At 42.0% G+C, this 71,359-nt stretch overlaps 4 protein-coding genes across 5 annotated transcripts; 1 reads left to right on the top strand and 3 right to left on the bottom strand.

Moving 5' to 3' along the window:
- Positions 1 to 5,324: 5,324 nt before the first annotated feature.
- opn4xb (opsin 4xb) lies at positions 5,325 to 12,567 on the bottom strand. The gene is made up of 9 exons (XM_053421140.1): positions 12,401 to 12,567; positions 10,371 to 10,504; positions 9,567 to 9,770; positions 9,128 to 9,299; positions 8,872 to 9,033; positions 7,021 to 7,128; positions 6,745 to 6,910; positions 5,911 to 6,057; positions 5,325 to 5,726 (listed from the first exon to the last, which is right to left on the bottom strand). Exons 1-9 carry the CDS (start codon positions 12,565 to 12,567, stop codon positions 5,325 to 5,327), a joined length of 1,662 nt encoding a protein of 553 aa, XP_053277115.1.
- A 4,951-nt stretch (positions 12,568 to 17,518) lies between these two features.
- On the bottom strand, positions 17,519 to 20,336 carry LOC128438673 (putative defense protein 3). Its single transcript, XM_053421294.1, has 5 exons — positions 19,947 to 20,336; positions 19,223 to 19,335; positions 18,827 to 18,936; positions 18,599 to 18,663; positions 17,519 to 17,723 (listed from the first exon to the last, which is right to left on the bottom strand). The coding sequence occupies exons 1-5, from the start codon at positions 20,140 to 20,142 to the stop codon at positions 17,614 to 17,616; spliced, it is 594 nt and encodes a 197-aa protein (XP_053277269.1). The 5' UTR covers positions 20,143 to 20,336; the 3' UTR covers positions 17,519 to 17,613.
- A 7,236-nt stretch (positions 20,337 to 27,572) lies between these two features.
- On the bottom strand, positions 27,573 to 53,199 carry LOC128438645 (pikachurin). Of its 2 annotated transcripts, XM_053421259.1 has the most exons (26): positions 53,094 to 53,199; positions 48,012 to 48,121; positions 46,564 to 46,650; positions 45,805 to 45,831; positions 45,485 to 45,602; positions 45,241 to 45,376; positions 41,696 to 41,862; positions 38,972 to 39,046; positions 37,744 to 37,856; positions 36,280 to 36,512; positions 34,451 to 34,638; positions 34,253 to 34,353; positions 34,067 to 34,167; positions 33,749 to 33,893; positions 33,217 to 33,406; positions 32,189 to 32,314; positions 31,485 to 31,728; positions 31,278 to 31,389; positions 30,691 to 30,807; positions 30,414 to 30,594; positions 29,910 to 29,933; positions 29,631 to 29,709; positions 29,283 to 29,426; positions 28,690 to 28,773; positions 27,943 to 28,046; positions 27,573 to 27,850 (listed from the first exon to the last, which is right to left on the bottom strand). In XM_053421259.1, the coding sequence occupies exons 1-26, from the start codon at positions 53,197 to 53,199 to the stop codon at positions 27,699 to 27,701; spliced, it is 3,264 nt and encodes a 1,087-aa protein (XP_053277234.1). In that variant the 3' UTR covers positions 27,573 to 27,698. The 2 variants fall into 2 exon arrangements, with proteins under 2 accessions (XP_053277234.1, XP_053277235.1); XM_053421260.1 differs by lacking the exon at positions 38,972 to 39,046.
- Positions 53,200 to 67,495: 14,296 nt separating this feature from the next.
- gdnfb (glial cell derived neurotrophic factor b) lies at positions 67,496 to 69,200 on the top strand. Its single transcript, XM_053421391.1, has 2 exons — positions 67,496 to 67,745; positions 68,467 to 69,200. Exons 1-2 carry the CDS (start codon positions 67,496 to 67,498, stop codon positions 69,036 to 69,038), a joined length of 822 nt encoding a protein of 273 aa, XP_053277366.1. The 3' UTR covers positions 69,039 to 69,200.
- The last annotated feature ends 2,159 nt before the right edge of the window (positions 69,201 to 71,359 follow it).

Raw genomic sequence — 71,359 nt, forward strand, 5'->3', positions numbered from 1 at the left:
AGCATCTGCCCCCTCCAGCTCAGTCTAAAGCAGGGCCAAACATCAATACTGCCCCACCCCCAAAACACTCTTCCTCCAACCCCCTCCCTCTCTCATATGTGGTTGTGTACACATACATGTGTGTGTTACATCACCACAAAACAAGTCTGTGTAGCAGCAGTTTCAACAAATACATGGAAACAATTAACACCATCCGCAAGGACCTACTGAAGAACAGAGGATCAGGGCTTTCTGTTGAAATGATTATAACTTGATTCTGTTGTTGTTAGTTTGTTTTTCACATGTGGAAAGTAAGTACTGTATATTTATGGCACTCTACTAAACGTTATCTAATACTACAGTTTATAAAGTATATTTCTACTATGTACAATACATTTGGGGGGAAAAATCATACATGCCTCACTACAATAAACTTTAAAAACACACACTATCGAGGGGAGGTAGAAGAGAAACTGTGGATGAAGCAGGTGTTTTATACCCACCCGTCCCTGTGTCCTTTCAGTTGACATCCACAGCCACTTACTGAGCTCTTTGTGGGACAGGGCCCTCTGAGATGGAGCCACGCCATTACGCAACGCGCCAGAGAGGAGGCTCCACGCTGCGTAAAATTAATTCCTCCTCTCCAAAGATCAATATAGTGTAAACACACCTACGGGGGAACGACCCCAGAAGCAACACGATGGAAGAATTGCTTTCACCTAAATTGTGGCACCCCCTATAGGTGGGAGGCGAAACTCACAAGTACTGGAGTGAGCCTCTTCATGCCCATAGTGACAAGTTAAAGTCATGTTTTACTCAAATATGAAGCATGGTTTTATTTGTTGTGGCATCGGAGATAACAACTGTGATGAGTAGTGATGCCCTTTGCAGCAGGACGCTATATATATAAAAGGCTTATATGCTACAACTGAGTTTCATACTTTTTACTGCACAACATAAAGATCTCTAATGTAGTGTTTTGTGCCATTACTTCTGTGAACAATCCACTGTTGTTGTCACCTGCTCTCTCTCTCTCTTTCTATCTGTCTCTTTCACACACACACACACACACACACACACACAGACACACATAAGCATATGACACTGGCTTATTAAAACACCACTAAAAGTATTTTACTGTCCTCTGCAGACCGGCTGGATTCTAGATGTGTCTCCCCACTCACCCAATCCACTCTAAAAGTTATCCTTCAGATGATTAACCAAGTGGGCATCTGTCCAACACCTCTTTGCTTCTTTTAGCTCTCAAATAAAAGCTGGTCCAGTATTACTCATTTCCTTTCTCTTTTTTCTTTTCCTTTCTTCCACTCTTCCGACAGAGTCCTTTTTGGTTTCTTCGCTGGCTCTGCCATGCTGAACATATCCAGAGAACAAACTTTTTCTAGGCATCTAGCTGACTGCGCATCATAGGTCAGGCTGTATTTGTTCTTGTATGACTTTTACTGTTATACATATGTTGCAAATGTTCCTGCATGGAGTCACAGAGTGCAATTCCATGTGTTCCAGGAGCATTGTGATATTGGCAGAGATGCCTTTCTCCCTGTTATAATTTTGTCCACCATAGCATGATTTTATAAGCCGTTATGTTGTTTTGAATATTGCACTGCTAACTCATGTGAATGAATCAAGCTTGACCTTTGGTTATCTTTACACATGCTGTGGCAGAAACCTCAGACCCCGTGCCAGTGCATGCGTGGGTGGGGTCTGGCCAAACACCAGAAGAATCCACCTCCGTCCACATGAAGACGGCAGAGGCTCCTCACAGGTGAGACTTACATCAGAGGAGAGTTATGCTTGTTAACTGGTTATTGTTTATCTCCAGTTTCAGTTGGGAGCAGCCTGGGTTTCACTGCATGGTGATGTAATCTCTCTCTCACACAGTCACACACCCTTGCACATCTGTCATAGTCGTGGATAATGACCGTATTGTTTGACTGGACGATTCTTCTTACTCGTTTTTCACCACACATACGGTGTAATGTAAATTAAAGAAAAGTTAAATTCTTTCCTTTGATCAAAGCTCCTGCAAAAACATGATCTGTCTGATGAAATATATAATGACTCAGATCACATCTAATAGTCTGGATTTGTACGGGACCACATGCATGTTAAATGAGGAACATGCATCTTCTTCTCACATGCGTGTGAGCTGATGGGATATTTGATTCTTTCATGTTTCAGAGAGAAAGAAAGAAAGAAAGAAAGAAAGAAAGAAAGAGCGCACGTTCATTGGCTAAATCACCTTTGGAAATATAAATCCCTACTTCCATCTAGTGGCTTTTTACTGTCATAACATATTAAACATCCTTAATTTGTGCTGCTCAGTCATAAGTACACAAGGTTTTCTAATGTTTATTTTATCAGAAAGCATCTTGTTGTGTGGGAGCTTCAAACAATTGGACAAGAGACATGGTACATCCCAGACAGGTTTATCTGGACCAACGGACCACTGGACCACCATGCCACACAGAAGCAAGCACCATGCTTTCTCAGTGTACAGTAGCTCTCCAAGGTTTCACCCACAATTGTTCAACGCCAAAAATGAATCCCAAAACTTTATTGCGGCAGCAGGATCTGTGACGTGATTGCGGCGGGTACACAGGAAATGAAAGCAGTACATGAAACGACAACGGCAAACAGCATCCAGGGGTAAAAATGCAGTGTGTTGAACAACCTTTGTGTGGCATGAAAAAACATATAACACAAAGCACAATTCAATAAATAAACATTTGTGTGGATAGATACAAATCCTATGATCAGGTCCATAAGAGAGGAGAGTGGAGAGAACTTATCTCAACTCACTGTCGTAAAAGCAATCAGCTGGGATTTTCCACACTGCCTGCTGGCTCTGTGTTCTCATACTTTACAGGAAGTGGGCCTTAGTGAGGGCAGTAATCATTTTTACAGTATGAAGATAATGCTGAATTTATTTATTCTACAAGGGAACAGGTTTCTCCACAAGGCTGTGAAGAAGAGAATTACTTTTATTGGTTTAGGTGTCAATGATCTGATGTATTTTGATGAAGTCTACAGATTGTTCATGATGTCACTCTCTGGGATGTTGTTCAGGATAATCAGACTCAGTCATAACTATTAAATATGATTTTTTTTTAAAAATCAATCCAGCACCATTGAAACAGAGAAAAGAGGACGTGTGTTAAATTATTTCACAGGCTGACACTGCAGTACTTCTCCGTCTCCATGTCTTTTTAAATAAACACAAAAGTAATGATAAAACATGTTAATATCAACAAAAACATAATACACAGCACTCGTGATATAAAAATAATTATATCCATGTGACCTTCAGTGAGCCATTCCCCTCCTCTGGTCCATCTTTCAGTTACAGCCCACATTTAGCTGCACTAACTCGTTAGTCATTCACTTATCACTCATTCATTGTACATTCATCTTCAGACACTTTGTACAAATATTGAACTCAGCAACAGAACAAAGATATAAAATGGGGACATATTAAAATAAAATATTTAGTTTCATGAGTATGAATGATTGTTTTTATTCTCTGATGATTCATCAGCTGCAGTCTGAAAACTATAGATGTACAGTAAGTACATTGCAGGCTATGCATAAATCATTTATTCGAATTCTCAAGTTTTTGTCTTCTTTAGTCACCTTGTTTGACCAAAGCCACATGTCACCTTAACCCTTACAGTTTATGTGCCATCTTTCTTTCCCTTTAACCATAATGTACTTCCTTTTCCTGTTTGGTTGAGTCATTGTCATTGAACATAATCCAGAGTTTTGTAAAATTGTCCAATAGGGGTCAGTCAAGTGCAGAGTTTGGACAAGCCGGGGGTTAAAGGTAACACGTCCCTGTGATTGAAGGAACTGTGTCAAGAGGTGGATCCAGATGACACATTGACGAACATCTCCACAATTTTTTTGTATGGCATAATGTTCGTAGTCATAAAACCAACATATGCACGGGTATCAAATGTTAAAACGCAGATGATACAGACCCCAAATCTGACTTGATTCAAATTGTTGTTCACATTCAGTTTTGTGGATCAAGGCATGATGCCACATTGATCCTTTTGTATTTGCAGTAAATGCGAATGGATGCTGCCGAAGAGCCGGACTAGAAGGATTGCAAGAATTAGGAAAAGGAAATGTAGCCAATTGGAAACAAAAGCAGCTGTCGTTCATTGGCTCGAGCGATTATGTTCTGTCTAATAATAATCCAATAAGAGTAGTAAACAAACTAAATAAACTCCAATTTAATCTTTGGTTGACCTAAATAGGAAAAGTTCAAGGGAGCAGTTGAGTATTTATTACGAAGCACAGACATATTAAAAGTCACCACAAAGAAAGAGTAAAAAGTTCCTGGGTTTATGAGTCACATTTGACCCCACGTCAGAATTTTGATCAGTATCAACCGTCTCCGTTTTTCATTACGCTCCTGTCCTGCTGCCAATGGAAAGCTGGAGAGGTCCACACAGGCTGAGGGAGCCACGGCCAGGAGACAAGAACTGAATATAAATACTTCAAGTACATCCTCACGACCCAAAGGCATTGCTTTGCTTTGCTTAATCAGAGGCGCTGTATCCTTTAATTTTTTCATCAAAAGGAACAAAACATCTACTGGTCACTGATGCTCCTTTAGCAGGTGCAGGATGAAATATCTGCACATGAAAAAGCGATGCCATGCACTTAAAAGACGCAGATGAAGTTGTCCAGAGTATCCCTGTCTGAACGTGTGGGATTGGAGAATCCCCTGCAGTGTTTCATCCATCCCATCATTGCATTGTTAATGGTGTGGTCCTAGCTAGTGAACCATTTACCCCTATTACCCTGAACTGGACTGACCTAGAGATCACATTATGTGGACCTAAATTAATGAATTCATAAATATTTCACCTCAAAGCTTCAATAAAAATTCAGAATTCCTCCCTAGTGTGAATACCCAAACTAAAAACCCATCCTGTCAGGCTCAGGCCCCGAGCTCATGAAAACATGTTGCACTTGTCATATTTGTGGGATCTAGCAAAACTCTGCTGCAACCCGTGCTGCCCCCTCAGGGCGCCCGTGTCCCTGCCAAGTCTGACAGACAGTGCACTCTGCACACCAGCATCAAGGTCACATCGTTTCCCCCGCTTGTCCTCTGGGCTCCGGCTCTCGAAGGAACAGGGCAGCATAGCTGTGATTGACAGAAAGAGTCAAAAACAGTTGACGGATTGATTTCAGTGGATAAAGACGAGTGTGAGTTTGTAGAGAGGAGCATATGTGTGTGTGTGTGAGATCCGTGTTCAGAAGTCCTGTAGCTTTAACGGAGAGGATCACATGGGTAGGTGATGAAGTCCGGCTCATCACGAGAGCAGCTCAACGGCCTCGAACACTTCCGACGAGAAGTTCAGACTGACAAAAGTGTGGTTCTCCATCGCCTCAATGCTGTCCTCCATGCACACGCTGTCCTGTTTGATGAGGCTGCTCTCCGACGTGGGACTGATGACGATAATGCGCGGGATGCCCTGAGGCGACCGGGGATCGCTGGCCGGGATCGTTCTGAAATTGAGGGAGTCGAACGAGTCGCTCTTGAGGCTGTTGAGCTGACTGCTGATGCTGCGCTTCTCCTCCCCAGCGTTTGAAATATCATTGTTCAGACTCTGGCTGCGCATCCTGGTAAGAACTAGCAGGGGGACAGTGGCGATGGTAAGAGAGCTGGAAACCAGTTCACAAGAGCTCGATGGTTCATTCATGGTGGACGGACACTAGCGATGTTAGAGCAAGCAAACAAAACAAAAAACACATTCAAACACAAAACAAGAAAAAAAATCAGTTGCGAAACATTGATGCATAAGCATAAGAGCATGAAAGCAAATCCGATTAGTGTGATGGAAATGACACAAAGACAATAAAGCCGGAGTCACACAGTTTGGTGTTGAGTCTTCTCACCTTCTGCGGTGGATAGGTCTTTGTTCCTTTCCGCTCCAATTGTTTCTTATAGGACCTCCCTCTGCGAGAGTGACCGTATGACGACATGCTTCGGAAGGAGTCACCTGACCTCCTGCCCAAAGGCTCCATCTCTACATCCCTCAACACCTGCAGGGATGAAAACAACAACAAACAGCTGAAATGAACTGAAATAAACTGAAATAATTTGAGATTGACCTCAGATCATCATGTTGTCTTTAGCTTTCTAACGACAGGTGACTCTGAGAGTGAAAGTCTAGTGTGGTTTGCGCTGGTTTGCATGTGCTGGTGTGCACGTGCTGGTGTGCACGTGCTGGTTTGCATGGAATGAGCATTAAACATAGCTCCAAGAAGATGGTAAAGTTTTTTTTTATATATACATATTTCTATAAATTCACTTTTAGTTAATCCACTCACTTGCTCTTTACTGGATGAACACTGACTTGCAGAAATGGACCTCATAGCCTGGGATAATTATTTTTTTTCAATTTAAAGGTAAATGTCACCGTATTGACTGCAAATTATGATTTTAGCATGATACACTTTTTAATATAATAATCAATGCAATGACATTTCATTTCTAATTCAAATAATTTCATAAAAAAATATTCTTGTCAATAATCCATTTGGGGAAGTTAAAGTTACACTAACAACATTTCCGATTTCAAGCCAAGTGGCTCATCAATGGAAAAGATAGTAGACACGTTTATATGGTGTCAAATCAAATGAAAGCCTAAAAAAACACAAAAACAATGACATTATCGGATGAGATCCTTTGAAATTCATGTGAAAACAATATCTCAAATATGCAATGACCATGTCTGTGGCATTGGAGGTCGCTGAAATGAAGTGTGTCCTTGATGCTGTGGACTGTCGGCTGATGATGGAGTCCCTGTAAGACGACTCGCTGATGGAGGAGCAGTCCTTCCGAGGAGTAGGAGAGAGAAACCAGAGGCAGGGGAACTTCTCTGCTAGAGTCATCCTGACGAGAGCAGAAAGATGAAATCACACAAATAGGGTTAAGTTATTTAAAAACGTATTGTTGTATTTATTTGGACAAGATGAGGACAATTGCCCTGAGTCGTCCTTCACCTGTATTTGTTATGTATGATCGCATAGATGAAGGGATTGTAGATCGCCGAGGCTTTTGCTATGATTGCAGGGACGGCCTTGGAGTATGGCGACAAGATGTTGGCGTGCCTGTGAGAGACGAAGCAGCAGAATTAAAGAAACTTGAATAAGATAATCCTAATCTTGTTCATTGTGTGGTTCACAGTCTTTTTGTTTGTAGCACGACAATTTAACATGGCCACCGACCATGACTCCAACTTCTCTTTATCCCCGTGTTTTTGCAACATAATGAAAGGGACATCTCGGGTCGAGGGGATTAGCCAAAATGTGCCAGCTGCCCAAGAGAGTTGTCTAAATCCATCTGATCGTGTGTGTGTGAGAGTGTGTGTGTGTGAGAGTGTGTAGTGGATTGTGTGTGTGTGAGAGTGTGTAGTGGATTGTGTGTGTGTGTGTGTGTGTGTGAGAGACTACCTTTTCCCCCTGTGAATTAACAGTGAGAAGATTTCACAGTTACATAACTACATCCCTTCTTACTGTATGTCCCAGCAGAGACACGTGGTTTGATGAATGTTATGATAGCTTAGATTAGTAACTTTGCCTTCTGTTGTGTGTCAGTCAGCCAGGGGCACTCGGCCTCTGGCTGAATAAACAAACATTATATAATAACAGTTTCTGAGCCCTTTTTTGGGACGGTTTTTTTATCCAAACTGCCGACACGTCATTCATCACATTCTCAGAGTCAGTGTGTAACAGGGAAGTCACCTGGACGTATAGAGCTGCTGCCATTCGGCTGCTGTATTTCTTCAGAATGTGTGATTTTCATCCTTATGCACAATGAATGGTATGAAGTATTTTTCCATTGTAGCTCCTTTTGAACATGATCTTATGTTGTTAAACTTATTTTCTTTGTCTTTCTGCATTAACTGATATTTGTATCGAGTTCTAAATGGCAAAGGGCGTTATTTACATTTCCTTTTTTTATATATTTTTCAAAAGTTTGTATGAAGTGTCTTTGTCAATGTAAGACTGAATAAAGAGACAGTGACTAAGCCTGGATTTGTTTCCCTTCTCTACATCTGGGGCTGATAACCTGCATTGTTCAAAGTGCAGCTCGATCTAAAGTGCAATGATAAGTATGACTGATGTCCTGGGCTGTTATTATGGCGGCCCTAAGCTGCTTGTATGTTTGTTTGAGTGCACATCTTTGATTATCTGTGTGTCTGTGGGCTTACGACTTTGTGCAAGTCTTGTCAGCTGATCTGAATCTCAATGCGGTGATCTGTTCAAACCCTCGATAGACCATTATAAACTCAAACTGACGGAATGAAACATCAAATATCGAAGGTTATAATTCCAAAGCTGCAGATAATGTTTAAAAGATAAATTCAAGTTTAAAAGCTGAAGGTATTCAGAGCTGTGTAAAGCTTTGAAAAAGTTTCTAGCTCAAAGTATGTGGAAATACTTGAATTTTAGATTGGTCAAGGTCTGAATATTCACTTGATTCATTTTAATGAGAAGGAAAGTGCTCAATAGTTCAGCAAACATTAATATATATACTGTATATATATATATATATATATATATATATATACTGTATATATAGATATATATATATCTATATATATATAGATATATATAGATATATATATACAGTATATATATTGGAGAGCTTAATGCACGTGACATTTCCCCCAATGAGCTGAATATTTAACGTTTGAACTGGGTTTCTACATTGAAGCAGGCAGAAGTAATTACAAATCCCAAAATTGTTTAAGCAGAGCATACAGTGAACACACAGAGACATTACCTTTAAAGATTAATGAGTGATCTAAGCAGCAACATTGCAATCTGATAACGTTCCATCAGACTCACCCTGCCCAGGAAATCAGTGTGACGCAGGCATATGGTGACCAGGAGAGGACATAAACCACGATGACCACGAAAGCGATCTTTGCCAACTTCCACTCGGTTTTGATTGACTTGTGTTGGATGAGGGTGGATTTCCTCACCTGAGTCCCCAGACGCTCTACCTCCCTGTCGGTGGGGCAGGATGTAAAGGGCCAGTTAAAGCTAGATCACTAAAATTCTGATAAAAATACTTTGCACTCTGGTATAAAGCTGCTACTACCTGCCAGTCTTCCTTATGGCCAGAAACATGAAGAGATAGCAATAAAAGATGATTCCCAGAGGAATAAAGAAAACAAAACAGCAAAGCATCATCGTGTAGCTCCTGTTGGCCTTTGTGTAAGTGACGTAATCCCACGTGCAAGACGTCATCAGGCCCTCTGGGATATAAGAGCCTAGAAGAGTAGGAGCAAGACGTAGGATATCAGCAAAAACATCAATGTTTCTTCATGTTGGACAGGATGTAATGTCTGAGGTGCAGGAGATTGAGATCACAGGTCAATTGTGTTGTTCGCAGGTGAATGAATGAAGATTAGTTGTGTTAATCCCCCCCCCTCATCAATTTGCTCAGTAGGGAATCAAGAACAGGATGTTTTTCACTGTTCCTTCCAGACTCTCAGAGGGGATCACGTAAACAAGACACCAACGTAAAGGGAACTCACTCCAGCCGACGAGAGGAGCCAGACTCCAGGCCAGAGAGTAGAGCCAGACCATGAGGATTGCCAGTGCAGTTCTCCTCTTGGAGCTCCAGTGAATCGCCTTCAGGGGCTTGGTGATAACCACGTAGCGGTCGATGGAGATGGCCAGTAGGTTGATCATGGAGGCAATGCCGAACAGGGCGCCACAGAATGCGTACAACTTACAGCCTAAAGGCGATGGGCACATACAAATGTTTTTCAGCAGCAGAATTATAATATCTGTAATAAAAATGTGATTAAAAAGCTGGGTTCCAATTCAGGGGCTGCATCACTCTGAGTCTGCATTTCAAGAGCGATTGTATCCATTGTACAGATACACGACTGGGCTGTCTCATATCCAAGGCTCCCTCGAATAAACTATAATAAATACACAAATGTACTTTTATGCCCTCGCAACAGAGGCTTCATTTGGTGGATCATTATCAGACCAACATAGACCGGGATCCATTGCAATTTGATGAAATAGTGGAACCAGTCTGTGGAACTGATGAGACCAAAATGTTTTATATATTTTTAAACATTTCTACCCAATCAAACAGCTTACATCACATATTCAATTACATTCAGTTAAACCTTCCTCCTCTTGTCCAACAGTTGCTCTGGGGACACGAATCAAGGGAATCCCCCGAAGAGCAGAATGTATCATTTCAGTTCTGCCGTCATATCCGAGGAAGGAAGCAACCCAGTAATGGTGCCTTGCTCTGAGGCTTCTGAGCAGAACTGAGCCTTTGAGTGTCTCTATTGAAAAGAGAATTCAAAGAGACTCACCCATCTCTCCGAACACCCATTCCTTGTAGATACAGTTGATGAAGAAGATGGGCGACTGTGTGAAGGCCATGAGGAAGTCGCTGACCGCCAAGTTCATGATGAAGTAGTTGGGCAGGTTACGAAGCTTCTTGTTACTACACACACACACACAAACCGGGAAAAGAAGGGATATTTTGTGGTTAGCACAAAGCTTATACACATTGTTTGTTCTCCTCCGGCTGCGATAGTTCAGAGTTCAGCTTCGACTTTAGCCACTAGGGGTCTCTTAACCAAATCAGTAACAAAGACCAATTTGGGTGATGTTGTGAAGCAGCGTGGCGCAAATCATGGATGAGGTAAGAATGACTGTGATCCATTACGAGTGAATATTACCAAAAATGTATTTTTCCTTCACCACAGTTAGAGCAGGAGCGTCAAAACCACGGGTGAAGCAGATATGACGCGAATAAAAGGCGAATGAAATGACACGTTACCATAAATTGAATTGAGGATTTCTCAGGGGTTTGAACATCGTTGGAATCTTTTTGGATAATGTAAGTACACAATTCAATGCGATAAATTACATAGGTCTAGTTGCTATTAGACATTTTAATGAAGAAGTGTTGCGTATTTTGGCATTAAGTAGTGCAGGGTTGTAGTTTTCCTTAGATGATATGATGATGGACCATTGAGCGCCAATATATCAAACTGTACTCATACTGCAGGTTGGAATGTAGCGTCTGCTTCAATCATTTTAAATTCCACAAATACCCAATATGAACCGGTTTAGAGAAAAAAAACTTCCCTTCAGTTAAAAGTATTTTGTTTGAATGCGTGACTCACGCAGCACTGTATCACTGTCAGAATTCATCAGTGATAAACCTGCCGTTGAACGGATCAACTCTGTGTGAACTTGCTTTCATACCAGCTTGATTAAGCGGCGTATTGACCTGTTGTCTGCCCCCGCAGCTCTTTATCGATTAAACTGGGTTCCCCTGAATTAAAACTAGCTGCTTCCCAATCGCTCCGGAACACCAGAAGAATCCACTTCCTTGTACCTGTGAGTCATTTGTGGATTTTTTGTTCTGTCACAGCTGGGGTTCTGCGTGTTTCTGCGTCTAAGCGTCTGTCTGTGCATGCGTGTGCATTTTCGAGTAATTCACTTTATTCCTAGAAGATCATCGCATGGGATGAATTCTTACTTGAAAGGTAATTATCTCCCCTCTCTGGCTCTGACTCTCCGACTCTCCCTGCAGGCGTGTTATTGACTTTTCTCAGAACCCATAACATCATCTGCATTTCTGATTCAGTAAACACAAATTATCATCCCAACACAATGGAGATACCCTCATATAATCTGTCTACAGTGATGGACAGATGGAACATCAAAGCTGCCGACAATCCCCGGAACAATCACGCGCACGCAAGCACACACACACACGCAAACACACACACACACACACGCACGGACACACTCACTTTCTCTCTCTGACCCAGTTTCTGTTAAACAGTTAATGTCACTTGAACAATAAGAGACCAATGTCTACAAATTCCATAACTCACACACACACACAACCTCGAAGAGAGTTTTCCGATTGTGAGTTTCTCATCCGGTTGAATGACACACACCTTTGTTTTAACATGACCTGTTGCATGTGAATCTTATTTCACCGTTGCTACAAAATAAATGTAACATTCAATTACACTCTGGCTTATCTCTATGCAGTTTTCAGTCAATTTTTTTTACTAATTTTAGCTATTTTCCAATAAAGGATATGTTTTTTCTGATTTATTATTATTATTATTATTTAATAATTGTATTTGGATAAAGAACACAGTCCTGCACATATAGAACACTCATTATTTCTGCTTCTCCATCTGTTCCGCTCTCTCTGAGATCTCTGAGTGATTATAACGTCTCCTCAGGGCTCCGATGGAGACCAACATTCAAATGGTAGGAGCTCCAATTGTCAGATGAATGCTTAGAGTAGATGAACTGCAAAGAACAGAACAAAAAAATAAATAATCAAAAACCAGTCACACAAACCCACCTATAGAAGGCGAACATAACCAGAGCATTGCCGGTGATGCCCAGCGTCCCGATGACGAAGACGAACACAGCCACGATGTAGTGAGCATGGTCGGGCACGTCCACCTTGGTGAAGAAGGTGCTCTGGGTGTGTGCTGTCTCTGGCTCCATGCTGTCAGCGGACCACATGGCTCAGACACCTCATCAGGACCGGCAGCCTGGCAGGATGCAACACGTCTACCAGGTCGTAATCCACGTCTTTACACTTGTGCCGGGCCTCCATGGTTGTGTCATCAGTGAGATGCAGTGGAGATGACCGCTCTCTTCTTCAGATGAGGCTAAAGATCAAGGTCTGGTTGCACTGGTAAACCGGTGGTGAGCAGTTGATCTCTACTCTGTAAAGGTTTGAAATCCAAGAAGTCCAAATGTCGGTATCTGGAGCAGAAGCTTGAACAATGAGGAAAGAAGATCTCTGCAAAATATTTTCTAATGCCAAATTGAAATCAAGTTGTCAATGTTACATTTTACTGAACATTTTTCTCTTTCTCTTTTTTGTCCTGTAGATGCTAGATGACGTCCGCAGCCCCTTCCAACATTAGTTTCCTCCGAATACACTTTACGAGCCACATCCTCTCTGTCAATCCGCCTCTGCTGCTCCAAAGCTCCTCTTCTGCACCTGGTTCGTCCAGAAGTGTCCCCCTTCGATTCCTGTGCCGGGGACTTGCTGATGTTCTCCAGTGCTTTAGATCCCACGCTCGCTCCACATCGTCACTGTCCCTCCAGTCAGTGTCAGCCTGCAGCCGCCTCACCCGTCGCACCAGCTGTGCACCAAGCTCTGCATTAGTGGCTCTTCTCTGATTATCTAGCAAGTCCTAACCTCCCATCTCTCTCTCTCTCTCTCTCTCTCTCTCTCTCTCTCTCTCTCTCCCCCCTCTCCCTCTCTCCCCCTCTCTCCTCAAACTCTCCATCTCCCTCGCCTGCTCTCGCTCCCTCCCTCCCTCCCCTCATATAATATGGTCCAGCCCTGAGCTCTCCCCCTTTAACCACCACATTCTTACATAACACACATGATGTTCACTAACACTATATCAGTATTAACAGACGTTTCAGCTGAGCACTGCATCACACTTTGAGAACTGGACAACGATGCATGTGCGGGCGCCTTTCATTTCTATTGATACCGGTGTGAATCTCATTGAGGCTGTCAGCTGACGGGCCGGTTCTGCTAAAACGTTTTCCACGCACGCAGGTTCTCACACTCGCGTGACAAACGGTGCGAGTTCTGCAGCGACGTCATTGGCTCGCTGACAAGCAGAGACTCTGTAAGATCACTGATGGAAGCCCCCCAACTAATTAGTCTTTCCATAACTTATAAAAAAGCCAATTCAACTCAGCATCAGACTCTCAGGGCAGGCATCACAATCCAGAACACACACACACCCACTCCACTGTATCACATCATCCCTTCAGCTGTAGGTGGTGTGCAGGTGATCATTTACAAAAAGCGAAGCTTTGGGAAGTTTCTGCACCCTTGTAGATAAGGCAAACTGACAGTTCCTGGGTGCGTTACATCCCAAAATATGACCATAATAAGTCATGAATTTTTTCTTAACGATGGAGTTAAATTATTCATAGATCCATTTTTAAGAGCAAAGAGGGACGAGACAAAGTCCTGTTGTGAATGATGTTCTTATGACTGCCAGCTGGACATTGGACGCCTGCCACATCTGCTGGTCATTGCTTTTTATGGTGCTGGACATGTTGATAAAAGCGGATGAAGCGGATGGAGGGAGTTGAAGAATGTCAAGCTTAGACAGAGATGCCGACTAAGCCCCTGGAGCAAGGGATAGCCTTAATCTGCACACTGTGCATGCATGTGATCAGTGTTTGATCTGCCTGGAAACATGTATGTTTGTGTCATATGTGTTTGTGCATGTGCCTGCATGCTTGCCTGTCCACATCTATGTGTACTTAAAAGTGTATCACTAGATATTGCAGAGGATTACTGTTGCAGGGTTCTGACGGCCTTGATAATCTAATCACTGTTGCAGTGTTTGTGTTTACATGTCAGCACATCATGGACATATGAAACAGAAGATGTAATGCAACATTAAGAGCAAGATTTATTTTCTACATCTATGTAATTCCCCAATTCTGATCCTCCTAGCAATCTGCAAACCGCTCCGACTCCATCAAATATGTTGATAATGTAAACTACTCAAGTTGAAATATAGAAACTGAGTTGAAAGAAGAAATGTACATTTTAAGGAGAAAAGTAAACGGGTAATTGATAAAACTTGATGTTGATTTGCTCGCACTGACCCTGATATGACTCGTCCACTTGTCATGTGACAGTAGTGCAGGGTGTGCAACAAGCTTGAGTCAGAGAGGGATCAGAGGAAGATGAGCCATGAGAGTCATCTTCACACAACTCCTTTGCACGTTAGAGGGCGACCTGTCAATCAGATGTAAGCAGCTAGCGGCAGAAAACGCTCCAAATAATAAAGGTGAAAATAACAGTAATATTAAGATTGACATTAAAAAATTTACATTACGAAATTGTAGCACAGTCTGTAATACTTTACAAACCTTTGCTTCAGCGTGTTGAAAATAATGACCCTGCATCGAAGCTCAAGTTACAAATAGATATTCTCATACATATGAATTCAAGTTGCTTCATACAACATACAACTGTGTATACTGTAAATCCTGAAACATGACTTAAAGACAAATTTAGAAGGAATTAACTTATATAAATTTATATTTCTCAAATGCAAATGACAGAAAGAAAAGGATCTACATGTAAATATGGAAATTGCTGTTTGTTTGTTTTTTCTCTCAAAGACGCTAAGAGGCCATTTTCAGGAAAGTTAACAGTCCTGATCGTTGGCACAGTGAGCAGCTCAGAAACATCTTTCAGGGAAATCTTTATTCTCTCAGCTCTGCCGTCTGATCTTCTTGTTCTGCTTGTTCACTAAACTGTCAGGGATTGTGGAGTGAAAGAAGTGTCGTGTGTACAAAGTGCTCAGTATTCGTTGATGAGTGTTTGACTGTTTTCCTTCAGGTTGAAGCCTCTGATCCAACTCTCTTGTTTCCCCTCTGTTTGGCTCCATGCATCCGTATGAATGACCTTGTCTTGATGGAAAAATACATCAATGGGGTGGCGTTCAGAGAGTATGACCCGGCCAGGGCGCTTCAGCATGGCACATGTCAATGAGTCAATTACTATTGAGCCGGCTGGTAGTGCTGGTGCTTAAATCCTGGACATAAATCCCCTGGTTAAAGATAGTCATGGGCTTTTGGCTCTCAGTGGAAAGAGACTAATTATTATTGAGCGCTGCTGACCCTGTGACCAGGCCTGGGTCCTCTGACACACGACTCAGTCAGCGATCGATACTTCACAACACCAGGGGGAAAAGTTACAGAGTAGAGCATCATGAGCTTAAACAAATATTCAATTGTGAGGTGTGTGTGGCCGTGAAGTGTCCTCTTCAGCAATTTCTCGCTTTTTAATTCGGACCTGAGAGTTTTGGCGTAGCGGATCATGGGATGCTTTTACCAAGTGTCGTTAGGGAGAATAGCACAAATCAGGATGAAATCTTCTTTTGCATCTGCATGAGATCCTGATCATATGTTCCCCAGGCGACGCTCCAGCATCCCACCAGATTGGAACATGAGACATCATGCTAACGAAAACAAAAAAATTTAAAAACAAACGATCCTTTTAGAGAAACTAGTCCAGTCCTTGTTCTAAACTCTTTTCATGACCTGTGATTAGTGAGTCCTCCTCAAACACTTCCAATATGTTGTCACTTTTATACTGACTGTGTGAATTTAGGAAACTTTGTGTTCATCCTTCCTGGTTTATCGGACGTATAGATTTTACAGTTCTTGTTTTTCATAAAATTTTACAGAATTTGCTCTATAGCTGTTAACATGTTTGGTTTATATATAAGTTTAAATGACCGACTCAACTGCTGTTATTTTTGCTTACTTTGCATGTTTGCTATTTCAGGGTTCTGTTGACAATCCACACAATCCAATGACCCAAAATAAAAGACATCTACTGTCCACGCTGCAGTCTGACTATAGATGACACTTGTTGTACGGTGTGTGTTGTAATCATGAGTAGTTTGTCATTAATTAAAGCCACAGCTACGTCTGCATTAGTAAAAGAAAGTCAGACGTCCACCTGCTCCTGTGGTTTCAGGCGCAGTTGTTTCGTGGAGCAGCAGCAGCAGCAGCATGTGTGTCGAGCAGGGAATGATGGTTATGGTATAGAGCTTTAAATCGCGTAATGCATTTCTTAAGCCTCTTTAGGTCGGCCTGGGTTCTGTAAACCGCCACACTGGGAAACTGGGTTATATATCAAACGATGTGGAAAAAGCAGGTCATATAACAAGCTCTTCGATAAGTGGAATGAATTTCAGTAGATTGCAAAACCTCCACAGCCGGACGGGATTTCTCGTCCATCTGTCTCTTATGAGTCGCCCTCTTTCTCTCACCTTCTCTTTCCCCCTCTCTCTAAAATCCAAGGAGTGCAATTAGTCTGATGAGTTTTTTTGTTTTTTTTTATCATAAGTGATTGTTAACTGGATTCCTTCTGCACAAACAGCATAGAGAGCAAATGTGGTCACACCAACACACTTCTCCCTTTCGATTTCAGCGAATCAGTGGGTTTTTATTTTTTAGAACAGAGGACAAGATGTTGAATATGCCCTGTACGTTAGAAGATCTTCTGCAACATCTTGAGCGTCTTGGCCTTGAAATCAATGATACAGGCCGAACTTAAGGATACTCCAACATACTATTAGGGAACGCATATGCTGGTTCTTGTTATACAACATCGCTATGCTGACGTAAAGTGTTAAATATAGAGGTGGACGTTTCTCGCCACTTTTCTGTCTGTACCTGACGCTCAGAAACGTTTCATGTATTCCACTGAAAGGGCTGAAATTATTTAAATGGCGGTTCAGGTCTGTAAAAGTGTCCCAGTTCGTCTCTTAGCAGACGTCCACGTGTTTTGTTACGTATGAAAAATGACAGAACACGCACCATAAAAGCCACGGACGAGCCTCTATGACACATTTTCTAACTCGGGTACTTTTAAAATGTGCAGGAACGAGACGTGAGGCCAAGAGACTTAAAATTGATGATTTTATAACAATAGATTCTCTGATTTGTAACACACTGCAGCAGTTATAGATTGCCTTGTTTTTCCTTTTCACATCACGTTCACGCCAGCACTTGGAACATTAGAAAACCCAACACGAGGAGGAGCAGAGGCTTTTCTTCAGCCTGTCCGGCACCTGCACCCGTGGCAAAGCTGAGACCTCCTGGTTTCCCTGCAGCAAACAGAAGATAACGACAGACACATCATGAATATTTCTCCCGTTAGAATTCATTCTTGATTTACCTTTGGCAAGGAGGGGATGTTTTCACCCGTCTGTTTGTTTGTTTGTTTGTGAACAAAACAACTGAACGGTTTCCCATGAAACTTGGTGGAAAGATGCGATATGGGTCAGGGAAGAAACCATTACATTTTGGTGCAGATCCGGACGAGGATTCAGGAATTTGTTTGTCTTTTGCTTTATATAACCCCTTGTAGACGGATGTCGCGAATTTGCCTCAAACCCCATTCCGGTCTTAAAGCCGCCGAGCTGACGATTGTGCCTGATGGTGCAAATACAACACATACCTAGGAAGGTATTGGAAGCACTCTGCCGCCATTCAGTGGTCAAAGTGGAAAATACATACTAGCCCCTTGAGACTGTGCAGCAAAGTTATTTTGAGGTATTAAGCTGTATTTTAAATACTGTGATGATGGAACAGCAATGATTGTGCAGAAACATATGTTGTTATTCCATTTCGATCAAAAGCAGCATCAATCTACATAAAAGAGACTTTGTTAAATTAAGGTTATGCCCCATTATGCCTAATGTTGCTAATTTTCCTCATACCTTTATTTTATATCTACTGTAAATGCTATATTGAAATTAACAATCTCCACTTAATTTAACATCTGTATGACAGCCAACAGCACAAATAATAATTTGTTTCTACAATTGGAAATTAATTCAGGCAGTAAGGGGTTAACACAGCGAGATGGCAGGAGTGTATCTTGATGAATAGAACCAGCCACATCAAGAGATTTGATACCCATGAGTGTGTGTAATTTGACGCTGGGTGCCATTCTGGTTTGTCCCCTTCCTGTACCTACCACTGGTCAGAGTGCTGGACCTCACATTGATCCAGAAGACCGTCCGCTGCTGAGCTATGGTGGCCCTGGAAAACAACAAGTGTTCAAAATTTAGGAGTTTGAAGAATAAAAAATGCTAAATTTTGACCTATTTTTTTTATATTGGAAAATTATATTTCTGTCATTCATAAGGTCTTGCTGTTACATTAATAAAACAGTCAACATTGATTTTAAGTATGAAGTATTTACATGAAGTAGACAGGGCTGGTAAACTTAGGTGGGATCCATCTGTATACGGTGGTGTTGCCCTTCAGGTTGGTGTTGGAGTGAGTAACGGCCCCCTGTGGTGCTCCGTTGCACTGTGGATATAAAACATTTACAAGTGTCATTCTATCTAGTTATCTCCACTTGTGTTGTTTTATCTCGCTCTCAAATCCTCATGAAAGATTGATGCTGGCGTAGGAAGTTTTAGAGTCATGGCCAGGGACTTAACAACACAGTGACTTCTGGGTTTTCTATTTTTCCCAGTTGGATTTGTAGCTCTTATCATTGCTTATACTTGTAGCTGTTTATATCAATAACATACACATTATATAATTCCATTGCATGTGGTAGTAGCTCAAGTGAAAAGGGTCTGTGAGTCACCTCAAGAAACCTGGTGTCTGGAGGAGGAAGATTCCAGGTCCCCAGGGCGTTGGTGCTGCCGCTGGTCCGAGCCTCCAGAAGCACACCTCTGTATTCTGGTCCAGTGATCGTCACTGCAGCCAAACACAAGCACACAGATGTTGTCGTGCACTGATACCATGGTCTCATAACACACAACAGACTTTCTTTATGAAAGCAAATCGAGATCATTCACAGAGCAGTCACTGACTTTTTGTTTTTGCTGTTGTTGTTATTCTAAAGCATTTGTATTTTTTTTATCTTATTCTTGGTACATCAGTCAATTTGATAGCACTTCGAGCTGCACTAAACCGTATGAGAGTCCAGCAGAAATAAAGTTTGATTGATTTGTTGGCTTTTAATGAAACATAAACCATAAACCAGAAAACCATATTGAACACAGAGGCGAGTAATAGAAGTCTGAACGATTCACTCATCAGAGCATTAAGAGGATTAACATAACAATAACCATAAGAAGAAGTAAACTAAAGATTACTGTGAGTAGCACTATTACTTAATTCTGTAACAGAGCTCAATGAAAAGGTTTCTTCTCAACTTTAATGTGTGGAATCTAAAAATAATCCCATAACAGTCGTAAACATAAATTACACATTAAATGAACAAAAGAAATATATTTTTTCAAAAATGTCCTTACATATGAATGAATCCATAAAACCACAGACATATCGTCTCCTGGACTTCTTACCTGTGATGGGATTCCCCGGCTGGTAGCTGTTGGCGTTGGTGAGAACAGAGTAGGGCGCCGGTGAAGGCTGCGGCAGCACCCCCATGTGTCGAGGTATCATGTCCACGCAGGCGCCTGTAGGAGCACCGCTGGGATAGGCATCGATACAACACAGCACGTGAAGTGCCAAGAAGGCCGAGAGGCAACGCAGCTCCATCAGCCTGAGTGAAGAGCTGTCAAATGAAAGCACTGGATATACGATGACACACAGAACCAAGTCAAGTGATATCCTGCTGCTGAGTCACACAACCCTAAAATGTGATTTTCTCTAGTTATTGCTTCCTCAACCATGAAATGTGCTTTCGCATGCTCTCACATGCTCTCTCTCTCTCTCTCTCTCGCTCAATGACAATTACGTGTCAATTTCCCAAAATTTTTCGAGCCTGTGCTCACAAGTGTATTATGGTCCCGGGGTTAGGAGTTGGTAAACATCATGTGTTTGTCAACACATGATGATCACTAGTGTCAAACTTCTCCTTTAATTAAGAGGCATGCACTTCAAATTAACTAAGAGGAACAAAGAAAGGAGCTTGAACAGTGCAGAGCTGATTTCATGTACAAGTGTACATTACATACAGTGGTTATAATACATAAAAGGGAACATCCACCAAAGCTGACTCATGATTTAACCACACTCAGGTTTTAAATTGATTAAGCATCAAGGCTGTTAAGCTCCAAATCAGTTAAAAAACCAATGAATGATATCATAGTTTCATAGGTCATGATTTCACCCCCTCTCTGTCTGTTTCTTTGTTGTTTGTTTGTTGCCAGCAGGATATACGCATATACTACTTAACAGATTTCCACGAAACTTTGTGAAAGAATGGAACGTGGATCAGAGGTGGAACCACTTGCTCACTGCGAGGCAGGGTGTTTTTGACATTTTAACAGATTTCCCAGGGAATAATGAAAACATGGTCAGTCTTCCACAATGGAGATGGTGAATATCACTATCTAAATTGTTTTGTTGGGTTAGGTATGATACAGTGCTTGAATTTAAAAGGACTGTGCAGTAAAGTTATGAGACAGACACCAGAAGTTGTGTTGCTTCATGAGACAAAGCTGATGTGTCTAATATTTTGAAAAGAAGATGAGAAGATGAGTGGACTTCTCAACTTGCGCTGCTCTAATTGTCAGGGAACACAACAAAGCAGGAGGAAATAAGGAGTGACCAAAAGAGAACCACTGAAGCAGTTATCAATGTAGCTTGTGTTGCTTTAGAGCAGTGGTCGATCCCCCCAACTCTCTGGACTCACTGTCTGTCGTCGCGCCGCAGATCAGCTGTGTGTCGGTTGTCTGTGTGTCGGTTGTCTGTTGTTCACGCGGTAGAGTTGCAGGCCTATCTCCTGCATTTCCGTCAAGATCAAGTTGGTTCATGTACTAAAGTAAATGTCAGGACTCTACAGTATGAAGATGCGCATCTTTAGGTCTGTCGATAACAATCAAATCCCCGTTTGAACAAATGAGTGGATTCAGAATGTGAAACGCTGGAGTGCTTTTACTTTGAAACGGATTTGGGAACGTGTTGTAAATACATTAGTGTCATAAACAGATAAACATTGTGGTTCACAGCAGCATAAACAGAGAAAATGATCTTACCTGAGTTTTAATGTTTTTCTGATGAATTTATGTCGCGAACAAATGGTTGTGGCACTTTCTGAATGCCTTTTCAAAATAACAGCACTCCAGCGTTTCTGTTAATCATTAACAGAAACACAATAAAAAGCAGTTTTTAAACAAGGGAATGAATTCCATTAACAGTTAATGGAATTCATTCCCTTGTTTAAAAATTGCTTTTTATTGTGAAATATTTGAAAGAGCGGAAGATGCATGGCTTCATACTGTGTAGTACTGATATCTATTTGAGTACAAGGGACTTCTTTCATACAAGGCAATAATCATATTTGTGGCCATATTCAAATCGAAGCCGATATGTAAAAACTTTGCTCTGCAGCAGCAGCTCCTCTGCAGAACATGATGTGCAACTGAGAAGCTACCTTCTGTTCATTGTAAATATGGATATATATTAATTTGAATATTTTGCATTGATTAGAAAAAGTTGCACAACTGCCTCTCTTTGTGTATATTTCTTTCTTTCCCATTCAGCCTTTAACACAAATTGCAAAATAATAAACATGACCCTCCTAAGTGTTTTTTTGGAAGATGTCCGGGTGGTAGATCTCGGCTTACGTTTGGAATTAAAAAGTGATCTTGGGCTCGAAAAGGTTGGTGACCACTGCTTTAAAGCATAGATTGTAAATAAAGAAGGACGATATGACAGCTCCACAAAAGTAAAGCCACAAAGCTTTGTCTCAATTCGGTGGCCACATCCTGCGGAGGACCCGGTCTACGCAGTCGACAGCGGCGGTGGAAGCTGTGTCGGCCGACCCGGAGTCAGAAGGTCTGGTCCACCTATCGCGTCACTAGCTTGTCCCGGCGTTACACCTGCCAGCTAGCAACAAAGCTATGGACGAACACGTTCTTTGGTTGATTAAAAATGTTGAAAACATGTTTATTTAACATACTGCTGTTCGGTTGAGTACTTACATTTAAAAATAAATTCTCCTGACGTTTTTCCACCTCATGTTTTGCCACCATTAACTCTTTTAAAAAAAAGTTTGACACAATGAATCATGGTATATGTTGGGCTTGGGGCTGGAAGGACAGCATTGGTTTCCGAATGCAGCTGAAGAAGGATGCAGCTCCTGATAGGCCTTTGGGACACAGCTACTGTGTCTCATCTACCCCCTAGTGGTTGCCTGCAGTATAGCTCACATACCCCACCTCCTACATGTCCGTGTATTAGACATGGACGAAAAATTTGAAGAGACATATCATCAATCTTTATATATAGTCAATGCATTAAAGGCCCACCTAAACTATAGCACAGACCCCATTTTACATAGTCATATACAGTAATTCACAGTGTGACATATAAGAGCCCCTCATGGTCTGAGTCTGTCCCCTGCTAAATCTCACTGTACGGAGGTTAAATAATGCCACTCAAAAATCTGACCTTGTTTGATGTTAAACATCTCCAGGGTCACCGATTCAGCATTTATCAGAAAAGGGGTTTTCAGGGAGAAACCTCCCCGTCTCTTGGTTTTGTGCCATGTGTAATCTTTGTACTTAAAGGATTAGTCTCTCATTTGTAGTATTTTACTTTGTCTGAGTGGGGCCGTGGCAGCAGTGGATTGTGTCTTTGTGTCCTTGAAACTTGTTTAATCTTCTGTTTCTGGAAAAGAAGGATTTGTCTTTAACAAAAACCAAAATGAAGACATGATTAAAAAAAAAAAGAAAAGAAAGAATGGGAAAAATGAATAACGATTAACATAACAGAGATGACAGTGAGGGTATTTCACCGGTTCTATGTGATGTCTGGAAAATACATTTATAATTTACTTTACATACAAAAAGAACAGCTGGTGTGACCTTGACACTAAAAGGTAGAACAGGCCGGCTGCTGTTTGAGAGCCAGGCACTTACCTGAGGAGCCCTTCCTCTATGTCCTGTCCTCTGTGGCTCTCCCCTGTTTAAAGTTACATATCTGCAGGAAGATGGACTGTGCTCTTTCATCATTTATCGAGGGAAAGGTTTATGATTTAAAAAAGGAGCCTAGTCACTCATCAGGCTGTTGTCTGAGAGTCTGTCTGAGTCGGAAAATCTCTTTTTTTTCTTATTTAGCAGACAGATTTCTGGTCATCCAAGATAGTGTCTCGTTCCGGCTGATTACTGCAGCACTAAAGAGGATCACATGAGTAATTCATCTCCCATTCATTGTGGCAGTCTCACTACTGTCTTTACAGGAAAGGTGAGGATAATTTTACAGAACGACTTTTAAACTTCCCAGGGTCTTTCTGTGTGAAGTTTGCATCTTCTCCTCATGGGTGCTTGGGTTTTCTTCGGGGACTCCGGCTTCCTCCCTCAGTCTAAAGACAAAGCCGACCGGGACTCGGTTGGTTAGGGACTTGAAATTGTCTTTAGGTGTGACATGTTTGTCTGTGTATACTGTCCAGGTTGGACCCTGGCTATCGTCAAATGTCAGCTGGTATTGGCTGCAGCTCCCCCCGCGCCCCTCAAAATGAGAGATGTATGGATGGATTTTGGATGCGGCCTATTTTGTTCATACAATTTGGGGTTTCCTTAAAATGAGAATCCATCGAGAGATAACAAAAAAATTCGCTGCTCTCTTCTTAACAGCACATTCTTGGCCTCTTATATAAAATTATCTCATGTTCGACAATGTAAATAAGGCCATTACTATTTTTGGATCCCCCTCCCGTGCTCCCTTTAAACACACTTTGTTGTGTAAGGCGTGTGAACACGAGGAATACAAATCCAACAGAACATTTCCTTGTTTGGTAATGACAGCTCTTAAAAGCTGACGCGAGCAGCGACTGCAGAGAGAGTGAATTTTAATCTTACCTCGCAGCTTTTGGGATTTATTTTAAGTTTGACACTTGAACAAGGCCGTGCCTTTTTCAAAAGGGTTGGTATCATATGGAGGTGACTGCATTTGAATTTGTTAATAGTCGTAATATGGTTTCTTACATCAGTCGATTCAAGTAACAGGGGGAGAGAGATAATGGATTATAGGGTTAGGATACAGGTTAGGTAACTGTTCTGATAAGAACATTAACAAATAAAAATGGAAGAGTAACATTTCTTATCGAAGCCGTGACAAGATGGAAATAACCTCAATAAAACTCCATGAGTAAATGATGTGACATTATGAAACGGGTTCTTCAGCCAATCAGGGACCGCCGCTCTCAGTATGTTACTCTGGACTTAGCTGTATCTTCAGGTGTCGAAAACTATAATCAGCGAGAGTGAAATGAGCACACAACTCTGTGTGTATGTGCACACGTGTTCTCGCTTGTGTTGAGGTAATGTGTGACAGGGGAGAACAAGAGCAGCCGGACAATCGAATTAAATTCAATATAAAATTCCACTGGGCTTCAGAGTCGGTGACATAGATTAGATTAGACTGAGATTAATATGACGGAGCGCAGCGCTGAACATAAGCCGGACAATGTCCTTTCTGTTCCAAATATCTACATCCGCTGAAGTCCATAGATTCCTTAAAGTCACAGGGCGGCTGTTCTATTGTGTAATTATGAACAAAAGCTGTTATAAGTGAAAATGTTGGTGAACAGATTCTCCCCTGAACTCATACACATGTTCTTCTTTTTGCAGATACACCTACAGAAGTGTCTCTTGTGTGTTCCAAGCAAAATAGATACAAAAAAACCATTACAGCTACATGGATGTTACAGAACAGCCAAATGCTCTGAAATGTTCCATCTAATCTCGCGTCTTTGCCTGGGATTGAAAAGACGTCCAGACGGGGCAATAATGCAATAAAGAAACAGGATGAATGTGGTAAATAAATAAATAAACCAAACACAGAAATTCACTGTCCCTCTTTTGTGCACGGGTCAAACTGAAAAGTATGCTCTTAAGGGTTTATGCATTGGTTTGAAAACATGTCCTGACAACTCCTCTCTTCAATTCAGAACTGTGTGTGTGTTTGTGAAGTACCTCTCTCCAAATCTCACAAATCCTTTTTTACCCCATTCTGATGTTTACGATTGAGATCCAATTCTGTATTCATATATTTCTTTGGTTTAACAGGTCTCAGAGTTCTGATATCCACATTTTTCGGTTCCCGTTTGGTGAAACTGGAAGATTTGTTTATGCAACGAAGCTTTACATTTCACTCACCTCCATACTCGATATGCAGATTTCTTTTTTAAATAGTCATTGTTTGTCTTCAGCCAAATCATTCCCTGTTGACTTTTAAGAATATTACTGAGTGTAACGTTATTTTATTGCTCACTTCAGACCTTGAAAAATGTCAGTCACTCAAACGACCATATATGCCCACAGTATAAGGGCAGAAAGCTCAATGGAATTTGCTTATTTGCTTATGAAGTCAAATTCTCAGGATATTTTTGTCATATATTTTTATAATGTATTATAAACTGATGCATTTGAAATCAGCCCGTGTCCTGAAAATAAAGAAGACGACTGTTCATGTAGAAGCATTTAATTGTCAGTCTGTTTGGTTAGTTTGGTTATATGCAGAGTTGTCGACAGGTCACTGTAGATGTGTTACCATTAAAAAAGTAGACCTCGCTTGAAAACCAGTTTAACATTATTTAACTTCCTTCATGTATTTGATCATCTTGCAATGGGAAGTGGCTGTAAATAAGCACCTTGATCGCTCATTTCAATTTTTCTGGGGATTTTAAGGCTTGATGTTGTTTGGTGCTCCCTTTTGTTCATCCTGATTCAGCTGCTCCCAGGTCAGTTCTTTGCACAAATCTGGATCGTCTGGCTTCACTAAGTAACAAAGTTGGCCACAATCATGAACCTAGAAACTTAAAGCTTTAAATGGAGCTTCAGAAAACATGTGCTGACAACACAGAGGCAACATCAACGTGTTCCTATTCTAGTTACTGTTTCATCACATACATACAGTCAAGATGTGATACAGCCAATCACCCTGTGGTGGATCACTCAGTGCACGTCCTCTCCAGTCACACTCCTGTCACATGGTGCTTTTCGTTGAATTAAACTCTTTTCAAATTTGTATACATTTTTTGAAAATGCTTCAGGCCATAAAAAGCCATTTGTCTGTCTTCACATAACTTTAAGTAAATCAATATAAAAACGGTTGATTTATAACAGAATTTATGACGAATTCAAACTTTAAACAAGTGAAGCTATCAATTTTCTTCCTATAAATATTTATAAAATACATGAACGGATAGATCTATTTTCCTCTGGTGTGAAAACAAGAGATAGAAAAGCTCAGTGGCCACAGCGCTGCGGCTTCCCGTCAAATACCAGCAGCAGCCTTGTGTCACGCACACGTTCTCCAGGATTTTGGCTGCTTCACCGTGTCAACACCAGACTTTCATGTGACTAGCATCTGAGAGTTCCAAAAAAAGAAGCACGTTAAACTAAAAGAAAGTAAAAAGAAACAACTGTTGTGCAGCTGATCCACCGCCCTCCCCCCTCCCCCTCCAAAACTAGCAACCTTTAAAAACCTGACATCAATCAAGACTTTAGAAAATGCTCGTCTACAGACTGATAACACATCACGAACAAGAACACAAATGCACAACAAAAACAAAAGAAATCCTCTAGGGCCAAAACCCAAATCCTCTACAAAGCAGTTTATCTCTGCTCGCCGCTCTAGGTCGGATTCATGGAAAACTTGTGATGACTCCTGATCCCTCGAATCTCTTGGTTCTTCCAGCAATCAAATAAGGATTTACAGTGAAAAAAAAGAAGAAAAAAAAGGTAAGTATTGGAATCATCCCATGAAAAATGTCCTTCAAAAAGGTTTTTCAAAGACCCACATCACACACAACGCTAAGAATTTCCCCTCCTTTCACAGAGTACTTGTGCTTTGTAATATCCTCTGGTTGTTTAGTTGTTGTTTTTTGCTGATGTCATGTGTCCAAACTGGTTTTTAGAGCAATTCATCACGTTGTCAATGCTAAAGCAAAACGTCGGTTTGGGAACGTTGCACACAGCAGCCACTTGAATGGCTCCTGTGACTCAAAGTAGCGTAGATGTTTTTTCCACTTTAAGTTTAAAATTGATATTGTTTTCACTCGTTTGGTGCTGGTTTGAAGAAGACGAGTCAGCTGATGGACGTGCTGCGTTGGAGAGGGACTCTTCGTCTGCCGGAGCTAGTTTCTAGTTAGAGCAGGTGTTGATGTTCTTGCCGTCGGCAGCGTCCTCCACCAGCGCCAAGTGATAATCAGTGGAGAGTGTGAAGTGGGACACGCAGCCCACCAAGCCGCCCATGTACTGTCTGTTTGTGTGCAGAGCGATTTCTTTCATGCCACCTTCAGAAGGAGCACACAGAGAAAACAGACATTAGAGTGAAGAGAACATGTGAAAACATCGTGTGACATGATATATCTTGAGCTTCACCCACCAACATATAAGGGTCCGTTGATGTTGAGTTGTCTCATCTTGCCGGGCGACCTCCCCGTCTTCGCTCCATAGTCATCGACTGTCAGTTTGCCTGACTGGCCGTCCCTGCGGAGAGAAGTGATGGTGAAGATGAAACCCACTTCTTTTTACAGTGATTACCTTTTCTGCTTTCACCAAGTAATTAAAGGAATTAAATTTGTCCTTGGGTTTTTCAATTTCCACGTGGACAGACTATTACCATTCTTCTGCAGAAGATTACCAAATAACCTTTCCTTAAAGCCACACCAATCAATACTTGTATGGATTAGTTCAGATCAAATTACTGATCAAATTACTGTCTGGGAGGTGCAAGGGGTTCATCATTGGGAGGAGAGCACAAGGAATTATAACTTAACTCGGTTTTCCCTCAGCACTGCAGAGAAATCTGACATCCTTCAAGTCTCTGTTTTCTGATTTTTGTGTCTAAGATAATGCTAATATTGCTCCATATGTGTTTGATGTATAAATGTCCATATCAATCTTTAACATCATAATATGTCAGAGTTCTGTGGCATCAACAGACCAGTTGGCGAAAGGGTGTGGAACCCCTTTCATTTTAGATTTACGAGGGGAGCTATCAACGGTCAGAGACCAGAAATGCCTTGAAGCAATTGGATAGATAGACCTAAACAATATCTGTAGTTTTAGTGATCACAACAACAGAGAAACCTTTGATGGGAATTCTTCATGGATTTTTTTTAGAGCTTACCTCACAGCTTTGACTCGGTGCCACTTCCCATCGCTAAAGGTCCCGTTGACAATGATGTCAGCTGCACCACTGCCCAGGTTATAGCTGGAACAACATATACAACGAGTCAAGTTACTTACACTGGAGTGAATGATGCTGAGTAGATGAATCCTGGTTCTCTAAAAGGTTTTATCCACTCTGACTCAGAGTGCTTTTGTTCCCCTCTCCACTTTGGTGGTACAAGTGTCTGCCCGTTTTCCCCCAGCTTTCCCCCAGCTTTTTTATTCACAATTCATTTCAAGAATACAGTTAAAATGTCAAGTATAACATTGAAGTAAATCAGGGGAGGATTTTAAATGTTTGCATTTCGAGCATGAATTCAAAATGTTAAGAAAAAGGTAAAAATACTATTTTTAGAATGAAGACGAAATATCGAAAATGAAAGCTGAAAAACATTGACAGTATAAATCGTATTTTTATTCTTAACCTTGACTTTACCGATCTCACAGAATTAAAAAATATATTTCTTCAAATAGGACATTATATATTTTCTCTTATGTTTAGCCCAAATACTCTCCTGTACTAGTAATCATGAGTAGTTATTAAACAAGTACCTGAAGATTAGAGCGCCGTCCCGAAGCCCCATAGACAGGAAGTCACTGTTGGGTCTCATTGGACTGTCTCCTCGCCACATCAACAGGCCGTCCTGGACTGTGCTCCTAAAACGAATGAAAAGGTTGGTCCTGGATCCCGAGGCCCTGAAAGGAGAAATGTTTACATGTGATCAAATACAAGCCGGTAAGTTAGATTACAGCATGAACACCTTTACTGTGACTGTAAGAAACATTACTCATCATTAGTGTAGTGATAGTGAAATGTTTCAAGATTTCAAATTAGAACCTATTTACTTTAAAAAAACACCAGGTTTGTCAGTTGTATTAAGTAAAGGTTGTAAAACTGACCTTTTGAGGATATCTCTGTTATCGTAAGTCAGGTAACTCCGCCCAATGAACTGTGGGATCTCAATGGCTTCAGTCACAGCTGTGCAGAGAAAATACTGCATGTACTTCATTCCATCACAAGGGGGCAGCATCATCATGTCATGTTATCATCTACTGGCTACAGCTAGGCAGCAACACAAACTACAGTATGAATGAATACAGAGGGAAACACACATATTCTCAAAGATAAAGTCAAAAGTTAAGATGTTTTTGTTTTTTTATTCATCCAAGAAAACTTACTGTTCAAACAGTAATTCCCACACTCTGTTCAGTGAAAGCATTAAAAACACAGAAGGCATAAATAGGTTTAAGGGATTAAAACGTCCAGTGCAGTATTTCACATGAAATTACATGATAATTGAGAGAAAAATCATTTAATCCACGAGAAGAGGAAAGATTTCCTCACATTGTTAAAGCCATAAATTCTGCACAAACAGAAACATTAATTTCTCTAAAATTGTTTCTAATAAAGAGAGTTAATGGCTGAAATTTGTTGTTTTTTAGGTTTAGGTTAACTAAAAATGCTAAAAGTAGATATTTAAAGCACATTGTATCTCTCACTGTTATGAATAACCCGATTTGGTTATTGCTTTTCTCTAGTCCCAATGCAATGAACTGTGAAATGCTCTGTAAATGAATACAGTCCCATCGACCTTTGGGATGTGCTGGTCTATAAATTATAATTGATCAAATAACCTGCTTAAAATTCATATAGGAAGGATCGTGTCGCCTTCTGTAACTGACCTTTCTGGCAGTGCCTGCCATCGTAGCCTAAGGGACAGTCACACTCGTATCCGTCCCACTTTGGTCTGCAGGTTCCTCCGTTGGCGCAGGGACTTTCCACACAGGGGTGTGCGGAGTTCGCCACGTTCACACCACCGGCAGTGGCAGTTGTTATTGGGATGGTGCGGTCATTGAGTATCAGCTGGGGAGGACGATTTAGATGAAGTGAGACATGGTGTAAAAATTCAAAAAGACTGTTGTCAGAGATAAAATATTTATGGATTATACATAACACTACCTTCTGAATAATTCCAGAGAAGGGCTTGATTACACCTGCCGTCCTCTTGGTTTTATCATATGCTGGTACTCCTCCAATATAGAGAGGGGAGCTGCAGTTGATCTGAGTAAAAGCTCCCTGAAGAGAAAGATTCATTATCACAACCATTCATGAATAATCTAGCCCAAAAAAATACATTTATATAATTCCCACTCCTCAGGCACATCACATGTAACAGAGGTTAATTTTTAACCTTTATATGTCATTGGAATTTTATGTAATAATAGCTTTTTGTTCTGTGATGTTTCTACATTATGTTTAATAACTGAAATTATGTTTTTGAAATTGAATCAGCCTGATATTTATCTCTGGAGCCAGAGGGCGAAACCAAACCAGGCGTTCATGATAATTAAATATTACAGATTCACAAGGTGACTTCAGTGCTGCACCCATATTTCTTTGCATCTTCTACAAGCGTTAGTAAACAGCCATCTGCAAATAATAGTGTGTGAGTCCTCCATTGCAGAGGTTATCGTAATATTTTCTGCCCTCTTGTGGTGAAAAATAACACAAACCAGCTTTATGCAACAGGTATAGAGGCTAAATACCTCAGCAATTCCTTCCCTTGGCCTCTGGCTGTCCACCTGAAGGATACCACTCTTCGCTGTGCGAGACACCCTCAGCTCATGCCATGTGTCCAGACTGATCTGCTCCTCACTCCTGTAGCACAGGTCATCACATTCAGTTGGAAACATCTACTTAAGGAAGAAGAATGTAAAACGCACAATAGAAAAAGCAGGAGATCTGTCCAGCACCTTATGACTGCTCCTCCAGAGCCGCAGTCAAATCTGAACTCCACGTATCTGTCCACCATGTTTATAGCCAGGAAGTCCCCGCTGCCGGCGTCATCACTGTACAGCAGCATCCCGTCGGGCATCGATGGTCGGAACGTGATCTCGAACTCCGTGAAGGACAGATAACTCTGAGAGGACTGAGGCCAGGGGATGACCACGTACGAAAACACTGTCTCATTGAAGAGCGGCGAGGACAGTGAGAAGCCTGATGAGTTTGACAAGAGGACAAGAGAAAACAAAAGGGCGGGCAGGTAAAAAGGATTTGAGCCATAGGGTAAAAAAAGGCGTTTTTGTAATAAAAAGATTAAGAGTGAAGAGGAGGAGACGTTGATGAGACAAGAAGAAAAATGCAAGAAAAGATATGGGGAGGATAAAAAGAAAGTGGAAGGTTATATTTTCAAAATTCTGGTTTGACATTTAATTAGTCCCTCAGCGCCTCGATAGGAGAAATAATAATCCTCATCTCAACCAATTTTCTTTATATAGCACTTAACTGTTCAGCAATTACCTTAAAAGGTCTGCGTGACAGTTTATGGCAGCCACTGGGTAAGATCCAACCACAGGGACTTCACTTACTGCATTTGAAGCTACAACCCGTCTGTAAACAAGACAAATGACTGCTCTGTGTGTAGGTGTGACGAAAAGGGAAACCGGGGTTGACTCACCCTCTTCGCAAAGTGCTCCCCTGAAGCCGAGTGGGCACAGGCAGATGTAGCCATCAGCGCGGTTTGCGAAGCAGACGCCGCCATTAGCACAGCTGACCAGGTCACACACGCTGTCGCTGCACTCACCTGGTGCAGAGCAGGAAGGGGATGAGAGGGGATTAGGGCACAACCAGCATTTATATCTCTACCAATGACAACAAAAAAAACATGGACGCATTGATAGATCCCCAAAAATGAGGTCAAAAGCTATGATGTAGGCTAAAACCCTGCCTTCGCATTGTTAGTGGTATGGAACATGGACTAAAGAAAATAAAGTGGATGTCAAAATAAAGTTCCTTAAATGTGGTTTCTGTCATTTGTTCAAGTCATAAATATTCAGATTTGAATTACTTATTAGATACCTGGTGAAAACAGCAGTCACATCATTTCCAACTGGGTGTATACACACTTCCAAGGCAGGAAGAAGAGACATTTTAAGACTGAAGTTTTATATAGTTACTGTATTTATAAAATATAATCAAACTTGTTGTTTTTGGTAGCAACTGCTTTCAATAGCAACAGGCTGTGTCATGGTATGCTAGTCAGATTTTTGTTTTTGCCATCCACAATTCAAAGGACTTTATAAAATGTATAGGCCAAAATAAGTTTAAGCAGATTTTTAGAGAAGAAGGTGGCCAATGGCTGATTTATATATTGACAATATTAAGTTGTTCATATTTTTTTGTAATGATAATCAAGATGCTAAATTCAACCCTCTTCTGAGGTTGGGGAGGGGACTTGAGTCAGTGCCAGCTGACATTGGGGGGGGGGGGGGGGGGGGGAGGCAAGCATTGGCAGCTTATCTCAAAACGCCCTTGGTGCTAATTGATTGCCTGACTGATCGATCAGTCTATCATCATAACAGAACCTTTAAAACTAATATTAAACGACCCAGCTGAACACAGAAACCTAAGAGAACCAGCGCACTATGAGGAATATGGATAAGAACTCCACGACACTGGCAGCAGCCAAAAACAAACAGCCCTCACTTATATCAGCTCCACTCAGAGCTCTACCCAGAGGCCACGGCCTGATGTCTGTGGCCTTGTTGTTGATGCTCAGACTCTGAATGCAGCCGACAAAGCCACGATTGGTCCCCGTCGCCCTGACCAGCCAATAAGCACTCGGGGATCCCCCCAAATACAGCGGGGAGCGGAAGGTGATCTTTGTGTATTGGCCCTGAAACAGCAAGAGAAACACACAGCACCCGTTAGTACTGTAAACACACTCCTCAGTACTTCTGATGATCTGATCCCTGGAACACCAATTGTGAGTAGTAGATAACATATCCTTTGTTGTTATTAACACTAACAGGAGAGGGGAAGCTCATCAATATCGGTTAGAGTTAGGGTTAAACTTATACAAAATGTATAGAAATACCAGTATTGTTTAGCTCACTTATAAGATAATTTTATGCAATGCACGCTTTGCATCATCTACCACAGCCTACTGGATATATATACGACAACTTACCAAACATGAAACAATTGAAAGTACATTTTCTATATTATCTGTTGTTACCTGTGCGCGTCCAGATATTGGGGTGTCGTTGTCCATACGAAGCCAGCCGCTCATGCCGTCTCTGAAGACAGTGACCGTGTGCCACTGACCAGGAACAACACGACTCTCACTGACTATCTGAGCTGCTCCGGTGCCACAGTTAAACCTGTTCACACAAAAGTCAAAGGCAATCAAGCCCCTGGAGTGGTAAGATGTAATGCAGTCCATTTATGTAACAGCTCACATTATCCTGAAGTGTTTCTTTCCTTGGAGAATCTAAACCCCAGAGTGCTGCACACTGGAAATAGGCTACAAGATGTGAGTCACTCTCCCCCTCACCTGTAGTGAAGTTTGCCTCGTACCAAGGCCAAAGAGGTGAAGTCTCCTCTACCCTGCTCGTTCTCTCCACAGTACAGCAGCAAGCCATCCTCAGAGTCTGTCTGCACCACACACACGCTGTTTCAAATACATGCTTCACCACTGTCAAGTTGAGCATAATAGTGTAAAAGCAGCACACTATCTTACCTTGAACTCCACCGTGATCTGGAAGGTCTGGTAAGAGTTTTTTAAGGGTTCAAAGGTCATGTGAGAGTAGCCATGGAACCGGGGAAAGTTCATTGACACCACTGAAGAAGAAGAACAAAAGATAAATCCATAATATAATCATGAGCTGATGGAAATAGGTGCAAACAATTTTTTTCAACTGAACCACAATTCCCTCACCCTCAGAGCAATCGTCTCCTCTTCGTCCGAGGTTACAGTGGCAGCGAGAACCTCCACTGTCGTAATCACTGAGACAGAAGCTGTCGGGGGGGCACACGGTGTCATCGCAGGTCAGGTCGTACACACGAGGCACGTCACCCTTCCAGGGGGACATGGTCGGTATGGTGGTGGTGGTCGGCAGCGTGATGCTAAGGTGGATTCAAACAGGAAGATAAGGAGAAAGCTCATCCACACGCAAATGGTATTTAAAGTCACTGAAACTGAGATTATTACAAACTCCCTGCAATGAACAGATTTTCCAAAAGTGTTAAGACCCTGGTGGTTTAAGACATTTTCCCTTGTGCATCCTGCCTGTGTTTTGTTATGTCATGTCTTTCCCCCTGTTTATTTGTGTTGTCATGTGTTGTCATGTGCTTGTTGTGGTTAGGATGTTATTTGTTATTGTCCTGAGACTCCGCCCTCTACGGCTTCCCGCTCTTTTTCTCCCTCACCTGTTCCCCATCGTCAACCTGAGTGTTTGCCTAATTAGTTCACCTGTGTCTTGTCTTTGTTTCCCCTTCTATTTAAGCCCAGTCTTTCTGTTGTCCACTGTCGGATTGTCTCATCATTTTTTGACTGTGAAGAAGCAATGCCTGGATACTGCTATTTGTGAACTCTGTTATCTGGTATGATTTTGGACTCTCTGATTTTGGACTCCCTGATTTTTTGAGCCTCTTAAGAACTCTGTTTTGCCAAGTTATTGAATTGGATTTTCTGTTTCTGGCTCTTGTCATTTTTTGCCTTTTTGGATTCCTTGGTTTTCCTATTTTTGTTAAATAAAGAAGTATCTTTTGGCATCTAAGTCTGCGATTGGGTCCTTGCTCTGTGGAAGCCTAACAAAAAGGTTAATGGGAAACAGTGACGTCACAGCTCCCTTCACACATGTCCACTTTTGCCTTCTGTATTGAACATGTGTCAGAAACTAAAAAAATGCTACACTAACTACAACTATACCGGTTGCTCTACGTTTGGTAAACACTGCTAGGGTTTACAGAATTTGCAGCTAAACATAACATTGCTGCACTACACTACCGGCATTTCTGGGCGTCTGCCTCACCTGATACTACTTGGACCGTTAATGTAGACTCTATCGCCACCTACTGGCCCGGTATGCTTGTTTGAGCATTTGTAGTTATCTTTTTAATCTCCGTAAGGAAAGTGACATTTTGTAAAAGGAACTTGATGCCGAAGGAAGGTGTTTTTGAAACGGGGAAAATATCCACTCAAAAAAATATCCTCAGTAGTGCCTTGGTGTTCAATCTCAGAAGTTAAGTTAATAGCACGTTCATTGTATTTATACACGTAGCTTTTCTTCCTCTGGAAAGAAAAATGTTGCAAAAAGCTACATATTCACTCAAATGAGCGATGGCAAATTAGGCCAGCTTCTATTTGCCCCTGTTAATGACATGACGTTCATCACAGTCCGGCAGACTGACAGCTCAAATTGATGTGATATTTCGCTGCAGAAATCACCATCTTTATCACGTAATTAAGTGAAAGAGCATGAGAAAGAAAATATGGAAGGCTTCTGTAGAAAGCCAGGTAAGTCAGCAATCTTGCAATCAAAGACCCAGAGGAAAACCAGTAAGATGTGTATTTGTTAAGATAGAAAAATAACTTCTTGATAGACCTGTTTGTTGGTCTCCATCTGCAAACACTTAGAGTGTTCAACTCTTCCTATAAAAGGCACCACCTTCTCCAGTTACTGATGCCCGTTACCATTAACTGTACATCACCAGTAAAGTAAAGCTTACAAAGGAAAAGCCAGAGACTTCTGGGGTACATCTTACCTGGTGGTGGTGAGTTGGGCAGTGGTTGTGGTGTCAAGGGTGGTACTCGGCTCTGAGGTGGTGTCGAAGATCAGGTCTGAGAAGTCTGGGACGGTGGAAACTGGTGGGGCAGTAACGTTGGGAGGAGCGATGGTGTTCATACGGTAAACAACGTTTCGACCAGATGGCGTACCAGAGCGAGAGCGGAGCTGGGATTTCCTGTTGTCTGCATCAGTATCTGGGAATGGCTTTAACTAATGGGGGGCAGAAGAGTAAGGAAATTAAAGAATAAGATACAACTTTCCATTATTACTAGGGATGCACCGATATGGAAATTCTTGGCCGATACTGATACCGATATTTAAAATAACAATCTGGCCGATAGCCGATACCGATACCGATATTCACCCTTTTGTGCCAGAAAAATAATTAAGTCATTATTTAGAAAGCACTATTTAAAAAAATTTCAGCCCTTCATCACTCTTATCTTTTAATGAGCACAGATTGAATCAGATTTATGAAACAATCTTTGATTTAACTAAACTTTATTTAACAGAGACATATTATGCCCATTTTACCGCAAGTTCAAATGGTTCCTTGGGATCTTAATGAAATGTCTGTAACATATTTTGGTCAAAATACTTTGAAAACAGCACCTTTTTACCCTGTCTAAAACAGCCCTGTTAAAGTATCATTATAGAGAACGCTCTTCTCATTGATTTACGGTAGCAGTATTGCCCGTTTATAAGATGTGTTACGGCTTCTGTGTGTATTATGTTGTCAGTTCCCTTGTTACCTGTGCATGAGACGGATGAATAGAGCCGGTGCACATGAGAATAAAGTACTTTAACAGACGCTGCGCTCATACTTTTTACACCAAGTTACACTGCGTGAGTCAAGATAACTTAACAAGCCCTCCTCAGTTTTACCTGTTTTGAGTGTCGGGCAGAAATCACATCGCGTCAACACCCACCGTGGCCCTTCGCGATGCTTGTTTTAATTAAACAGTCGGATTCCCCTGGTCCGCACCAGTTCTCAGTCAGCTGCTAGGCGCCAGCCGGAGGGTTCCCCAGCGGTCGCCGTAGCTGAGGTGATCCGCGAGAAGGGCCCGACACGCTGACCGCGTACCCGGTCCCCTCCAACTTCCGCGCCGGCGATGGACACCGCCCCGCGGTCCAAGAGAAAGAAAGACCCCGCACCAGTGACGCCGTGAGGTGCCACCGGATGAGGACCTCCCGGTGCCGCACACTGAGCCTCTGGCCGCGGAGAGGAGGGCGACGGAGGGACTGCTCCCCCAGCCGCGGCACGTGGCCAGCGGTTTTACCACAAATATGAACATCGGCCAATGATATCGGTGAAAGTCAAGTTTATTACCGATAAGCCGATATCAGTAAACGAGGCGAATATTGGCCGCTACCGATGTTCGGCCGATAAATCGGTGCATCCCTAATTATTACCATCCCACTCTCTCAGGTAAAGACCCACCTCCTCGATAAAGATGTCGTAATCAGAGTCATCGACGTCGAAGCCATCGTCGTCTTTGGTCCCGGGATCGGTGATGTACCGGCCATAATCACCACTGCCAACATCTGACGCACCTGTTAAGAAGGAGAGTGGCGGTTATTACATGGCTATTACTACAAACAGTGAAAGGACACGAGGTGTCGTTTTTAATGGTTGGAATGTCAAATGAGTTAAAAACAGTTAATGCAGTTCAGAGAATGACACCATTAGAAAACAAGAAACTGAGGGAGTGACAGTGCAAACGTACTGTAAAGTCCAAATTTACTTCATATTGGGTTTGTAGCATGAATATGTCTATACCATTGGGCTCAGTTTTTAGGAAAATATCTTCTGCAGAGCTCAGGATTATCACAACATTAACAGCTGTCGTTAACTGTTAACCTTAGGATGTAAAGGGGCTGTACGTTGTGATTTGGCGCTATACAACGAAAGTTATATTACATTATATTACATTACATTTCATTTAGCTGACGCTTTTATCCAAAGCGACTAACAATAAGTGCATTCCCCGAGGGTACAAACCCAGAACAACAAGAATCAACAAAGTTCAATTTCTTCAAAATAAAGCAAAACTACAAAGTGCTATAAGTAGGTGCCATTTAACTCCTACTAAATTGTTAGTATTTTTTTTTTATTATTGAATTTAGCTCAAGACATTGTGGTTGTTGTGTCAAAGCCGAGCTCTTCTATCCGCCTCATCAAATGTCAACATTTTTTTACAGGATTATTTGTTTAAGTGGCAACTGGCGGGCAAAGGCAGATCCTCAATGGTAACACACAAATACCACGAAACCATCAGTATCCAGGTTTGGACTTTTTCCTCCATTTGCAGTTATCTCCATCAATGAGTGACAAGGATATTTTGGTCAGAAATGAATAATGGCGATGTTGGGTGACCATACTTTATAATGATGATGATGAAACATTAGACAATAATAGCACAGTTTCTCAATAGGTCTTTTTCACAGGAGACATTTTGACATGCCTGTGTACGTATATAATGAGTGGGACTCTTGACGGCAGCAGAGCCATGGGCCTTAGCTAGAGGGACAATGGGGACAATGTCTGCTGTGATGAAGGCCTGTGAGTCTACCTGTGAGTCTACCTGTGAGTCTACCTGTGAGTCTACCTGTGAGTCTACCTGTGAGTCTACCTGTGAGTCTACCTGTGAGTCTACCTGTGAGTCTACCTGTGAGCCTGAGCCAAGGCTGCTGCACCACATACTGAAAGGTGTCTCCTCTGTACAGAACTCCGCCGTAGGAAGCTCATTATGTGCAAAGATAAAGCCAGACAGTGAATACGACTGAAACCAACAGGAACGCACATCTTTTCTGTATTGTTAACTCTGTAAAAATATGTTGTGTTTAAATTTAAGTTTTAAGTTTAAGACTTTTTATGTATTAGGCAAACTTGAGCCTATACAGATATGTCTTTGCAAGGCTCATATCTGCCACAATTATCAGCAAACAAATATATCAGTCAAGCTCTATTAGTAATTAGTGTATTTTGTCTCAGTGTCCACACCAATCATTAGGATGAATGTAGTAAAAATATAATAGGGTTCATTTTAATTCAGCTGCTATCAGTAAACCAAGAGTCCCCCTCACCTAATTGTGTTATTATACATTTAAGGTTTAGTTTTTGTACAATGTAATATAATATGTATGCTGTTACAAATTGTTGTATATTTCTCATTGATATAATGATGTATTTTCTCTAAGTCTAAGATGTTTAAGAATTCGACACAAAACAATGTACATGTTCAATGTAACAGCTCTCTGCCCATTCACCTTATCCTCAGGACCCATAATCTTATCTTACATAACAGCATCTCCTCCCTTCTGTCTCCTCACTACTCCACCTCCTTATCTATCTTAATTCTACAGTATCATGCAATGATATCTACCTATACACATTTCTCTTATCAAATATCTTGTGGATATTTGACCTTAAAGCTTAAATTGATGCCAAGATTTAAAGTGCTAATTTGTGCTGCCTAATAACATTAAATCCTGAGTACTAAGTGCTAGCATGCAGGGAGACGGGGGTCAGCCAAAAAGAAGAAGAAAAGAATCCCCCCACAAACTAATCTACTGTTGTGTAACAATCCCCCTCAATCCATACCACACTGTTTCTTAGAAGAAACACACACACACACAGACACGCACACACACACATGCTCTCACAGAGAGCAACAACAAGAAAAGTATGTCAGTCAGTCATTCAACACCCACCCCCGCTGTTCACTCAAGAAGTGGTGCATTGTGTGCCTGCATGCAAGTAGTGTGTCTGTGCGTGTGCATTCATCAGGGGTGCGGATGGGCAGAGAAGGGGTCTGGCATCCTGTCCTTAATCCTGTCTGATGAGACTCGAACGTAACCCGCTTTTATCCCCTGCTGAGAAACCACGCTCCTCTATCTCTTGGTTTCTGTCCGTCTGTCTCCCTGGGTTCCTCTGACTCGCTCGATTTATCTTGTTTCATGGAACTTTCAATGATTATTCTCAGCTTCTTTCATATTACCTCTTCCCCTGTCCGACTTTCTAGCTGGGCTTCTGTCTCTCTGGGACATCAGGTAATGCAGGGTGTAAAGCAAGCGTGGCCGGAATGTGTTTCTGACGGTTAACTTAAAATAATCATATATTGTCACACTGCTAATGCCTGATATGCAAAACAATCATACACACACACAAATGATGTTTTGCCTCATTAGGTCCAGGCTTTAGTCCCCATGAGGTCTACTGGTCCTGACATGTCAGTGTTTATGCAGGAAATGGTCCCAAAGCGATGATGGAAATGAGTACACACACACACACACAAACACAAACACACACAAACACACACCGACACATGCACACACACACACACAAATCTGTATGCACGCTGATTGAATATCATGGCCCTCAATCCATTATGACATCGCTAATACTGCATGTTTTTTAGTCTGTGTATGTGTAATACACCTGTGTGTGTGTGTGTGTGTGTGTGTGTGTGTTTTAATATCAATCAGTCCTGACCATCCCCTCCCCCACACACCACCAGCAGCTGACTACATAAAAATAATGTAATAATAATGTATCTCCGTCAATCCAGAGCAACAGACACAAAACCCACTGCCACACTAACAGCCGCTGTCCTACATTCAAGTGAACAGTGAGAGACCAACTGTCCAACTGTGCACAGTTTGCATGAGTTAGAACTCAGCAGTGTTCATCTTACTCATGCTCCTCCATGTTTTACTTGGATGTCAACATGATCTTCATGTTGATTTGAAGAGGTTTTGTGAACCTAGCAAAGACATTTCTATTCCTCTGTAAAACCCTCTAATTGCCATGTTTGAATGGTGCTAATAAGATAAAGTCCCCTTGCTCTGCTATGTCATGACACCTTTATAATAGCAAAAATATGCTTCAGTTCCAAACTGAAAATAATAAAAAATATGTTGATATAAAAAGTAAAGTACATTCATAATATAATACTAAATATAAACTCTATTTCCATAGCACCTTTCAAAACAGAGTTACAAGGTGAAACACAAGTTAAAAAGGGAAATAATAGGATGCAACAAAGAGGCAAACAAAGAGTTAGAATACTTGTCGGTGATGTGGCTGCTGCCTCCGCTCTGACTGAGAGAAAGCTCGATAGAAACTTTGACACAGTTTAAAACTTCTCTTCTTCATGTTGGTGGAAAAAGGAAGTGTCTGTCTCCACAGTAACACTCAGGTTTATACATTGGGTTTGAGCAGGGTAAATGTTTGATTGGGATATCATTCTGGATATTGTTGTAATGCTGCTCTGTTTAGATCTGAGTGGGTGTATTGTTGAAAGTAAACTTTGTTTTTCAGATGCGATGGAAACCAGACTAACGAGGGGCCTGAGACGAAGCTTTCATCACAAAACAAAGCCATTTCTTACCTAGAGTGCGCACAGGGTTGTTGATGCTGCTGGGTGGGCTCAGTCCGTGCACGTTGACGGCCCTGACAACAAACTGGTACTCCGTCTCCGGCATTAACCCCTTCAAAACCATCGAGTTAGTCTCAATGGGCTCGCGGATATAAGTCCACTCCGTGTCCATTTCTGGCCTGAGGAGAAAAGGGCATGCATCACAACTCAAAAACATAATCAAATGGATCATTATACATGTTTCTATGGAGTCTTAATTGGGTGAAATTCAATGTATACCTACTGCCACTGTTTTTAGTTTGATAGATAACATGGCATTTTAAGGTTAATACTATAATTTGTATATACCTATATATAATAAGAAGTAATTCAGGGTCTTCCATATTCCTTCATATTTGTTGTAATTGACCTAAACTGAATTCCTTATTGTCTTTGAGAGGTCTAAAAAGGTCTCAGCTTAAAATTGTAAAAACCTAAAGAATCTAGCAGTTTCTTTGTTTTACATTCTCTGTTTTCTACATTTAATAAATCATCGCTGGTTTTTAGTTGATTCGTTCCCCCCAAAATCAAAAGAATAAAACATTACAACAATAATTGTATTGAGGATGATGAGATGCTTTTGTGAAGGATGGATGTTTTGTTCCTCCTGCTGTTCCGTGGACCTGAACATGTGCAGGGAAATGATTGCAGGGGAAACAATTACTCTAAGTTGTAGCTCTGAATAATTCAAAGACATAAAAATACTGATAACTTGAAACAAAACAAGCAATTAATTGATACGTTTTTGTTTTCTCTGTGTTACTTTTTTGGGGGCCCTTTAAGCCTGAAAGCATTAAAATCAAAATAATGAACTCCTGAACTTATATATTTTGAGGATAGCATCTCCAGCTGCTGTGTTTGTGTGCTGAATCCGGGCGCCTGCAGCTACAGCTATCCGCTGAATAGAGTCGTCTTCATCACCGCTCAATGTTTCTCTTCAGCCGGACCTCTTTTGATGTGAGAGCAGAAAGAATTGCCGATGAGATGTCTCTTTTGTGTGAAAAATGCCCCCACAAGCAAAAACAGACACTGATTCCTGTTGCTCTGTCATAGGAAGTGACAGTGTCCCTCTGCCCCTCTCTCTCTCTCCTTCCTCAATCACAGGGTGTTAACTTTACACCATGAAGGCCATTGTTCTTTTTTAATGCTTATTTACATTTTTTGTTCTTAGAAGAGAAAAATGTGTGGCAGCAGCATTTTAAATTTCAATCTACCAATTATATCAAATCATGAGATGACTCCAGGCCCATTATTTCTGACCTCAACTTCCTCGACGTCGCAGCCTGAGGACTTGTTGAGACATTGGAGGATTGTGTGTGTGTGTGTGAAGTGTTGATGTGTTTGAGGCTGGACATGACTAGACAGAGGCTGGCGTTCGCTCTGTCTTATGTCCCAACTGACCCTCATGTCAAAATACACACGGTTACACTGAACAGACCAGCAGAGACTCACGGGATTCTCTGTAAAAAGAGAGCTGTGGATTCTGTGTTGTAGACATGTAAAATGGGAGGATGCAGAGAGTCTGTTTAGGTATAGGCTAAACGTGCATCTATCTAAATATATATATATATATAAACAGACAAAAGTTTAGAAAGAAGTTAATTATCTCTTAGTGTGATGCTTCATACTGTTTGATTATGTTGTGTCAGTAAAGCACTCCGCCGTATTGTGCTCAGAAATAAAAAAATCCATTAGCTATCATATCTATATAGAATTAATGTCTCCTGTAGAATTCCACAGTTCCTATTAAATTCATCCATTAGTATGTTGTTCATGGTTAAAAAGCTTGATTCATATTCTGCATCTGAACAAACAGTTCAGCCTTTTGGAAAATTAAAAGATCGAAATCCCTTTCCTACGGTGGCCCTGAAAGCTCAACGAACGGCAACTTAAGAAAACACATGCAAACACACACACACACACACACACAAACACACACACACACGCACACAGACTCGCCCGCTCCTGGTATTTCATGATGGCCTGATACGGTGATGATTTTAAAAATGTACGTGACGTTCACTCACGTTTATCGTTACGTTCACGTTAATAATGTGAAAACTGATTCGTTAAGTTCAGCGTTCGCTAAACATATGCACAACATTGTACTGTACAGCCACTGCAGAGGGGCCGAAGAGCCGTGGGTGGCCGAACCCTGTGTGGAACCGAATTTCTATGGTGTATTGGACGTTTTTGTGGCAGCAGTGTCCATCACTTTTAGCTGTCCCCTGGAAACACTTCCGTTGTGTTGTGGCCTCTTCTTGCTGCGCGTTTGGCTTTTTGCAACGCGTTACGGTATTTGCTGCGCGTTTCTCTATTTGCAGCTCGTTCCGGTATTTGCAGCGCTTTTCTCTTTTTGCAGCGCGTTGCTGTAATGTGTTGTGTTGTGTTGTGAAATTGATGAAGATGTTTTTTTACTTTGCTGGTGTTTTGTCAACTTGCATGTGTTTTCTTAAGTTGCCGTTCGTTGAGCTTTCAGGGCCACCGTACTTTCCCACCTGTTTAAGAACCAGGGCGTCACTCAGCTCTGTTAACCTGGTGTTCAGGCCTACCAGCACCTCTACCGCTCACAGATTTGTTGTTAATTCTAGTTTTAAAACCAAAACTTATTGTTTTATATATACAGGGCTGGGAAATAGAACAATATTTATAATTAGTGCAGGAAATCTTTCAGCAGTAGGAATGTAACAAAAGTCAAATATATGTTGATAAGATTATATTGTGGCCATATCATCCCATCCCATGGGATAATAGGATGGGATGATATTTTTATTTTTATATTTCACTCTGCGTAGAGCTTCAACTAATGAAAGCTGGAGTTTAATCACTGAGCTTCAGAGGTGCTGGTGTGGGGATTCTGTTACCTCCAGTCTGAACCAGGAGAGCTGCTTCCGCCTGCTGCTGCTTCCAGCTGCACATTTACCTCACAGGCCCGGGAGTGGTATTGATCTTCTTATCGAACGCTCAGCGAGAAAATTAATCTCCAACTATCGCTTTGAGATACCATTATTTCAATGGCCGTACTATTACATCTAAAACTCTACCAGCTGTGTGCATCATCTTTGTAATTTCTCAACATTTACTTTAGAAGTCTTGAGATCTTGGCTGTAATTTGGGGCCTGACCCTTGCTGTGGATAATGGACCCATCAGGCGATCTGAGTTGTGATCATGGTTATCATTAGACCAGTGCTGAGGGGAAAAGCTCTCAACTTGTCCTCTTTCAAAAAGTGTGTCAATTAAAAGGATGAACAGGAAGCAGATAAAACCGATCAGCTTTTTTAAACTTTTCCTCGCAAACCGATCAATGGAACACGGCTTCTCACTCCGGGCGTTTTACTCCATGACGTGACCACTTCAGGTTTTAAATGCTTTTCACTTTTCTATGTTATGGATAGTGTATGATCAAATATATGTCCCTGTGAGTGTGTATATGTGTGTCTATGTGCCGGTGCCGATGAGTTTGATGAGGCTTCATTAATTAGTTTTTCTGAAAGTTGATTCATAATTTTTGACTGACCTGATGTAGGCCACCAGGAAGTGAAGGACGGGTGCACTTCCTTCACTCTCTCCTTGCTGCCATGACAACGCCAGCTCCGTGTCGGACACAGCCATGACAACCGGCTGAGCAGGGGGAGACGGGCGCATGCACATTTCTGACGGGGTTGAGATAAATTATATTCATTGACAAGTTATTAATAAAACAGTGGTAGTAATAATGGCACCAGTTGTATAATGGATTCCTACTACTCACATATTCTTACCATGTGAGGCGGTGCTGATGTCCCTGGGCATGCTGGGTCGGCCCTCCCCTGCCCAGCCGTACGCTCCAACACTGACTCGGTACTTAGCGTTCACCTTCAGGTCGCCGATGTCCACATCCTAGAAGTCCGTTGATGTGGAGGAATGGGAGGAGAGATTCAGATAGACAAGGAAAAATAAGCAAGAACAAATCAAAATAAATATGATCAAATAAACTGACTGGAGGTGGAAGGTATGTCAAATCTATCTAGAGAATGTTAATTGCGATATATGAAAACAGTGACAGGGTCAACTTCACTGAAGATGTTTAAATGATACTTACAAAACTGGCCTGTCCATCAAATTGGCCCTTTGAGAAAAGAGGAGCAGAGGTGTCCATCAATGTTTGAGCACAACAGCACAGGTGTTGTCATAACTTTCATCTCAGGTCAGATGTGGTCAGTGAGTTTTATTGAAACAGTGATATTAAGGACATTGTAAATAAAATATAATATAAATATTGATCAAATATTAAAAGTTAAGCATCCAGCTATTATGTTATATTATGTTAACAAATTCCATTAACAAAATCAATCACCCATGACCTTCTAAAGAAGTAACTACAAACATGTAACTATAAGACGTAAGGATAGTGCATGTGCTGCATTGGTATAAAGGCAGCAGATCAGTGCATTACAATAAACTACAGGGATTATTTTCATCATAAAATTACAACATGTCAACCAAAGTAATATGATTCAATACTTTATGGACAACAGAGATCTATGGAACAGAGGAATATGATGAATCAGGCTTTGGATACACACACAGATCTTGTTATAACATCACTGTAGGTTTTCTAGTCTTATCACTGGATTTGTTGTGAATAAGAAACATTTAGAATATGGCCTAACTCATATTCTAAATATTTGTTATTTTACGTTTGTTTTTTTCAAGGAAATATTGCTTCTGAGGCTCTGATAAATCAGCACTGCAAAGGTTTTGTTGAGTAGAGTTTTCTTAAATTTCGATGCAAGCTCACTATTCATGTGGAGGTGTCATCCAGAGAAAAGCACAGTTAAAAGCCTCTATATTCACTTACAGTGGTCAGCATGTCCAAGCTGAGTGGCACCTCCATCAAAGATGCTGATTCCGATGGATTTCCGTTCCTTATCTCATTGTAGAAGACCTAAAACCATATCCACACATACAAACACTTATCAGATTATTTTTATTCCAGTAAAATCATGGAATTTGTGACACTGTTTTGGTAGGGCTGGCTTTGACATGTATTGATATGTACAACTGTTGAATCTGTTTCGTTGGCTAAAGGAAGCTTCTCCTTTCCTTCAATCACTATATAAACATGGCGTCATCAGGAGGAAATACTGTGAGGAGACATATTTTTTAAGGAACTTCCAGAGTGACTGGCTAAATGAACGCACGTTTATCTGTGAGTCGTGGCGAAGCTAGGTAGCTGACTAATCCTCTTAGTGTAGACATATGGTCAAAAGCATCACACACAGAAACACACTCACAAACACACATAAAAAACCCACACTTGATCGACACTTTGTTAATGTTTGACTCAAAACAACACTGGAGGGAAGGATGGGGGGAAGGAAGGAAGGAAGGAAGGAAGGAAGGAAGGAAGGAAGGAAGGAAGGAAGGAAGGAAGGAAGGAAGGAAGGAAGGAAGGAAGGAAGGAAGGAACTGAGTTGTAATTTGGGGTTATATGTCTGGGTATAAATAAATCAAATGTGTCAGAATGAAAAAAGAAAAAAATGTATTCAATTCCACTTATCACACGAAGAAATGTAAAAAGTACCACAGCCAACTATCAAATAATTAGCTTTTTTCAAATCAAATACTGTCTTGGAACATTAGGATTCGTAGGTAAGTGCAGCTCGCTTAGAGTGAAACACAACACGGGTTTGAGACCACATGTTTCCAGACTAGGTTGCCTCTGAAAAAAAGCCCAGATTTGGCCATGAAAAGGTTACATCAAAACACCACAAATTTTAAAATGCCAATCTAGCCCTCAAGGTCTACTTCCTGGAGAGTGACTTTGAGGAGCACTTTAAAAGCAGAACAAGTATTGGCACCACCTACACCGGTGGCTCGCAGAGGGAAATGAACTTCCCTTCAGAAAATGTGATTTGTCACATATGTGAGAAATGGTTTACCTGTTTAGACTCCTTTCTACGAAGGAGAGGTCTTAAAAGCAACATGGAGGGACAAGCCCTTTTAGCCGGCTACTTATCTTTTGTTTTAGTTTTGAAGCAATTTCTCTCAATATTTCCGGGGGGGGGGGGGGGGGGGGGGGGGATTCTCTAGATTTATATGTGCGACCGTTCAAGAAACACTGAAATTGCTATATAATATATATACTTATGTTGGAATTAAATTATGTGTTAAACCTCCACCATAGACCATTTTGTTCACTTTTTATTAAAGGTTCTAGGTGGTGAGTGATGATTGCTCAGTCTCAGATGCCCTTAATTTTCACTGAATCATTAATTCATTTAAAATCCCAATTTGGGATAATACCTTGTATCCAGTGATGGTGCTCACGTGTCTCCGGGGCATCTTCCATCGTACACTGAAGGCTGTGCAGTTGATTGTCTCCAGCTGGATGTCCAATGGAGGACTCAGACGATCTGGGTCATACAAACAGAAAGACATTGTTAGGAGACAGGGAAACAAGGAAGGAACAAGGAAGGAACAAGGGATGAACAAGAGGAAACATGCAAGTTTCATAGTGATCAGGCTGCTTATTAAAACTTTTTTATTTGATCTATTGGCTTTAGTTTATATTGAAACACGCAAAATAACAGCCGTCAGCTCTTTTCTACAAAATAAGCGCTGCATGGAGCGAAGGATTTAGCTCCTCAGCTCGTCAGGTATTTCCCTCCAGACCTGGTGGAGGAGACCAAAATTTTGCTAAAATTAGGACAAATATTGGTTTCTCATTGACCAGGTGGCCAGAAACATGACATAGGTTAAAAGAAGGGAAACTACAGTATAGAGAGAGATAGAACTGTTATTTCCTCATGTCTCTTCACCTGACATATATTTGTATATTAATTTGATCAGTTTCCCCTTTTGGAATTCTGGTTAAAGCTGAAATGTTGCCAAAGCGATATTTTGGTTTCGCTCTAACACCAAATCCTCCCTTGTGCTGCTCCCCTCTCCTCTCATCGCTTGATAAAGACTCCACAGTCTGTGAAGGGACTGCTGTTGCATGGAAGTACCAAATGTTTATATGCCTAATTATGGACAACAAGTATTTTGTGTTAAACAAGTTTTTAACTAACATGCTCGCCATTGACACCATGTTGATTTTGTGATTCCAGCTTTTATACAGTGTCCAAAAAAGTGTTAATGTAGGTTTATTAAAGGTAAACCTGTTGAAGAATCTAGCAAAAATAACCAATGATATTTTGAACATAGCCGACACTGTATTTCACCGGAGTCTCTGTAAAGGGGCAAACAAGAAACCACTTGAGAGGACACAACCAGTAGCCTCATGCACTGGTTTATAATATCAACTAACTCTGACTTCAGATGTCATTATTTTCATGGAGCGCGTGATCAAAACCGGGCTGATTCTGTGGCACTTAAGGAGATTGTATTCCAGCGCTGAGCCCTGGTCTGAAAATCCTTCAGGAGGCTCTTGTGGAAGCAAGAAAGAGAAATGACATCACCGTAGCCCCTGATATATGCATTACCAAGCTTTAATGGTGAAACATGAGCCCACAAGAGCTCTCAGAGCCTCATAGACATACACTTTATGTCATAATAGGTACACATGTGGATGATTGCTACATTCAGACCATCAAAAAGCTCTTCAAAATGATATCAGAAGCTGATCATTGTTTATTTTAAATTACACTTATTCATATAATTACTACATATGAGATTTCAAAGTAGATTTTGTTATTACATAAAATAGATTTAGGTTGTCTGCATTTAATTTGATGTTAATAGTTATATCTATCAGAGATTTAGTTTAGAGTTCTTTCTCTAAGTGACAAAAGGACATCACTGATTTACACTGACATGGAGATCACACACAACTACACATAGAAGAGCAGAACTCAGAGATGTAGCTCCTGCACTTCTCCTTTGCACTTTTTTTCTCCTCTCCTCCTTATTTCTTGTGACCCCCAGATAAAATAAGCCGGCCTCGCTCCTGTGCCGCCCTCCTGACTCCTCTCCTGTTGACATCCCTCCTCCTGTCTCGAGCCCTTCTCCCTGTTCTTCCATCGGAGCAGATAATTCAATATGTCAGCTGAATTCCCTGATCATCCATGTCTCCCCAGGGGAGTGGCCCAGCGAGCGTACGGGTGAGAACTCCCAGAATTATTGCGGCTAGAAGGGGAGGGGGGGCTTCTTCAAATCATATTCTATGGACTTCAACATACGGCAGCTTACAGTAGTGCAAGATGTGTGTGGGTACATATTTTAATAGTCAAAAGCCTGGAGTTAAATTGTTATCTGTAATCAATATGAATCCTGATAAGCTTAACATAAACCCCTGGACCTGGTGGATTATGTGAGTCGGTAAGAGATTGAGTATTGATCCTGGTGCCTCCTCTGGGGGCCTCTTGCTGTGGCTAATGAAGCTGTTCTTGAGCTAACTGCCTCGTTTGATTGGCACTAGCCTGTAGCTGGTCATTTGGATACTTTTTTGAAATAAAAATAAGATATAGAATTTGTTATTTTGGAAGAACTGGACACCATATAAATTGTGAAGGTTGGGATAACACAACCTTACAAACCATTTGGTAAGATGTCAGTCAGAAATACTCGTTAAACTCACTGATGTATATTCAAGCCTTCATTTTCTTGTATTTTCTGGACCTCGATACCGAGGCTCTGCTCCACGATCACAAGTGTGTTGAAAGTGTAAGATGGCAGCACCTGTATCGAGGTTATTTCGGCTTCAAGAGTAAGTTTGGACTAAATTTAGAGTGCTTATCACATCAATATAATGCGTCGGCATGGTGATGCGTTGTGTTTCCTCTTCCCCCACCAATAATGTCTCTTTTGTGTTCTTTCACTTTGGCACGTATGAGAAATGTCGAGGGACAGCGAGCCGTACATAGACCACACGGGTTGCTGGCATTTTTACAACCTGATTTTGTAACCCTATTAAAAGATATATACTGCTTTGATATATATGATTGACAGTTGGTCTGATAACATATAAAGGCTGTCGGCCAGGACAAGGGGACAGCTTTTGTCGTGTCGGACTAGTGTCCCAAGGCAGAACGTACCGGTGTAAACTTGATTCATATCGAAGAAAAGATTAGTTGCTCAATTCTGGTCGGTGCCACAACTCACACTGACCTGGAGACTGAATCTAGTGATATTCACCAGCCTGTGTGAACATAGGTGAGGGTCAGTACAAAGACTCACCAATACATCGACAACTGCCAATATGACCGCAGCTTCTACTTGTGAAACCACAAAGAGCCAGAAGCATTTACAGCTCCCTTGAGACAGATGAGGTCAGGTCTCCCCACACTCAGGCTTTGAGGTCCTGACATTTGTCAACTTGAGTAGCTTATCATGTCACTGTACACTAAAGGTCACTGTTCACTGGGACCAAAAAGGCCATAACGGTGAGAAAAAGCACACTATTGATAAAGCATAAGGCAGCAGGAGCACACAGGAACATCTCATATGTCACATCCTACAAATAGGCCTTTTCTAAATGGACCAAACATGTGGCGTCTTTATAACAGATAAGGTAATGAGGTGAAGAAATGGCAAAATAAAGATATAATTTTAAAACTACCAATTATACTCTGTAAATCTAAGCTAGAAGAAATGTTCAAATGATAACTCCGCTAATACTCGATATTGGAGACTAATACCAATATCTGCATGTGACATTTTTATTTATATTTTAATTAATTAATATACTGATAGGGACATTTTGCATTTTGCATTTCCACTTAAACTTGTCAGCGTGCTCCCTTTTAGATGAACAATAGAATAAACACTTCAACAACCACAATGAATTTAAAAATTCAAAAATACATCTAACAATCTAGATCATACTTTAATTTGTCATTACTTATTGGCTGTGTAAATATAAAGCCTTTTGTTTTTTCATTACACTGGTTTCTCTAGAGATTTTATTGCTTCTGCCGCATTTATACAAACCCTTGATCTCACTTGATCTCAACAAAAATCCAGTCTCAAATTCAAATATCTGGTTGTTTGTGAACAGGCCACGTTTTCTATCAGTCTAATTCTAAATCTCCGTCATCGACAAGTGCTGCTCTTTCCAGGTCTGAGTCATCCAAAATTGAATCAGCACAAAGAAGCGTGCTGCTGTGCTGCTCTCCAGCACGGCTTTGGGAATAACACATAAACACTGCATCTGAAAGGATAATCTGTTGTTACATTTTCATTGCCTCTTCATTCCAACGCTTTCACCTAATAAAGTTGTGTATCAGGTGTGAGGCGATGGGAGAAGATGATTTAAAAGGCATTTTCTCATTCGTTAGAAACTTCTAAATAAGATATACAGTACATTATAATAAGAGTAAAATTAAAAAAGTAGGACCATCTTCCATTTAAACCAGTTCTGTGATATGATGTTTGATTTAGATGCCAAAGCCTGTTTACATTCCCCTCCTCGGCAGAATGAGGCAAAAATACCTCAAAACAACAACAAAAAAAACACACACAAATGTCACTGGCAGTCATGGAGACAGAACTAAAGCCGCGCTCGGTGTGGCAGTCTCGACTGCAGTGAGTTTTCTGTGCTGACAGACAGACGTATTGGTCTGCTTGTGAATGGCCTGTAGGTCCAAAAAGAGTGAGGGAGGGAGAATCATATCAGACAGCAAGAGAAAACGGAGAGTAAAGAAAGAGAGGAGGGAAAGAAACTGGGAAGACAAAGAAGTGTTCAGAAGATAACTAAGAGATATAGAGACAGGGACGCATGCAGTGGGGTAGAGGAAGAAAAGACTCTGTGGAAATGACAGAATCAACAAGGGTTTTCTGTCAAAAGGAGCATGTTGGGAAGTTTGAGGATGGGAGTGGTGTTGGCTTAAATTTTCTTTAAAAAAATCTTTAAAGATACATAGGAAATAAATAAGGAAATAAAAGCTATTTTTAAATGTCAGAAATTGTTAATCATTTCGTTGTTCTTTAAGTCATGAGTCCTAGTTCAAACATGCCAGATATTAAGTGTTTCAACTGCAGCTTAGATTAACAAATGCTGTTTGCTTACTATGGTTAAGATGCAGTGTAGTGATGCTCATCATCGAGGTGGAAATGGACAAAGTAACATGATGAACAATGTGTTTTGTTGTAGAAAAGTAACTTTTATTTTGACAATTAGCCTTAATTGTTAAAAAGTAACACATAAGAAGAAGGTAAAAGTCACAAATAATATCAGTTTTATTGTGAAATGTTGTTGCAATGTTATGTTTCATCTAATAATTCAAATGTGAAGTTTAAAAAAAAGAAAAATATTTCATTAACACATAAAGATACACACGCAAAATATGCCCCGTGCACAAAGTTTCAAAATAGATTTCAAATGTTCATTGATTATAATAATAATTATTATTATACCTTCTATTATTTGATTTTAGTTGAACTTACCAGCTCTCCGAGCATTGGTCCTCCTAGCACAAAGGCAAACGCTGGCTGTGCATATTGCAAAGAGAAGTAAGTAAAGAAGATTCCTTTCTTTACATGTGGACTCCATGTCTTCTTCAGATCGAAAGTTTAACCACGGTCAAATGTTCATTTTACAACACGTTCAAACGCGCCTGGAACTGTCAATGGAACTGATTCCGTTGCTGTTCCAAAAAAAAAGTTCGCACTGTCAGAAAAGCCGGTCTCTCATCCAAATATTTGGCCGCAAAAAGCAACCTCAGGGCGGGCAAGACGTGCACGACAGGAAAGGGCAGCTACGGTGTGACACTGATGAGATTACGGTCCGCAAAAGATCAGTGGGTTGGACACGGTAACGCACGGACAGACACACACGGTTCCACGCGCCGACACACGACGGCAAGGGGTTGTCCCGACGATCCGCGCGTAATGCGCAACGACCACTGAACGGTGGGCACCGTCCTTTTTTTACGCACGAATCTCGCTTTCGTGTCACGCTCCGGTCCGAGTCTTAGACAGCAGCTGAGGCGGACAGCGAAGTGCAGGAACGTGGGGCCATTTAGAGCTAAGAGGATAATGAGCGTCTAATCCCGGCACTGGACACAGATGGAGAGCATGTCTTGACGCAGGAGTAGTGGAGGTGCTGGAGCAACAGACACTCCATGTTGATACTGTGTGTGCGTGTGATTGAGTGTTTGTGGGCACAACAATGATCAAAAGGGTAAAACAATGAATGCATTAATCCATGTTGGCCAAGCTGCTGTGAACTCATTAACAACTGTCCGGCTGATTATTTAGTGTGGTGGTAACCTGAAAAAAAAGGGTTTGTGTGTGTGTGTGTGTGTGTGTGTGTGTGTGTGTGTGTGTGTGTGTGTGTGTGTGTGTAAACTCAAAATGTGCGTATGCATGAGTTTGAGAGAGAGAGTATAGGTATATCAAGCGGGAGCGCTCCTAGGGACATTGGGGGCTCTGGGTAAAAGAAAACTATAGCTATATAAGCTATATATAATTTTAATCAAAATTATAAACAAAGGTCATACTGTGCATAGACATAATAGTAAACTACTAAAGTTTAAATTCAAATCATAGACTATAGATAAAGATGGACGACATGATGGCTCCCAAACAGTGAAGCAAAGGCATCTCAATCTCCACTTTATGGCTGGCTGCCACCTCCTTGTTGGGGGGACGTGAGCCAAACTAAAAAGTAAAAATACAGGTCAAATAACTTTTCACAATGATGGTTATTTGAGATGTACATTTTCCCACCAAGTTTGATTTTAATTATATTCTTCAAAAGAGGGGCGACACATCATGAGTGACGCCTGATGGGTCAGGCGCTTGCATCGTTGGGACCTCGCTCCATCACTTATTTGCTACTGTGCAGGCTCTGACCCCAAATGCCCAAGATGTCCGCGCGGGCATTCTGGATGTTTTGGTTTTATTTCCGGTTAGTGGGAGGAAGAGAAAATACATCGTCCATCTGTATAAACAGTCTATGGTAAAAAAAAACTCCACCAGCGTCCCAGGCACATCATACAGGCTCTTAGAAATTCTGGTCTTGTGGTAGGGGCCTTGTTGCAGCTTGAGGTCCAGGCAATTGCCTGCTTTATTAACCCTGTTGCCAGGGGGCTGGAAGTCTGGGTACTGAGGGGGCCGCAGGTGCACAAATGTAGAAGAAGATGAAAATAATATTGGGTAACTGTGACTCCCTCCCAAGCACAGTCAGACAGCAAATGGTTTCCTCCACGGGTTTTTAATGAAGTCTTGTTCTCCACATCAAACCGTGATAACTCGTTGGCTGCATGCTCTGAAAAGGAATCTTCTTGTCTTCTCTTAATTAACAAACTCTTAGACATGTGTGTAACTACATCTGCCTGCTTCTCTGTGTCTCTTCTTCGTGTTACTTCTCCGTGTTTCTTCTTCGTGTTTCTTCTCAAAACAAGCAGCTCAGCAGAGGCTTCAAAATAAAAGTCTTATCACTAATTACACACATTACACACATATATTCAAATACAAAATATAAATTGGAAAACCTTTACAACATATTAGAGTAATATAGTGGCAACAGTTACAGTAACTAAGTAAAAAGAATCATGGATTTTAAGGTGGCAGTTGTGGGTTAGATATGTCTAAAAATATCTGCTTTTAAAGCCCCAGAAACCAAATGTAATGCCTGCTGCAGTATAAAATGTTGGCCATTTAATTTGAGAGAAAAAGGATGTGATTACGTACACTTTCTCTCAGCGCCCCAAGCTCTTACCAACCTCCAGTGCCAAAGCCTTTGTCTTCAGCTTCGACTATTAGGAATCTTCTGAAAATGACATATTACGTGTTCTGTACAACTTTCAAAAAAAGATGGAGCCTTTGATTGAGCCTCGCAGTGGGTCACATTTTAACCTTCTCCTGTTGGTTTTTCTCATTACAGTTTTCTATTCTTTTAGGGCTACCATGGCAGAAAAATCTAACCAGCAGCCAGAAACCATGCAGGCTGATTTGTCAAGCCATTTTCATTTGCACTCTGCCGGTCATCTCACTTAGACTTAATTTTCTGACTCAGGGATATTCTACATTTATTCAAAATGAGTGTGCAAGATTCAGAAATAACACCAGCCCTCAATTTGCGGAGAATCATTTGAAAATCCTAAATCTAATTCTGATTTTCCGTGGCCCACAGTATCAGCCATAGAAAGTCTCTCCAAGCAGATATTCAACATAAGCCATTTTGGTTGTACATGTACATTACAGTCATATAACCTACATAACACATTCATCAATATTTCTCTGCTAGAATTGTGCTATTAACCTAAGGAGAATACTTACAGAAGGTGAATGTATTGAAGATGCCGTCATGTCGAAGTCACAGGACATTGTTTGATTTGTTCGATTAGGTTATGACATGGCAGCTCTCGTTTTCCCATATATCTGGTGCAAAAATACAAAATATCAGGTGCAGGCCAAACATGTTTTAATCCTCCTTACCTGCATCAGAAAAGGAGAAGTAAAAAAAAATGAGAGAGTTGTTCATTTAAGAGTTTAGGACTCGACTCCATTTAACATAATGTAATCGCTTGTTTTCTTTTCAGTAATAACATTCCTATGAGCAGCCAGATTACCAGCTCATACCAGGTGTAGTAAGAGCTTGCTAATATCCTTGCTTAGAATAGAATGACGTTTTGACAAGGTCAAACTAAAGTCATCAAGAAGTTTGGGTATTTTCGGAAAAAACACCACACAAAATTTTTTGTCTGTTTTTTATCTTTATCTGTTTTCTGGTGTTAAACAGACATCAGTTTGCCATTGATCCACAAAACAACACAGCCTTTTCAAACGCAATCAAAAAACTTCAGAACAAAGGCAGCATCATTTTTTTTTTTTTTAATAGAGTGACTGTGATTTGTTCTCATTTCTGTTCCCCTCGTTTCCTCTCTTCGCTCACGTGTTCCACTTCTTGTAATGAAATGACAATATACTCTTTGGGTCACTGAAGCTGTGATCTGATTATCTGCAGAGGTCAGAGTCGATTTATATTATCCTTTATCCTGAGACGTTGTAAAGCCGTCTTCGTAATAAGATATTTGCAGCAGGGTGAAGACAATGTAGATGATTAGTAACCTCTGAAGAATTTATGTTGTGTTGTCAACCAGGTCTCATCTGTTCTCAAAATCTGATACAGGAGTCATAATAAGACCTGATACAGAATTCTTCATTTCAACACACTGCAATTGAACCTTTTGCCATTTCTGGAAAAAAAAGATCAATTCTTCCAGTATTCTATTCTGAAATGAGTGAAATAATGGAATCATAAAATTCATCGGAAAATATTTCCACACTCAGAAGAATCCCGTAATGAAATGAAAATCTGCTATGGATTCTTCTCTGACCCACATCCCTCCTGGAAGTTTCCCTGAAATATGTCCATTAACAAACCAACAAACAAACCATCAGGGGTGAAAACATAACCTCATTTGCGGAGGTAATTAATGAACATTTGGACAACATTTGATCTTAAACTTGTCTAATTTAAGAGACTATAGAGTTTGTATGAGAACTTCAAATGTAAACTTTCAACTGTAAACACATCCTCTAGAGGATGATGGCAGTCTGAGAATGGTCATCACTGAGTTACTAACTGCAGAAGTGATGGACACTGATCTGCACGTCAGGAACTCACTGGTTCCATCTCCTGGACAAACACAACCACACAGGAGGAGATGGGTACAGAGAGAAAGACAATGACATAGATGGAAATGGAGACATTCACGTTTCAGCCAGTGACTAAAAAAAAACATTTTTCATATAACTTTGGTCATAAAAACAGTGAAAATATATTAATTTTCTTTCGTAACTTAACATAAATAATAAGCTTTTCCTTCTGGTGAGCAAGTTTACTCAAAGCACACATGAAACAAATGGTAGCTTCCATTATAGCCTTGTTAAAGTAAAGAAATGATTTGTTACTTTGTTATTTAAATATAAAACAAGCAAATTAACCAGTCTGGTGGTTTAGATAATTGTTAAACTCATTCAGAGGGAACAGCAGCCTGTATAGTCAGGAGGGTGTGACATGTTTTGTTTTCAGTTTTTAGCGGAACTAATATGTTATTGTTCACCGCACCACAGAGATCACTAAATATTAAGATTAATTGATTTTTAGTCTTTAGCTATGCCTTCTTTACTTATTATATATTTTCAGTGTAGTATTGTGTGCAGAAATAGAACTACAATAGAAATCTACGGAAGAGTAGGCAGCTATATTTAAACATGAAATAAAGAATAAGACACATTGATAATAACAGCCTCTCCTGGAACCGTCACCTTATCGTGGTGGAGAGGTTTGCGTGTCCCTGTGAACCTGAGGGCTGTGTTGTCTGGAGCCTTGTGCTCCTGGTAGGGTCTCTCATGGCAGAGTGGTCTCAGGTGAGGGGCCAGACTAAGAATGGTTCAAAAACCCTCAATGAATATCGATACAAGAGGAGATGGGACCCAGCCCGGAGGAAGCCCGGGGCCCCCGTCTGGAGCTAGGCCCAGACGGAGGGCTCGATGGCGAGCGCCTGGTGGCCGGGTTTGCCACGGAGCCCGGTCGGGCACAGCCCGAACAAACTACGTGGCACCCCCCCTCTCTTCATCTCATGGGCCCACCACCTGTGGGAAGACCCGTTGGGGTCGGGTGCGCAGCCACATGGGTGGCAGCGAAGGTCAGGGGTCTCGACGGACCAGACCCGGGCGGCAGAAGCTGGCTCTGGGGACGTGGAACGTCACCTCGCTGTGGGGAAAGGAACCGGAGCTTGTGAGGGAGGTGGAGCGCTACCAGTTAGATCTGGTGGGGCTTACCTCCACGCACAGTCTCGGTTCTGGTACCGTACTCCTGGATAAGGGTTGGACTCTATTCTTCTCCGGAGTTGCCAAGGGCGTGAGGCGCCGGGCGGGTGTGGGGATACTCATAAATCCCCGGCTGAGCGCCGCGGTGTTGGAGTTTACCCCGGTAGACGAGAGGGTCGCCTCCCTGCGCCTAAGGGTTGTAGGGGGGAAAACTCTGACTGTTGTTTGTGCGTATGCACCAAACAGCAGCTCAGAGTACTCGGCCTTCTTGGAGACCCTGAATGGAGTCCTGCATGGGGCTCCAGTAGGGGACTCCGTAGTTCTGCTGGGTGACTTCAACGCCCACGTGGGCAACGATGGAGATACCTGGAGAGGCGTGGTGGGGAGGAACGGCCTCCCTGATCTGAACCCGAGCGGTCGTTTGTTATTGGACTTCTGTGCTAGTCATGGATTATCCATAACAAACACCATGTTCGAACATAAGGGTGCTCATAAGTGTACCTGGTACCAGAGTACCCTAGGCCGAAGATCAATGATCGATTTTGTGATCGTGTCATCTGATCTGAGGCCGCATGTTTTGGACACTCGGGTAAAGAGAGGGGCGGAACTGTCAACCGACCACCATCTGGTTGTGAGTTGGATCAGGGAATGGGGGAAATTTCCGGATAGACCTGGTAAGCCCAAACGAGTAGTGCGGGTGAACTGGGAACGTCTGGAGGAGGCCCCCGTCCTAGGTATCTTCAACTCACACCTCCGGCGGAGTTTTTCTGGCATTCCTGTGGAGGTTGGGGACATTGAGCCGGAGTGGGCGGTGTTCAAAGCCTCCATTGCTGAAGCTGCGGCGGCTAGCTGTGGCCTCAGGGTCTTAGGTTCCTCAAGGGGCGGTAACCCTCGGACACCGTGGTGGACACCGGTGGTCAGGGAAGCCGTCCGATTGAAGAAGGAGGCCTTCCGGGATATGATATCCTGGAGGACTCCTGACTCGGTTGCAGGGTACCGACAGGCCCGAAGGGCTGCAGCTGCTGCCGTGTCGGAGGCTAAGCAGCGGGTGTGGGAGAAGTTCGGAGAGGTCATGGAGAAGGACTTTCGGTCGGCACCAAAGTGTTTCTGGAAGACTATCCGGCACCTCAGGAGGGGGAAACGGGGAACCATCCAAGCTGTGTACAGTAAGGATGGGACTCTGTTGACCTCAACTGAGGAGGTCATCGGACGTTGGAAGGAACACTTTGAGGAACTCCTGAATCCGAATAACACGCCCTCTATGTTGGAGGCAGAGCTCGAGGTTGATGGTGTTTCGTCGTCAATTTCCCTGGTGGAGGTCACTGAGGTAGTCAAACATCTCCGCAGTGGCAAAGCCCCAGGGATTGATGAGATCCAGCCAGAAATGCTAAAGGCTCTGGGTGTTGAGGGGCTGTCATGGTTGACACGCCTATTCAACATCGCGTGGGAATCGGGTACAGTGCCAAAGGAGTGGCAAACCGGGGTGGTGGTTCCCCTGTTCAAAAAGGGGGACCAGAGAGTGTGTACCAATTATCGGGGTATCACACTTCTCAGCCTCCCTGGTAAAGTCTACTCCAAGGTGCTGGAAAGGAGGGTTCGGCCGATCGTCGAACCTCAGATTGAAGAGGAACAATGCGGTTTTCGCCCCGGACGTGGAACTACGGACCAGCTCTTCACTCTCGCAAGGATCCTGGAGGGGGCCTGGGAGTATGCCCATCCGGTCCACTTGTGTTTTGTGGATCTGGAGAAGGCGTATGACCGGGTCCCCCGGGAGAAACTGTGGGAGGTGCTGCGGGAGTATGGGGTAAGGGGGTCTCTCCTCAGGGCCATCCAATCCCTGTACTCCCAAAGCGAGAGCTGTGTTCGGGTCCTCGGCAGCCAGTCAGTTTCGTTCTCAGTGGGAGCTGGTCTCCGCCAGGGCTGCGCCTTGTCACCAATCCTGTTTGTGATATACATGGACAGGATATCGAGGCGTAGTCGTGGTGGGGAGGGGTTGCAGTTCGGTGGTCTGAGGATCTCGTCACTGCTTTTTGTGGATGATGTGGTCCTCATTGGATCATCGGCTTGTGACCTTCAGCACTCACTGGATCGGCTGGCGGCCGAGTGTGAAGCGGCTGGGATGAGGATCAGCACCGCTAAATCTGAGGCCATGACTCTTAGCAGGAAACCGATGGATTGCTTACTCCGGGTAGGAAATGAGTCCTTAGCCCAAGTGAAGGAGTTCAAGTACCTCGGGGTCTTGTTCGCGAGTGAGGGTACTATGGAGCGTGAGATTGGCCGGAGAATCGGAGCAGCGGGGGCGGTATTGCGTTCGCTTTACCGCACCGTTGTAACGAAAAGAGAGCTGAGCCGCAAGGCAAAGCTCTCGATCTACCGGTCGATCTTCGTTCCTATCCTCACCTATGGTCATGAGGGCTGGGTGATGACCGAAAGGACGAGATCGCGGGTACAAGCGGCCGAGATGAGTTTTCTCAGAAGGGTGGCTGGCGTCTCCCTTAGAGATAGGGTGAGAAGCTCAGTCATCCGTGAGGGACTCGGATTAGAGCCGCTGCTCCTTTACTTAGAAAGGAGTCAGCTGAGGTGGTTCGGGCATCTGGTAAGGATGCCCACTGGGCGCCTTCCTTGGGAGGTGTTTCAGGCACGTCCAGTGGGGAGGAGACCTCGGGGAAGACCCAGGACTAGGTGGAGAGATTATATCTCAACACTGGCCTGGGAACGCCTCGGGATCCCCCCGTCAGAGCTGGTCAATGTGGCCCGGGAAAGGGAAGTCTGGGGCCCCCTGCTTGAGCTGCTCCCCCCGCGACCCGACCCCGGATAAGCGGATGACGATGAGATGATGAGAGATGAGAGATTGTGTGCAGAAATAGAACTACAATAGAAATCTACGGAAGAGTAGGCAGCTATATTTAAACATGAAATAAAGAATAAGACACATTGATAATAACAGGGGTAAACGGTGTCCTCTAGTGGCAGCTTTTAAGACGTACAAAATGTTTGTGTGTGTGTGCGTGTGTTTGTGTGTGTGTGTAATCAGCACATCTGGCTTCAGTGCTTTCAACTGGTAATAAACTAAAATGTTATAGGATTTAATGAATGTAGCCTTACGTTTCTACAAACACATTAAGTTTTTAAACAGCCAACCATTTGACACTGGTTTGCCAATTTGTTTGAACAACAGTTATTGACCCCCCTGGGACATTCCTTACAGACGTCTGACATAATGACGACCTAATGCCTGGTCACCCTCCAGTAGCACCAATCCAAGGTGAACTAAGCCCAGCAGTGGTTCAAGTTAACCTGCGTAGCTAGAAACCAGCTTCTCCTGCTCCTGTTCCTTGGCAACTGCAGGGAAAATACACAAGCTGCCCAGTTGTTGTACATTCATCTGGCATAAATAAAACAGTCACGTTAACAGCTCTGTGAGTCTGGATTCCGTGTATCCATTTACTCATTCGACAAATGCTTTTATTTTATTTGGCAAATATTTGAGTTTCAAGTGAGGGCCAACCCTCAAGCTGCAGTACAGCAGGAGATTTAGCAGTAGACACTAAGTAGTAAATGTGTTCTAGAAGAAGTGCCAGGAGATCAAGTGAGGACGTGCACATCAGGTGAGAGCTAAGCCTTTATTAGTAAAGGTGACAAACTATATTAAAGTTTCAATGGGGTGTAGATGTGCTGTTTAGGCCAGAAAATGAGAAGCTGCTAGGATGGACTACAGAGCCAAGAGGATCCAAACAATGTGGGAGAATCATCAAAAACACAAAGTCTCACTTTGGAAGCATAAACCTTTCAATGGAAAGTTGTTTAATAAAGTAGAAAAAGCCGTTAGTTATCACAGTCATTAAATGAAACAATCATTCACAAACCAGTCTACACTAAGAATCAATTCGACCCCAATTACCTTCACAGTCATTGACGTAAGTACAGGGTTTTTAATTAACCAAAACTGATTGTTCTGTTTGTACAACTGTGGAAAAGTTTAGAGTGAATGGTTAGGTGTGTGTGTGTGTGTGTGTGTGTGTGTGTGTGTGTGTGTGTGTGTGTGTGTGTCAACCATAGACTGTATATAAAGGGTGTCAACACAATCCTCAAAGTTCAGGTTTCCAATCCTCTGTGTCGGAACTACTGTGTAATGTATTATTTTTTACCACTAGGAGGCGTAGGTTCTTCTGTATCTAGATATTTCAATGGAGCACCAGTTGCACATCAGAGCAGATTAGATCAGTTTTGAGTTGTAGGTGTTGGGAAGTTCATGGTTCTTACTTGATAGGCAAGACCACTATTCAACATCAGTTCATTATTCATCATTGTTGTTGTAGTTGTTGCAATAAATGGGGACATCACCAAAAAGGACACAGACAGCACCTTATCTTATCTCATCATGTTTTTCATTTGTCGTTTTGAGGGAATTGTGGTTACTACAGGATCTTCTGATTCAAAGTTTACAATTATACAAGTGGTGTAAACAAAGTTAACAGCAAAAATAAAAAATGTGTGTGTGTGTATGTGTACGCTGTCTTCCCGCTTCAGAATCTCATGGAGAGCACTTTTAAAACAAGGGAACCAGTGTATCTGTTAGCATTAGCGGCTAACCCGATAGCTATGGTGGAAACGGATACCATCCCTCACCTGTGGGAGTGTTCCTCTGACAGCAGCAGGGAGAGGTCCTCTGCTTGTTACTGACACTGTTGAGTTATGTTTAAACTGTTCTAACAAATGTTTTCACCATCTTTAAATGACTTCTACAGCTTCTGAAACCAGACTGACACTTTTCATTAGCGTCAGCAGCACCTGTGAGTGCTTAATCTGAGTGCAGGTGGAACAGGAAGTGAACCTGACGTCCGGACAATGAGCTGACACCTGATTGGCTGGCTTCTTACATTGACACACAAAATATATAAAAGCATCGAAATTTAATAATAATACATAAATCTGTGCGTATTATTTAACTTGAGATACATTGGGGATGTTTTGGTGTTAGATAGATTATGTCTGTATGTATCTAGATTGTGAGCTTAATGTGGACTACATGTTATTGTGTATACTGGAGTATTATTCTCTGTGTATCGTTCATGAGGCTGCGTGAGGTACATTTGATATAATATTAGATGTGGGATGAACATTTACATTGTATATTGTAAATGCTGCTGTATATGAAATATTCTGATTGCATTTATAGATTGTATCGCTTATTAGGCTTAGCAGGTCTATTGCTTAAGATATTGTGTGTTGGGGTGAATGTTGTTGTGTATTTCCCCTGGTGTGATAATAAGTTTACCTTGACCATGAGATATATAGATAGATAGATAGATAGATAGATAGATAGATAGATAGATGGATACATGGATACATGGATAGATAGATAGATAGATAGTAGGATAGATAGATAGATAGATAGATAAATAGATGTGTAAAGAGGTGTAAGAAGAGCTCTCTATGAGACTTGATGATTCTTGAACATAGAGAGAGACAATGCTGCTCTTTGCTGGGTCCGTCCACCATTGAACAATTACAGTCTAGACTATGACTGGGTCTGGAATGCAGAGACACAATACGAGCCTGTATGATTGAGTTAAAGTAAATGGGTGCAGCTATAGAAGTGGGGCTTGATGTGGGCGGCCGTGGCCAGTGGCGGTCGATAAGCAGCGGAGTGACATGTGCCCTTTTAGGTTGATTGCGCGGCTGCATCATGGACAATGTGTTCCTTCACTGTGCACCCAACTCTCACTCTCTTTCTGTCTCTTTCTGTCTGTGTGTCTCTCTCTCCGTGTCTCTGTGTGTCTCTCTCGCTCTCTCTCTCTCTCTTGCTCTCTCTCTCTCTCTCTCTCTGTCTCTCTCTCTGTTGCTGACATTACCCAGGTGTATCCCTCATAAGTATTCTTCCTGTTGATCACTCCCTTAACACTTAAAAATAATCTCATTGTCTTTTTAAATTGTCATCCTTGTTGCCGTCCTCTTCGTGCACAGCTCCTCTTTCACATCCTAGAATATTAATATTCTCTTTCTCAGTTTTGCGCCTGTCCCATGTTAGAAACATCATCAACATGCTCGCTTGCTCGCTGTGAATTGCTCTTGCTGTATTCTGACATGGGCTCCCTCTGACACTGACTGATACTGTCATCACTTGAACCATGTGTTACTTGACACGTCATCAATCCACTTTCAAAATGCAGAGAAAACAAGACGACAGGACACATTATCACCAATCTCCCCTCTCTCCCTGTCAGTGCGTCAGAGTCAGGGTAGACTTTTTTCCCCCTGATAATCACTGCCCTGGCAGCCATTTCCCAAATCACACAGTCATCCTAAACGGTCAGCTCCTTCCTCCCTCAAGCCATTCTGGAGCTGCGGTTTCAAGTGGGCCTGATAATGACGGGTGAAATGACCTGTGCAATTATCCGGTTACATGTGAGTCAACCCGAGCTCCCTCTTCCAAAATGGCTAACAGGTTCAATTGCCGATCAGCCCCCTGATTAGCCCTCGTGCCTTGCAAGGAGGGGAGAGGACATCTGTTTGGTAAATTTGCAGCTTTGCAGGAGCGTAATCTGCTGGAGGATGCGGTATATTTCCATACAGTGAGGCCGGAGAGTTCCTTTGAGCTCTCATTTAACTAATTCCACCAAAGCTACGGTTACAACATTTGGACGCTCCAATGGTTTTTGCATGTTCAGTGTAGTCGCAGTACCATGTGGCTAACATGTGTGCTCACAGTGACACAAGCATGATTCACCATGAAACACTACACTTCAATGTATGTTTACACATCTGCATAAAAAATGTCTTCGGATGCATGTATGGTGTGTATGTATTTCGCATCAACATTGTTCATGGACTGCTGCAAAGTTTAAGTCCGAAATTGGCATCGACAGTTGGAGGAAAGGGAAGGATTGTGCTGGAAAAAGGAAAGCTGGTAAGCAACAGAGGGGACGTATGCTTTATCCTCAGTAATAACTTATGAAGAACAGAGGAAATTAAGGAAACGATGAATATGAACAACACAAAGGAGAAAATACTGCACATTGAAAGGGTTCATGAGATGTTTGTATTTCAAAATCAGAAGAGACTTGAATTGCGCTTTTACTTATTGCATTTCTTCTTCCTATTGTCATTAAAGATATTAGATATTCTCTCTTCAACACTCCACAACATCTGAAATAACTGCACATTTGCTCGCACATGTCCACATAAACCAGCTGGACCTCGATCCATCGGGACTTTGCATCCAACAGGATCATGTGGTGTACATTATCATCTACCGTATATAAGCTATTTGTTCTGCTTAACCCGATCAAAAAGCTTTAAAACATTACAGCTGTGTGTGCCGTCAGTTATGCCGTGCCGCAGACTGCAGTGAAATAAACAACTTTTAAGTGCTCGTGGAAGGAGAGGACTTGACACGCAGGCCCAGTGAACTCCTCAGATCACTTTCACGACATCTCTCCTCTGCTTTCAATCGTCAGATATTGTTTTGCAGTGCACATCCCTCCCTTGTTACGTTCTCTAAACATGTTCTGAGAAAGATGAACAACAACAGGACTTGACACAGTGTCGTCTTCACATTCTTTCACTGTACACTGAGTTTGGTGGAGGTGGATGCTGAGGTTCTGTGTTTCTTATTTTTGACGCTAAAAACAAAAATCACATGTGCGTTAGGATGATCCACAGTTTGTTGTCTTTCATCAGCATCATAATATCACAAATAAATAAATAAAAAATCCCAAACTTACAAAAATGTATTTATAGTCCGAGATCGTTTTTAATATGACCTAAAATGTATTCAATATTTTCTGTACGTACCTTTTCTTATTAAAACATAGTTATTCGGCTCTTGTACACTCTTTTATTTTGTGAGGTTTTTCCTCTCCGACGGATAAGGACAGAAGATGCTACACTTTGTAAAGATTGTTAATACCAATGAGGCAAATTGTTAGATGTGAATATGCTCTATAGAAATAAAGACTGATTGATTGATTGATTAATTGATTGATTGATTGATTGATTGATTGATTGATTGATTGATTGATTGATTGAGGTAGGTAGGCATAGGCAGTAGATTGGTTGGTTAGTTGGTTGTAGGTAGGTAGGTTGGTAAGTAAGAAGGCTGGTTTGTTGATTGATTACTTGCTTGCTTGTTTGATTGGTTGATGACTTTTTAAACCATTGGTTCTTGACCTAACTTGAGAAAGACATTATGCCAATTTATTGGAATTAATGAAACTCTAATGGAGTGACTCTAATCCTTACTTAGACATTATCTCATCTTTGTACGGAATACATTTTCATAATAAGTTATTGGCAGAAGTGTTTAAATTAAGTGATGAATATCAGTTCTGTTAAATTGTGTTACTAAGTAGTAACACAATCTCTGCAGTGTGTTTTGACTGGCTGATTGGAAACTCATTCCCCATCCAATATCAACCGAAGGAAATGGAAATCTGGAGCGTTGTTGGTGGGAAGTGTGAAACTTCTCTCTCCTCTCCCTCTCAGTCATCTGAGCCTCTTTCACAACACAACTCCTCTCTTCTCTCCCCAATAACTCTGGAGCTCAGTCATGATTTTGGACTCTCGTTGCAGTCTTCATGGGTGGAGACAGAGGATGGACCTCGAGACGTCACCACCGCTCCCCATCTCTCCTCTCAGCCCTCTCTCTTCCTCCAGGCAGTCGGGATTGGGATGGTGAGTGGGGATGAGCAGGAGTCTGCGTGCGTCACCGCGTTGCGCAAGAGAAACCGTGCGCACTGGATGAAAACCCCGGACTGTAAAGTGGGAATCGATCGTTTTTGTCTGCCAAGCTTCGCTGGATCTAAACAATAACTTCAGGGGGAAGTTCTCCTGCGCTTCTGGCTTTAGCTCCGTGCGCCCTGGATGTTGCGCCACGCCGCACAGACCTGTGTGTGCCAGCTGGCGTGTGACTCGTACTTTACGTTGAGCTTCATCGTTCCCAGCGCCCAGAGCCCGAGCTGCTCTGGTAAACGTCTTCAACATGCGCTCGCTCGTCGTTGTCGCTAGATGAGAACTGTCGGGTTCGTGTCGCGCCATGTCCTTCTGTGGGACTGAGGTGGACCATGAAGTTATGGGACAGTCTGACCACTTGTTTGATTCTGCTGACCGCCGTGCGCGCCAGCCCGCTGCTCCGGGACCAGCGCCAGTCAGTGTCCGCCAAGAGGAGAGGGCGCGCCGCCGCCTCCTCCTCCTCCGAGAGTCCCCTGGAGCTCCCCCCGGTTCGGATCCGCCTGTCGGTCGCCTCCTCGGGCATCAGCCTCTCTGATGCGGACACGATGGACTGGAGGGACACGCTGGCTGCTGGAGAGAAATGTAAGAGCCTGTGGATCCTGTTCCAAACCCAGACTGCTTCCAGTAGACTGGCTGATTCCTGAATTCTGTGAACGATCAATGTCCAAAAATACAATAGAAATTAGAGTAAATTGGAAACATGTGGAACTGGCATTCAATAAAAGCTATGTTTAACTCAATTTGGTACAAAACAGCTGATTGAATTGGACATATTTCTGCAGAATCTAGTCATTGAAGCATTGATATCTGATTTTGACCATTAACCACTTAGCAATTAGGCATTCTTCATTCAGAACAAGTGGTTTTTCTTGTTATTTCTTTAGTCACAGCTTTTCTAACAGTGTGCACTACCCACATAAAACATGCTGATAGTTTTTGAAAGAACACACAGGACACATGACCCAACATACCATCATTTTATTTATGTTCCTGATTAATCTGAGTTAATAAGATGTGCTTATGACAAAATGCCTGTCAACATTTCCTAATCCTCAGTGGTCTTAAAAGGTTATTTTTTCTCCACCTATTTTAATGTTTATTTGCCATATATGACTTAAAGATTAATTTTCGTTTTTTCCATTGATGGACTCATTATTGGACTCAAGAACAGAATGTATTTGTAACTTGTAGTTCAAAACACAAACAGTGATAGTACCATTTCTGCATTTGCATGAAGTGTCTTATGTTTGTCTGGTATCATATGATATTTATGAAGAGCACCATTCCTCTCAATGTGTTCCAGACACAATGGAGGAGCCCCGTCCCGGTGACTTTGAAGATCTGGTGGAATTTATCAAAGTGACCATCGGTAGAAGACGTCGCTCCTCCACCTCCACCGTGTCCTCATCTACCTCTTCTTTCTCCACCACCTCCTCCCCCTCCAAAGAAAACTTGAGCAGCAGCACTCGGCATAGAAGGGAGCGAAAGAAAGGGGCGAGCCAGCAGCAAGGTAAAGGAGGAAGAGGAGGAGCTAGAGGCGGAGGGACAGGCCGGAAGGTGAGAGTAGGAGGAGGCAGAGGACAGGGCTGTGTGCTAAAACAGATCCACCTCAACGTGACGGACCTGGGTCTGGGCTACCGCTCCGGGGAGGAGATGATATTCAGGTACTGCTCCGGACCCTGCAGGAAGTCCGAGACCAACTACGACAAAATCCTCTACAACCTCGCTCACAACAGACGGTTTCCTCCCAAGGACACGCCCCCTCAGGCTTGTTGTCGGCCAATAGCGTTTGACGATGATCTCTCATTTCTGGACGACAACCTTGTGTACCACACGATGAAGAAGCACTCTGCCAGGAAGTGTGGTTGTGTGTAGGGACCGAGAACCGCTGTGAGGCTTTGTGTCATTTTACATTGTCTACCACTTTGAGGTTTGAAGTGTTTTTCCCTCTCGAGACGTTTCACATTGTACGGAACGTTTCTGGCAGGACGTGTGAACCATGACCCGAGTTCATCAGTAACTGAGGAGAGGTGGTGGGGGGGGGGGGGGGGAGCCTCACTTCAGTTTCTATCCCAAAGCAATGACTCTTATCGATCCACGTCTTCTCCACCTCAGCCACATCACAATATCCACAACTTCTTCTCCAGTGTAACCTCTCAGATCACAAAGGTGATTCAAACTCAACCTCAAAGACTGAATGCCATCAAACACAGTGGATGATACAGCAAACTCAATCAGTCTACTACTGTATAGCACGTACAGTATGTTACAAGGACACACATCACGACAAATATTTATGAAATGTTGAATGTATTAATTTATTGATATTTATTTTGTTTTATAAAAGGAATAAATGTTATTTATTACTGTTATGTGATATATTTTTAGAGTGTGCCAAAGCGTTAAATTAAATAATGTTTATATCCATAAAAAAGCAGTAAAAGACCTGGGTGGTTTACATAGCAAAACTAGAATGGCCTCATTGGAGTGCATTCCTCCCCAGTCCCCTTAGATTTAGACACTTCCTATTTCTAAGTCCACATTACGTCATCTCCTACGTATGTAGTTACAGGTTTCTGATTGTTAATGCACAGCCCTTTGTGAAACCACATGTAAATGCTAGGTCCCCATTTTTATTTCTGAGCTGCAACATACAGCCCAAACTCATTGATATTACCTTTGTCAAGATTAAGTAATGATTCCCTCTGGAATTGGTATATATGTAAAAAAAATAAACAATAATACTAATTTGAGATGTTAAAGAAAGAGATGTTTACGTCATCCGGCTGACAAACAAACGTACAGGGGTGAAAACATATCCTCCTTGGTGGAGGTAGTTATATTTAATCATATGTCAAAGGTGCCCCGTTGGATTCTCTTATAAACAAACACCTTCACTCTTAAAACTCTACAGCGCTCCTAGTGGTGGAAAACTCCACTGGACACCTTTAAAGTTTTTCCTTGGAAGAAAACTTTCCTAAGTATCTTAACGTTTACAAAACTTTTTGTTCTCAAGATTAGAGGAACAGTTGAGGATCCACGGTTCTCCTCTTATTGCTGTGGTGCTGAGACAACATCTCCTCACTTAAAAAAAAATAACTAAAGCATTATTTTCATACAGTGTTCACTTTTGAATTGTCTTGTTAATCGTCAATAAATATTCTTACACACAGGAATCGATGTTTCAGCTTTTGTAGATGAGTTTTGGAAGAGAAAACTTCCTGTTTGAAATCTACCTTGCAACTATTACCGTACACTTAGAAGAGAGAAGCTCCATAATGCTATAACATAAACGTGACATACACTAAATCCCTGTTGGGGCAAAGATAATTGAAAAGGGAACAGCAGAAGAAATCAATCATTTTACTTCTGTCACTTTTTGTGTAAAGGAGGGAGAGGAACAATAGGACAGAAATCTAATGAGTCCTTTAAGAAATGAGAGAAACAGAAGGAGGAATAGAATCTGATGTTATCAAATGACAGGAACAGACGTTTGTCCCAGGAGAGAATGGAGGTGTAACATACTTTATCTATAGTGTGAGAACAGAAGGAAGATAAGACATTGAACGAGATTGAAAAAGGTCAAGCGTTAAAAGAAAACCACATGGACGACTGAGCGATGAAGTTTAGAGCCGAAGTGAACTGTATGTTTAAAGAGAGACGATGAAAAGACAGCCTGATTAAAAGGTGGCAGACATCCAGAGCAGACAGTGATGTAGTAGAACAGGTCTTGCTTTACTAACGTGTGCGGTCGATACATGATCCGCTCTCCACTCTCTCACATTTCACAGGCCTTCCTCGCTGTGTGTGTCTCCTGAAGTTTGAGTCAGAGCAGCCGGGTTCAGGAACCACCGCAGTGAGGCTCAGATCTGCATGGAGTGGGACAGTTGAGTGGTTTCATCGGTGGGCATGTTTAACTCTACAGTTCAGGCCTGAGGGCACAGCGGGGAGAGTTGAAGTCGAGAGGAAGTTTGGGTTTCTGTACTCGAAATAAGCAAATGGTCACGATGACACTGTAGGCGGCCATTTACTCTGGCCCTAAAACCGGGGTCATAGAACCAAAAGGATCTATAGTGCCAAATCTCATTGTAAGCTTGCTTGATTTTGAGAGTTGAAAAGGCAAATGCATTGTTGGAAATGTAGAATCTGAGCTTTGATATGGCCTCAAGATATGTAGTGTAGTTTTAGTTTAGTTT

This window comes from Pleuronectes platessa, chromosome 4, assembly GCF_947347685.1.
Source record: "Pleuronectes platessa chromosome 4, fPlePla1.1, whole genome shotgun sequence".
Lineage (NCBI taxonomy): Eukaryota > Metazoa > Chordata > Actinopteri > Pleuronectiformes > Pleuronectidae > Pleuronectes > Pleuronectes platessa.

Excerpts from the sequence above, each read along its gene's own strand:
- opn4xb (XM_053421140.1), bottom strand. The coding sequence starts at position 12,567 with ATGTGGTCCGCTGACAGCATGGAGCCAGAGACAGCACACACCCAGAGC. Across the intron at positions 10,505-12,400 it reads GTTATGTTCGCCTTCTATAG|TAACAAGAAGCTTCGTAACC; the intron begins GTGGGTTTGTGT and ends GTGTGTGTGTAG. Across the intron at positions 9,771-10,370 it reads ATGGGTGTTCGGAGAGATGG|GCTGTAAGTTGTACGCATTC; the intron begins GTGAGTCTCTTT and ends CATCGCCTTTAG.
- LOC128438645 (XM_053421259.1), bottom strand. The coding sequence starts at position 53,199 with ATGGAGTCCACATGTAAAGAAAGGAATCTTCTTTACTTACTTCTCTTT. Across the intron at positions 45,603-45,804 it reads TTGATGGACAGGCCAGTTTT|GATGTGGACATCGGCGACCT; the intron begins GTAAGTATCATT and ends ACGGACTTCTAG. Across the intron at positions 30,595-30,690 it reads TCTCTGGAATTATTCAGAAG|CTGATACTCAATGACCGCAC; the intron begins GTAGTGTTATGT and ends CGTCCTCCCCAG.
- gdnfb (XM_053421391.1), top strand. The coding sequence starts at position 67,496 with ATGAAGTTATGGGACAGTCTGACCACTTGTTTGATTCTGCTGACCGCC. Across the intron at positions 67,746-68,466 it reads GCTGGCTGCTGGAGAGAAAT|ACACAATGGAGGAGCCCCGT; the intron begins GTAAGAGCCTGT and ends AATGTGTTCCAG.
- LOC128438673 (XM_053421294.1), bottom strand. The coding sequence starts at position 20,142 with ATGGAGCTGCGTTGCCTCTCGGCCTTCTTGGCACTTCACGTGCTGTGT. Across the intron at positions 19,336-19,946 it reads GCCGGGGAATCCCATCACAG|TGACGATCACTGGACCAGAA; the intron begins GTAAGAAGTCCA and ends GTTTGGCTGCAG. Across the intron at positions 18,664-18,826 it reads ACCAGCCCTGTCTACTTCAT|GGCCACCATAGCTCAGCAGC; the intron begins GTAAATACTTCA and ends GTTGTTTTCCAG.